This window comes from Cryptomeria japonica, unplaced genomic scaffold (genome assembly GCF_030272615.1).
Source record: "Cryptomeria japonica unplaced genomic scaffold, Sugi_1.0 HiC_scaffold_532, whole genome shotgun sequence".
Taxonomy (NCBI): Eukaryota; Viridiplantae; Streptophyta; class Pinopsida; order Cupressales; family Cupressaceae; genus Cryptomeria; species Cryptomeria japonica.
In genome coordinates this window covers 1-55,000 of record NW_026729345.1, presented here as the reverse complement: position 1 = coordinate 55,000, position 55,000 = coordinate 1, and the positions used below count along the sequence as shown (strand labels likewise).

Sequence of the window (55,000 nt, the reverse complement as noted above, 5' to 3'; positions counted from 1 at the left end):
AATCTCATTTTTTTTTGCCTTTTCTGGAAATTAGTGAAGGCAGCGCATCAAAGGTGCGCAACGCTGGTGCGAACCTGGGAGCGCTCCGATGTGTGCTCCAAGGTGCGGCGTGCACGAAGTCGGACCCCGGTTTGCCCCGGGTGCGCACCTCGCGTGCACCTTGGTGCGCACACCTTGGCTGGGTTGCGCGCCCTGGTGGGCACCATGGTGCGCACCAAGGAGCGCTCCGAAGTGTGCTCCAAGGTGCGGCGTGCACGAAGTCGGAGCCCGGTTTGCCCCGGGTGCGCACCTCGCGTGCACCTTCGCCGCGGTGGGCACCATGGCGTGCACGAAGTCGGAGCCCGGTTTGCCCCGGGTGCGCACCTCGCGTGCACCTTCGCCGGGGTGGGCACCTTGGTGTGCAGACCTTGGCTGGGTTGCGCGCCCTGGTGGGCACCATGGTGCGCACCAAGGAGCGCTCCGAAGTGTGCTCCAAGGTGCGGCCTGCACGAAGTCGGAGCCCGGTTTGCCCCGGGTGTGCACCTCGGGTGGGCACCTTGGTGCGCATGCCTTGCCTGGGCTGCGCACCAGGGCGGGCTCAAGATGGCACCCGCGTTCCTTTTTTTTCACTATCTTTCAAAACGGAAATTTTAAAATCTCATTTTTTTTTGCCTTTTTCTGGAAATTAGTGAAGGCAGCGCATCAAAGGTGCGCACCTCGCTGCCCACCACGGTGCGCAACGCCGGTGGGCACCCGGGAGTGCTTCGAAGTGTGCTCCAAGGTGCTGCGTGCACGTTGTCGGAGCCCGGTTTGCCCCGGGTGCGCACCTCGCGTGCACCTTCGTCGGGGTGGGCACCTTGGCTGGGTTTGCCCCGGCTGCGCTCCGAAGCGGGGTTATTGGAGCGCCGCCTCTTTTTTTGTCGGAGCGTTTGGTGGGGTTTCTCGCATTGGCTCTTCCGAGGCCCGGTTGCCACCCTGGCGCGCACGAAGTCGGAAGTAGGGTTAATTGCCCGGGTGCGCACCTTTGCCAGGGTGGGCACCTTACCTGGGCTGCGCACCAGGGCGGGCTCAAGATGGCACGCGCGTTCCGTTTTTTTCACTATCTTTCAAAACGGAAATTTTAAAATCTCCTTTTTTTTTTGCCTTTTCTGGAAATTAGTGAAGGCAGCGCATCAAAGGTGCGCACCTCGCTGCCCACCTTGGTGTGCTCTGAGGTGCGCACCCGGGAGCGCTACGAAGTGTGCTCCAAGGTGCGGCGTGCACGTTGTCGGAGCCCGGTTTGCCCCGGGTGCGCACCTCGCCTGCACCTTGGCCGGGGTGGGCACCTTGGCTGGGTTTGCCCAGGGTGCGCTCCGAAGCGGGGTTACTGGAGCGCCCCCTCTTTTTTTGTCAGAGTGTTTGGTGGGGTTTCTCGCATTGGCTCTTCCCAGGCCCGGTTGTTGGGTGCGCTCCCACCCTGGCGCGCGCGAAGTTGGAAGTTGGGTTAATTGCCCGGGCGCGCACCTTCGCCAGGGTGGGCACCTTGGTGCGCACACCTTGGCTGGGCTGCGCACCAGGGCGGGCTCAAGATGGCACCAGCATTCCCTTTTTCTCACTATCTTTCAAAACGGAAATTTTAAAATCTCGTTTTTTTTTTGCCTTTTATGGAAATTAGTGAAGGCATCGCATCAAAGGTGCGCACCTCGCTGCCCACCTTGGTGTGCTCCGAGGTGCCCACCACGGTGCGCAACGCCGGTGCGAACCCGGGAGCGCCCCGATGTGTGCTCCAAGGTGCGGCGTGCACGAAGTCGGACCCCGGTTTGCCCCGGGTGCGCACCTCGCGTGCACCTTGGTGCGCACACCTTGGCTGGGTTGCGCGGCCTGGTGGGCACCATGGTGCGCACCAAGGAGCGCTCCGAAGTGTGCTCCAAGGTGCGGCGTGCACGAAGTCGGAGCCCGGTTTGCCCCGGGTACGCACCTCGCGTGCACCTTCGCCGGGGTGGGCACCTCGGCTGGGTTGCGCGCCCTGGTGCGCACCAAGGAGCGCTCCGAAGTGTGCTCCAAGGTGCGGCGTGCACGAAGTCGGAGCCCGGTTTGCCCCGGGTGCGCACCTTCGCCGCGGTGCGCACCATGGCGTGCACGAAGTCGGAGCCCGGTTTGCCCCGGGTGCGCACCTCGCGTGCACCTTCGGCGGGGTTGCGCGCCCTGGTGGGCACCATGGTGCGCACCAAGGAGCGCTCCGAAGTGTGCTCCAAGGTGCGGCGTGCACGAAGTCGGAGCCCAGTTTGCCCCGGGTGCGCACCTCGCGTGCACCTTCGGCGGGGTTGCGCGCCCTGGTGGGCACCATGGTGCGCACCAAGGAGCGCTCCGAAGTGTGCTCCAAGGTGCGGCGTGCACGAAGTCGGAGCCCGGTTTGCCCCGGGTGCGCACCTCGCGTGCACCTTCGCCGCGGTGGGCACCATGGCGTGCACGAAGTCGGAGCCCGGTTTGCCCCGGGTGCGCACCTCGCGTGCACCTTCGCCGGGGTGGGCACCTCGGCTGGGTTGCGCGCCCTGGTGCGCACCAAGGAGCGCTCCGAAGTGTGCTCCAAGGTGCGGCGTGCACGAAGTCGGAGCCCGGTTTGCCCCGGGTGCGCACCTCGCGTGCACCTTCGCCAGGGTGGGCACCTCGGTGCGCACACCTTCTCAATGTTTTCTTGCCTTTTCTGGAAATTGGTGAAGGCAGCGCATCAAAGGTGCGCACCTCGGTGTGCTCCGAGGTGCGAACCCGAGAGCGCTCCGAGGTGCCCACGAAGTCGAAAGTCGGGTTAATTGCATTGTTTTCCCCGGGTGCGCTCCGAGGTGCGCAACATCGGCGCGCACCAAGGAGGGCTCCGAAGTGTGCTCCAAGGTGCGCACGATGGCGTGCACCTCTGGTGCGCACGATTCGGAGCTCGGTTTGACCGGGGTGCGCACACCTTGGCTGGGTTGCGCACCTTTTGTGCGCTCCAAGGTGCGCACGAAGTCGGAGCTCGGTTTGCCCCGGGTGCGCACCTTCGCCAGGGTGCGCACCTTGATGCGCACGCCTTGGCTGGGCTGCGCACCTTGGTGGGCGCCATGGTGCGCACCTTTCGTGCGCTCCAAGGTGCGCACGAAGTCGGAGCTCGGTTTGCCCCGGGTGCGCACCTTGGTGGGCGCCATGGTGCACTCCGAGGTGCCCAAGATTGGTGCGCACCAAGGAGCGCTCCGAAGTGCGCTCCAAGGTGCGCGCGAAGTCGAAAGTTGGGTTAATTGTCCGGTTTGCCTCGGGTGCGCACCTTGCGTGCACCTTCGCCAGGGTGGGCGCCTTGGTGCGCACACCTTGGCTGGGCTGCGCACACCTTGGCACCCGCGTTTCCTTCATTTTAAATTTTTTTTTTTTACAATCTCTCAAGTGGGAAATTCTATAATCTCAACTTTTTTTGCCTTTTCAGGAAACTTTTGAATGGAGCGCATCATTGGTGCGCTCCGAAGTGTGCTCCAAAGCTCTCTCCAGCTGCGTGCACCTGCCCCGGCCGCGCACCCGGCCCCGCCCAGCTTCGCTCACCTGTCCCGGGCGTCTGGTGCGGAACCTTAGAGTAAGAAACATCACCGTGCACCTTGGCCAACGTGCGCGACTCGACCGAGCGCGCACTGGCCGAGGTGCACACCGATTTCACCTGGGTGCGCGCGCAGCACCTCGGGCGCACCGGGGTGCGCGCACAACGCCCGGGTTGCACCGTGGCCTGTGTGCTCGGGGCGCCTCGGGTGCGCGCTCGGTGTCGCCCCCGCGCGCGCGGTAGTGCGGGCAGCGCACCCCGGCCCGGCCCGGCCCCGACGAGAACGCAAACGGGCAAAAGGTTTATTCAAATAGCATTGCGACGCCCGGCGAAAAACTAAAAAAGGGTGCAACACCGGGACTTCCCGGGAGGTCACCCATCCCAGTACTACTCCGGCCCAAGCGCGCTTAACTGCGGAGTTCTGATGGGATCTGGTGCACTAATGCTGGTATGATCGCACCCATTATGAGCTTGTCGCAGTGTGTACTTAGCAAACCGCGACCCACGTGCGAATCCACCCCGGCCACCCACCCCCGTCGAGGTGCACACCCTCCCTCGCGAAGTGCGCCCCGTTCGCCAAGTGTGAGCCCTGCCCGGGTGCGCGCACCTTGCTAGGGCGTCGGGTGTGCACCCGGCCCGGCCTACGTGCGTGCACCTGGAGGGGGCGTCGTGTGCGTGCAGTGTCCCGTCTGCAACGCGGTGCCCACACACCACCTCGGGCGCAACGACCTGCGCTCACATGTGGGCCGAGTGCACCTTGGTGCATGTTCGGGGCGCCTCGGGTGCACGCTCGATCTTGCCCCGGTGCACCAAGGCGCTCGGTTTGCCCCGGGTGCGCACTTGGTGCAAGGTGGGCACCCAAAATAGGGATCAAGCACCAAAACACAAGTTTCGGGATGCAAAATGGGACCCAAGGACCACAAATGCGTTCCAAGACCCATGATGGGTCCACGAGAACAAAAATGTGTTCCGAGACTTAATAAACAAATATTGGGTTTTAGGAGAAGAAACATGCTCTGATGCCCAAAACGAGAATCGACCCCGAAAAGGCCACAGGCCAAAAGTGGGATGCGAGACAAAAAAAAATGGGACCCGAGGACCAAAATTGGGTTCCCAGGTCGAAGACAGGGCAACCGGACAAGAAACGACCTCTAAGGCTCGAAATGAGTCCCGACGACTAAAACTTGACAAGAAGCACCCATCAGGCACCCAACTCGACACCCATGGGATGCCGACCCACCCGGGCTTCCACCTAGCACACCTTGGCACCCACCCACCCTCGCACCCAACCTCGCACCCAACTTAGCACCTTTGAACCCACATTGGCACTCACCCTGACCCTGGCACCTTGGAACCCACATTGGCACTCACCTTGACCCTGGCACCCACCTTTGCACTCACCTTGGGACCCACCCTGGCTCCCACCTCGGCACCCACCCAGACACCCACCTTGGTTCCTTGGCACCCACCTTGGATCCTTGGCACCCACCCCGACACCCACCTTGGCACGCAACTTGGCTACTTGCCACCCACCTTGGCTCCTTGACGCCCACCCCGACAACCACCCCGTGACCTACCCTGGCTAGGGTTGGTGCACACCCACCCTGGTGCCCACCTTGGCACCCACCCTATGACCCACCTTGGCACGCACCTTAGTACCCACCCCGTTACCCACCCTAGGACCCACCCCGTGACCCACCTTGGCCAGGGTGGGTGCCTTGGTGCGCACAACTTGCCTGGGCTGCACACCAGGGCGGGCTCAAGATGGCACCCGCGTTCCGTTTTTTTCACTATCTTTCAAAACGGAAATTTTAAAATCTCATTTTTTTCTTTTTTTTGCCTTTTCTGGAAATTAGTGAAGGCAGCGCATCAAAGGTGCGCAATGCTGGTGCGAACCCGGGAGCGCTCCGATGTGTGCTCCAAGGTGCGGCGTGCACGAAGTCCGAGCCCGGTTTGCCCCGGGTGCGCACCTCGCGTGCACCTTCGCCGGGGTGAGCACCTTGGCTGGGTTGCGCGCCCTGGTGCGTACCAAGGAGCGCTCTGAAGTGTGCTCCAAGGTGCGGCGTGCACGAAGTCGGAGCCCGGTTTGCCCCGGGTGTGCACCTCGGGTGCGCACCTCGCGTGCACCTTCGCTGCGGTGGGCACCTTGGCTGGGTTGCGCGCCTTGGTGGGCACCATGCAGTGCACGAAGTCGGAGCCCGGTTTGCCCCGGGCGCGCACCTCCGCCAGGGTGGGCACCTTGGTGCGCACAACTTGCCTGGGCTGCGCATCAGGAAGGGCTCAAGATGGCACCCGCGTTCCGTTTTTTTCACTATCTTTCAGAACGGAAATTTTAAAATATCGTTTTTTTTTGCCTTTTCTGGAAATTAGTGAAGGCAGCGCATCAAAGGTGCGCAACGCTTGTGCGAACCTGGGAGCGCTCCGATGTGTGCTCCAAGGTGCGGCGTGCACGAAGTCGGAGCCCGGTTTGCCTCGGGTGCGCCCTGGTGGGCACCATGGTGCGCACCAAGGAGCGCTCCGAAGTGTGCTCCAAGGTGCGGCCTGCACGAAGTCGGAGCCCGGTTTGCCCCGAGTGTGCACCTCGGGTGGGCACCTTGGTGCGCATGCCTTGCCTGGGCTGCGCACCAGGGCGGGCTCAAGATGGCACCCGCGTTCCTTTTTTTTCACTATCTTTCAAAACGGAAATTTTAAAATCTCATTTTTTTTTGCCTTTTTCTGGAAATTAGTGAAGGCAGCGCATCAAAGGTGCGCACCTCGCTGCCCACCACGGTGCGCAACGCCGGTGGGCACCCGGGAGTGCTTCGAAGTGTGCTCCAAGGTGCTGCGTGCACGTTGTCGGAGCCCGGTTTGCCCCGGGTGCGCACCTCGCGTGCACCTTCGTCGGGGTGGGCACCTTGGCTTGGTTTGCCCCGGCTGCGCTCCGAAGCGGGGTTATTGGAGCGCCGCCTCTTTTTTTGTCGGAGCGTTTGGTGGGGTTTCTCGCATTGGCTCTTCCGAGGCCCGGTTGCCACCCTGGCGCGCACGAAGTCGGAAGTAGGGTTAATTGCCCGGGTGCGCACCTTTGCCAGGGTGGCACCTTACCTGGGCTGCGCACCAGGGCGGGCTCAAGATGGCACGCGCGTTCCGTTTTTTTCACTATCTTTCAAAACGGAAATTTTAAAATCTCCTTTTTTTTTTGCCTTTTCTGGAAATTAGTGAAGGCAGCGCATCAAAGGTGCGCACCTCGCTGCCCACCTTGGTGTGCTCTGAGGTGCGCACCCGGGAGCGCTACGAAGTGTGCTCCAAGGTGCGGCGTGCACGTTGTCGGAGCCCGGTTTGCCCCGGGTGCGCACCTCGCCTGCACCTTGGCCGGGGTGGGCACCTTGGCTGGGTTTGCCCAGGGTGCGCTCCGAAGCGGGGTTACTGGAGCGCCCCCTCTTTTTTTGTCAGAGAGTTTGGTGGGGTTTCTCGCATTGGCTCTTCCCAGGCCCGGTTGTTGGGTGCGCTCCCACCCTGGCGCGCGCGAAGTTGGAAGTTGGGTTAATTGCCCGGGCGCGCACCTTCGCCAGGGTGGGCACCTTGGTGCGCAAACCTTGGCTGGGCTGCGCACCAGGGCGGGCTCAAGATGGCACCAGCATTCCCTTTTTCTCACTATCTTTCAAAACGGAAATTTTAAAATCTCGTTTTTTTTTTGCCTTTTATGGAAATTAGTGAAGGCATCGCATCAAAGGTGCGCACCTCGCTGCCCACCTTGGTGTGCTCCGAGGTGCCCACCACGGTGCGCAACGCCGGTGCGAACCCGGGAGCGCCCCGATGTGTGCTCCAAGGTGCGGCGTGCACGAAGTCGGACCCCGGTTTGCCCCGGGTGCGCACCTCGCGTGCACCTTGGTGCGCACACCTTGGCTGGGTTGCGCGGCCTGGTGGGCACCATGGTGCGCACCAAGGAGCGCTCCGAAGTGTGCTCCAAGGTGCGGCGTGCACGAAGTCGGAGCCCGGTTTGCCCCGGGTGCGCACCTTCGCCGCGGTGGGCACCATGGCGTGCACGAAGTCGGAGCCCGGTTTGCCCCGGGTGCGCACCTCGCGTGCACCTTCGCCGGGGTGGGCACCTCGGCTGGGTTGCGCGCCCTGGTGCGCACCAAGGAGCGCTCTGAAGTGTGCTCCAAGGTGCGGCGTGCACGAAGTCGGAGCCCGGTTTGCCCCGGGTGTGCACCTCGCGTGCACCTTCGCTGCGGTGGGCACCTTGGCTGGGTTGCGCGCCTTGGTGGGCACCATGCAGTGCACGAAGTCGGAGCCCGGTTTGCCCCGGGCGCGCACCTCCGCCAGGGTGGGCACCTTGGTGCGCACAACTTGCCTGGGCTGCGCACCAGGAAGGGCTCAAGATGGCACCCGCGTTCCGTTTTTTTCACTATCTTTCAGAACGGAAATTTTAAAATATCGTTTTTTTTTGCCTTTTCTGGAAATTAGTGAAGGCAGCGCATCAAAGGTGCGCAACGCTGGTGCGAACCTGGGAGCGCTCCGATGTGTGCTCCAAGGTGCGGCGTGCACGAAGTCGGACCCCGGTTTGCCCCGGGTGCGCACCTCGCGTGCACCTTGGTGCGCACACCTTGGCTGGGTTGCGCGCCCTGGTGGGCACCATGGTGCGCACCAAGGAGCGCTCCGAAGTGTGCTCCAAGGTGCGGCGTGCACGAAGTCGGAGCCCGGTTTGCCCCGGGTGCGCACCTCGCGTGCACCTTCGCCGCGGTGGGCACCATGGCGTGCACGAAGTCGGAGCCCGGTTTGCCCCGGGTGCGCACCTCGCGTGCACCTTCGCCGGGGTGGGCACCTTAGTGTGCAGACCTTGGCTGGGTTGCGCGCCCTGGTGGGCACCATGGTGCGCACCAAGGAGCGCTCCGAAGTGTGCTCCAAGGTGCGGCCTGCACGAAGTCGGAGCCCGGTTTGCCCCGGGTGTGCACCTCGGGTGGGCACCTTGGTGCGCATGCCTTGCCTGGGCTGCGCACCAGGGCGGGCTCAAGATGGCACCCGCGTTCCTTTTTTTTCACTATCTTTCAAAACGGAAATTTTAAAATCTCATTTTTTTTTGCCTTTTTCTGGAAATTAGTGAAGGCAGCGCATCAAAGGTGCGCACCTCGCTGCCCACCACGGTGCGCAACGCCGGTGGGCACCCGGGAGTGCTTCGAAGTGTGCTCCAAGGTGCTGCGTGCACGTTGTCGGAGCCCGGTTTGCCCCGGGTGCGCACCTCGCGTGCACCTTCGTCGGGGTGGGCACCTTGGCTGGGTTTGCCCCGGCTGCGCTCCGAAGCGGGGTTATTGGAGCGCCGCCTCTTTTTTTGTCGGAGCGTTTGGTGGGGTTTCTCGCATTGGCTCTTCCGAGGCCCGGTTGCCACCCTGGCGCGCACGAAGTCGGAAGTAGGGTTAATTGCCCGGGTGCGCACCTTTGCCAGGGTGGGCACCTTACCTGGGCTGCGCACCAGGGCGGGCTCAAGATGGCACGCGCGTTCCGTTTTTTTCACTATCTTTCAAAACGGAAATTTTAAAATCTCCTTTTTTTTTTGCCTTTTCTGGAAATTAGTGAAGGCAGCGCATCAAAGGTGCGCACCTCGCTGCCCACCTTGGTGTGCTCTGAGGTGCGCACCCGGGAGCGCTACGAAGTGTGCTCCAAGGTGCGGCGTGCACGTTGTCGGAGCCCGGTTTGCCCCGGGTGCGCACCTCGCCTGCACCTTGGCCGGGGTGGGCACCTTGGCTGGGTTTGCCCAGGGTGCGCTCCGAAGCGGGGTTACTGGAGCGCCCCCTCTTTTTTTGTCAGAGCGTTTGGTGGGGTTTCTCGCATTGGCTCTTCCCAGGCCCGGTTGTTGGGTGCGCTCCCACCCTGGCGCGCGCGAAGTTGGAAGTTGGGTTAATTGCCCGGGCGCGCACCTTCGCCAGGGTGGGCACCTTGGTGCGCACACCTTGGCTGGGCTGCGCACCAGGGCGGGCTCAAGATGGCACCAGCATTCCCTTTTTCTCACTATCTTTCAAAACGGAAATTTTAAAATCTCGTTTTTTTTTTGCCTTTTATGGAAATTAGTGAAGGCATCGCATCAAAGGTGCGCACCTCGCTGCCCACCTTGGTGTGCTCCGAGGTGCCCACCACGGTGCGCAACGCCGGTGCGAACCCGGGAGCGCCCCGATGTGTGCTCCAAGGTGCGGCGTGCACGAAGTCGGACCCCGGTTTGCCCCGGGTGCGCACCTCGCGTGCACCTTGGTGCGCACACCTTGGCTGGGTTGCGCGGCCTGGTGGGCACCATGGTGCGCACCAAGGAGCGCTCCGAAGTGTGCTCCAAGGTGCGGCGTGCACGAAGTCGGAGCCCGGTTTGCCCCGGGTACGCACCTCGCGTGCACCTTCGCCGGGGTGGGCACCTCGGCTGGGTTGCGCGCCCTGGTGCGCACCAAGGAGCGCTCCGAAGTGTGCTCCAAGGTGCGGCGTGCACGAAGTCGGAGCCCGGTTTGCCCCGGGTGCGCACCTTCGCCGCGGTGCGCACCATGGCGTGCACGAAGTCGGAGCCCGGTTTGCCCCGGGTGCGCACCTCGCGTGCACCTTCGGCGGGGTTGCGCGCCCTGGTGGGCACCATGGTGCGCACCAAGGAGCGCTCCGAAGTGTGCTCCAAGGTGCGGCGTGCACGAAGTCGGAGCCCGGTTTGCCCCGGGTGCGCACCTCGCGTGCACCTTCGGCGGGGTTGCGCGCCCTGGTGGGCACCATGGTGCGCACCAAGGAGCGCTCCGAAGTGTGCTCCAAGGTGCGGCGTGCACGAAGTCGGAGCCCGGTTTGCCCCGGGTGCGCACCTCGCGTGCACCTTCGCCGCGGTGGGCACCATGGCGTGCACGAAGTCGGAGCCCGGTTTGCCCCGGGTGCGCACCTCGCGTGCACCTTCGCCGGGGTGGGCACCTCGGCTGGGTTGCGCGCCCTGGTGCGCACCAAGGAGCGCTCCGAAGTGTGCTCCAAGGTGCGGCGTGCACGAAGTCGGAGCCCGGTTTGCCCCGGGTGCGCACCTCGCGTGCACCTTCGCCAGGGTGGGCACCTCGGTGCGCACACCTTCTCAATGTTTTCTTGCCTTTTCTGGAAATTGGTGAAGGCAGCGCATCAAAGGTGCGCACCTCGGTGTGCTCCGAGGTGCGAACCCGAGAGCGCTCCGAGGTGCCCACGAAGTCGAAAGTCGGGTTAATTGCATTGTTTTCCCCGGGTGCGCTCCGAGGTGCGCAACATCGGCGCGCACCAAGGAGGGCTCCGAAGTGTGCTCCAAGGTGCGCACGATGGCGTGCACCTCTGGTGCGCACGATTCGGAGCTCGGTTTGACCGGGGTGCGCACACCTTGGCTGGGTTGCGCACCTTTTGTGCGCTCCAAGGTGCGCACGAAGTCGGAGCTCGGTTTGCCCCGGGTGCGCACCTTCGCCAGGGTGCGCACCTTGATGCGCACGCCTTGGCTGGGCTGCGCACCTTGGTGGGCGCCATGGTGCGCACCTTTCGTGCGCTCCAAGGTGCGCACGAAGTCGGAGCTCGGTTTGCCCCGGGTGCGCACCTTGGTGGGCGCCATGGTGCACTCCGAGGTGCCCAAGATTGGTGCGCACCAAGGAGCGCTCCGAAGTGCGCTCCAAGGTGCGCGCGAAGTCGAAAGTTGGGTTAATTGTCCGGTTTGCCTCGGGTGCGCACCTTGCGTGCACCTTCGCCAGGGTGGGCGCCTTGGTGCGCACACCTTGGCTGGGCTGCGCACACCTTGGCACCCGCGTTTCCTTCATTTTAAATTTTTTTTTTTTACAATCTCTCAAGTGGGAAATTCTATAATCTCAACTTTTTTTGCCTTTTCAGGAAACTTTTGAATGGAGCGCATCATTGGTGCGCTCCGAAGTGTGCTCCAAAGCTCTCTCCAGCTGCGTGCACCTGCCCCGGCCGCGCACCCGGCCCCGCCCAGCTTCGCTCACCTGTCCCGGGCGTCTGGTGCGGAACCTTAGAGTAAGAAACATCACCGTGCACCTTGGCCAACGTGCGCGACTCGACCGAGCGCGCACTGGCCGAGGTGCACACCGATTTCACCTGGGTGCGCGCGCAGCACCTCGGGCGCACCGGGGTGCGCGCACAACGCCCGGGTTGCACCGTGGCCTGTGTGCTCGGGGCGCCTCGGGTGCGCGCTCGGTGTCGCCCCCGCGCGCGCGGTAGTGCGGGCAGCGCACCCCGGCCCGGCCCGGCCCCGACGAGAACGCAAACGGGCAAAAGGTTTATTCAAATAGCATTGCGACGCCCGGCGAAAAACTAAAAAAGGGTGCAACACCGGGACTTCCCGGGAGGTCACCCATCCCAGTACTACTCCGGCCCAAGCGCGCTTAACTGCGGAGTTCTGATGGGATCCGGTGCACTAACGCTGGTATGATCGCACCCGTTATGAGCTTGTCGCAGTGTGTACTTAGCAAACCGCGACCCACGTGCGAATCCACCCCGGCCACCCACCCCCGTCGAGGTGCACACCCTCCCTCGCGAAGTGCGCCCCGTTCGCCAAGTGTGAGCCCTGCCCGGGTGCGCGCACCTTGCTAGGGCGTCGGGTGTGCACCCGGCCCGGCCTACGTGCGTGCACCTGGAGGGGGCGTCGTGTGCGTGCAGTGTCCCGTCTGCAACGCGGTGCCCACACACCACCTCGGGCGCAACGACCTGCGCTCACATGTGGGCCGAGTGCACCTTGGTGCATGTTCGGGGCGCCTCGGGTGCACGCTCGATCTTGCCCCGGTGCACCAAGGCGCTCGGTTTGCCCCGGGTGCGCACTTGGTGCAAGGTGGGCACCCAAAATAGGGATCAAGCACCAAAACACAAGTTTCGGGATGCAAAATGGGACCCAAGGACCACAAATGCGTTCCAAGACCCATGATGGGTCCACGAGAACAAAAATGTGTTCCGAGACTTAATAAACAAATATTGGGTTTTAGGAGAAGAAACATGCTCTGATGCCCAAAACGAGAATCGACCCCGAAAAGGCCACAGGCCAAAAGTGGGATGCGAGACAAAAAAAAATGGGACCCGAGGACCAAAATTGGGTTCCCAGGTCGAAGACAGGGCAACCGGACAAGAAACGACCTCTAAGGCTCGAAATGAGTCCCGACGACTAAAACTTGACAAGAAGCACCCATCAGGCACCCAACTCGACACCCATGGGATGCCGACCCACCCGGGCTTCCACCTAGCACACCTTGGCACCCACCCACCCTCGCACCCAACCTCGCACCCAACTTAGCACCTTTGAACCCACATTGGCACTCACCCTGACCCTGGCACCTTGGAACCCACATTGGCACTCACCTTGACCCTGGCACCCACCTTTGCACTCACCTTGGGACCCACCCTGGCTCCCACCTCGGCACCCACCCAGACACCCACCTTGGTTCCTTGGCACCCACCTTGGATCCTTGGCACCCACCCCGACACCCACCTTGGCACGCAACTTGGCTACTTGCCACCCACCTTGGCTCCTTGACGCCCACCCCGACAACCACCCCGTGACCTACCCTGGCTAGGGTTGGTGCACACCCACCCTGGTGCCCACCTTGGCACCCACCCTATGACCCACCTTGGCACGCACCTTAGTACCCACCCCGTTACCCACCCTAGGACCCACCCCGTGACCCACCTTGGCCAGGGTGGGTGCCTTGGTGCGCACAACTTGCCTGGGCTGCACACCAGGGCGGGCTCAAGATGGCACCCGCGTTCCGTTTTTTTCACTATCTTTCAAAACGGAAATTTTAAAATCTCATTTTTTTCTTTTTTTTGCCTTTTCTGGAAATTAGTGAAGGCAGCGCATCAAAGGTGCGCAATGCTGGTGCGAACCCGGGAGCGCTCCGATGTGTGCTCCAAGGTGCGGCGTGCACGAAGTCCGAGCCCGGTTTGCCCCGGGTGCGCACCTCGCGTGCACCTTCGCCGGGGTGAGCACCTTGGCTGGGTTGCGCGCCCTGGTGCGTACCAAGGAGCGCTCTGAAGTGTGCTCCAAGGTGCGGCGTGCACGAAGTCGGAGCCCGGTTTGCCCCGGGTGTGCACCTCGGGTGCGCACCTCGCGTGCACCTTCGCTGCGGTGGGCACCTTGGCTGGGTTGCGCGCCTTGGTGGGCACCATGCAGTGCACGAAGTCGGAGCCCGGTTTGCCCCGGGCGCGCACCTCCGCCAGGGTGGGCACCTTGGTGCGCACAACTTGCCTGGGCTGCGCATCAGGAAGGGCTCAAGATGGCACCCGCGTTCCGTTTTTTTCACTATCTTTCAGAACGGAAATTTTAAAATATCGTTTTTTTTTGCCTTTTCTGGAAATTAGTGAAGGCAGCGCATCAAAGGTGCGCAACGCTGGTGCGAACCTGGGAGCGCTCCGATGTGTGCTCCAAGGTGCGGCGTGCACGAAGTCGGAGCCCGGTTTGCCTCGGGTGCGCCCTGGTGGGCACCATGGTGCGCACCAAGGAGCGCTCCGAAGTGTGCTCCAAGGTGCGGCCTGCACGAAGTCGGAGCCCGGTTTGCCCCGGGTGTGCACCTCGGGTGGGCACCTTGGTGCGCATGCCTTGCCTGGGCTGCGCACCAGGGCGGGCTCAAGATGGCACCCGCGTTCCTTTTTTTTCACTATCTTTCAAAACGGAAATTTTAAAATCTCATTTTTTTTTGCCTTTTTCTGGAAATTAGTGAAGGCAGCGCATCAAAGGTGCGCACCTCGCTGCCCACCACGGTGCGCAACGCCGGTGGGCACCCGGGAGTGCTTCGAAGTGTGCTCCAAGGTGCTGCGTGCACGTTGTCGGAGCCCGGTTTGCCCCGGGTGCGCACCTCGCGTGCACCTTCGTCGGGGTGGGCACCTTGGCTTGGTTTGCCCCGGCTGCGCTCCGAAGCGGGGTTATTGGAGCGCCGCCTCTTTTTTTGTCGGAGCGTTTGGTGGGGTTTCTCGCATTGGCTCTTCCGAGGCCCGGTTGCCACCCTGGCGCGCACGAAGTCGGAAGTAGGGTTAATTGCCCGGGTGCGCACCTTTGCCAGGGTGGCACCTTACCTGGGCTGCGCACCAGGGCGGGCTCAAGATGGCACGCGCGTTCCGTTTTTTTCACTATCTTTCAAAACGGAAATTTTAAAATCTCCTTTTTTTTTTGCCTTTTCTGGAAATTAGTGAAGGCAGCGCATCAAAGGTGCGCACCTCGCTGCCCACCTTGGTGTGCTCTGAGGTGCGCACCCGGGAGCGCTACGAAGTGTGCTCCAAGGTGCGGCGTGCACGTTGTCGGAGCCCGGTTTGCCCCGGGTGCGCACCTCGCCTGCACCTTGGCCGGGGTGGGCACCTTGGCTGGGTTTGCCCAGGGTGCGCTCCGAAGCGGGGTTACTGGAGCGCCCCCTCTTTTTTTGTCAGAGAGTTTGGTGGGGTTTCTCGCATTGGCTCTTCCCAGGCCCGGTTGTTGGGTGCGCTCCCACCCTGGCGCGCGCGAAGTTGGAAGTTGGGTTAATTGCCCGGGCGCGCACCTTCGCCAGGGTGGGCACCTTGGTGCGCAAACCTAGGCTGGGCTGCGCACCAGGGCGGGCTCAAGATGGCACCAGCATTCCCTTTTTCTCACTATCTTTCAAAACGGAAATTTTAAAATCTCGTTTTTTTTTTGCCTTTTATGGAAATTAGTGAAGGCATCGCATCAAAGGTGCGCACCTCGCTGCCCACCTTGGTGTGCTCCGAGGTGCCCACCACGGTGCGCAACGCCGGTGCGAACCCGGGAGCGCCCCGATGTGTGCTCCAAGGTGCGGCGTGCACGAAGTCGGACCCCGGTTTGCCCCGGGTGCGCACCTCGCGTGCACCTTGGTGCGCACACCTTGGCTGGGTTGCGCGGCCTGGTGGGCACCATGGTGCGCACCAAGGAGCGCTCCGAAGTGTGCTCCAAGGTGCGGCGTGCACGAAGTCGGAGCCCGGTTTGCCCCGGGTGCGCACCTTCGCCGCGGTGGGCACCATGGCGTGCACGAAGTCGGAGCCCGGTTTGCCCCGGGTGCGCACCTCGCGTGCACCTTCGCCGGGGTGGGCACCTCGGCTGGGTTGCGCGCCCTGGTGCGCACCAAGGAGCGCTCTGAAGTGTGCTCCAAGGTGCGGCGTGCACGAAGTCGGAGCCCGGTTTGCCCCGGGTGTGCACCTCGCGTGCACCTTCGCTGCGGTGGGCACCTTGGCTGGGTTGCGCGCCTTGGTGGGCACCATGCAGTGCACGAAGTCGGAGCCCGGTTTGCCCCGGGCGCGCACCTCCGCCAGGGTGGGCACCTTGGTGCGCACAACTTGCCTGGGCTGCGCACCAGGAAGGGCTCAAGATGGCACCCGCGTTCCGTTTTTTTCACTATCTTTCAGAACGGAAATTTTAAAATATCGTTTTTTTTTGCCTTTTCTGGAAATTAGTGAAGGCAGCGCATCAAAGGTGCGCAACGCTGGTGCGAACCTGGGAGCGCTCCGATGTGTGCTCCAAGGTGCGGCGTGCACGAAGTCGGACCCCGGTTTGCCCCGGGTGCGCACCTCGCGTGCACCTTGGTGCGCACACCTTGGCTGGGTTGCGCGCCCTGGTGGGCACCATGGTGCGCACCAAGGAGCGCTCCGAAGTGTGCTCCAAGGTGCGGCGTGCACGAAGTCGGAGCCCGGTTTGCCCCGGGTGCGCACCTCGCGTGCACCTTCGCCGCGGTGGGCACCATGGCGTGCACGAAGTCGGAGCCCGGTTTGCCCCGGGTGCGCACCTCGCGTGCACCTTCGCCGGGGTGGGCACCTTAGTGTGCAGACCTTGGCTGGGTTGCGCGCCCTGGTGGGCACCATGGTGCGCACCAAGGAGCGCTCCGAAGTGTGCTCCAAGGTGCGGCCTGCACGAAGTCGGAGCCCGGTTTGCCCCGGGTGTGCACCTCGGGTGGGCACCTTGGTGCGCATGCCTTGCCTGGGCTGCGCACCAGGGCGGGCTCAAGATGGCACCCGCGTTCCTTTTTTTTCACTATCTTTCAAAACGGAAATTTTAAAATCTCATTTTTTTTTGCCTTTTTCTGGAAATTAGTGAAGGCAGCGCATCAAAGGTGCGCACCTCGCTGCCCACCACGGTGCGCAACGCCGGTGGGCACCCGGGAGTGCTTCGAAGTGTGCTCCAAGGTGCTGCGTGCACGTTGTCGGAGCTCGGTTTGCCCCGGGTGCGCACCTCGCGTGCACCTTCGTCGGGGTGGGCACCTTGGCTGGGTTTGCCCCGGCTGCGCTCCGAAGCGGGGTTATTGGAGCGCCGCCTCTTTTTTTGTCGGAGCGTTTGGTGGGGTTTCTCGCATTGGCTCTTCCGAGGCCCGGTTGCCACCCTGGCGCGCACGAAGTCGGAAGTAGGGTTAATTGCCCGGGTGCGCACCTTTGCCAGGGTGGGCACCTTACCTGGGCTGCGCACCAGGGCGGGCTCAAGATGGCACGCGCGTTCCGTTTTTTTCACTATCTTTCAAAACGGAAATTTTAAAATCTCCTTTTTTTTTTGCCTTTTCTGGAAATTAGTGAAGGCAGCGCATCAAAGGTGCGCACCTCGCTGCCCACCATTGGTGTGCTCTGAGGTGCGCACCCGGGAGCGCTACGAAGTGTGCTCCAAGGTGCGGCGTGCACGTTGTCGGAGCCCGGTTTGCCCCGGGTGCGCACCTCGCCTGCACCTTGGCCGGGGTGGGCACCTTGGCTGGGTTTGCCCAGGGTGCGCTCCGAAGCGGGGTTACTGGAGCGCCCCCTCTTTTTTTGTCAGAGCGTTTGGTGGGGTTTCTCGCATTGGCTCTTCCCAGGCCCGGTTGTTGGGTGCGCTCCCACCCTGGCGCGCGCGAAGTTGGAAGTTGGGTTAATTGCCCGGGCGCGCACCTTCGCCAGGGTGGGCACCTTGGTGCGCACACCTTGGCTGGGCTGCGCACCAGGGCGGGCTCAAGATGGCACCAGCATTCCCTTTTTCTCACTATCTTTCAAAACGGAAATTTTAAAATCTCGTTTTTTTTTTGCCTTTTATGGAAATTAGTGAAGGCATCGCATCAAAGGTGCGCACCTCGCTGCCCACCTTGGTGTGCTCCGAGGTGCCCACCACGGTGCGCAACGCCGGTGCGAACCCGGGAGCGCCCCGATGTGTGCTCCAAGGTGCGGCGTGCACGAAGTCGGACCCCGGTTTGCCCCGGGTGCGCACCTCGCGTGCACCTTGGTGCGCACACCTTGGCTGGGTTGCGCGGCCTGGTGGGCACCATGGTGCGCACCAAGGAGCGCTCCGAAGTGTGCTCCAAGGTGCGGCGTGCACGAAGTCGGAGCCCGGTTTGCCCCGGGTACGCACCTCGCGTGCACCTTCGCCGGGGTGGGCACCTCGGCTGGGTTGCGCGCCCTGGTGCGCACCAAGGAGCGCTCCGAAGTGTGCTCCAAGGTGCGGCGTGCACGAAGTCGGAGCCCGGTTTGCCCCGGGTGCGCACCTTCGCCGCGGTGCGCACCATGGCGTGCACGAAGTCGGAGCCCGGTTTGCCCCGGGTGCGCACCTCGCGTGCACCTTCGGCGGGGTTGCGCGCCCTGGTGGGCACCATGGTGCGCACCAAGGAGCGCTCCGAAGTGTGCTCCAAGGTGCGGCGTGCACGAAGTCGGAGCCCGGTTTGCCCCGGGTGCGCACCTCGCGTGCACCTTCGGCGGGGTTGCGCGCCCTGGTGGGCACCATGGTGCGCACCAAGGAGCGCTCCGAAGTGTGCTCCAAGGTGCGGCGTGCACGAAGTCGGAGCCCGGTTTGCCCCGGGTGCGCACCTCGCGTGCACCTTCGCCGCGGTGGGCACCATGGCGTGCACGAAGTCGGAGCCCGGTTTGCCCCGGGTGCGCACCTCGCGTGCACCTTCGCCGGGGTGGGCACCTCGGCTGGGTTGCGCGCCCTGGTGCGCACCAAGGAGCGCTCCGAAGTGTGCTCCAAGGTGCGGCGTGCACGAAGTCGGAGCCCGGTTTGCCCCGGGTGCGCACCTCGCGTGCACCTTCGCCAGGGTGGGCACCTCGGTGCGCACACCTTCTCAATGTTTTCTTGCCTTTTCTGGAAATTGGTGAAGGCAGCGCATCAAAGGTGCGCACCTCGGTGTGCTCCGAGGTGCGAACCCGAGAGCGCTCCGAGGTGCCCACGAAGTCGAAAGTCGGGTTAATTGCATTGTTTTCCCCGGGTGCGCTCCGAGGTGCGCAACATCGGCGCGCACCAAGGAGGGCTCCGAAGTGTGCTCCAAGGTGCGCACGATGGCGTGCACCTCTGGTGCGCACGATTCGGAGCTCGGTTTGACCGGGGTGCGCACACCTTGGCTGGGTTGCGCACCTTTTGTGCGCTCCAAGGTGCGCACGAAGTCGGAGCTCGGTTTGCCCCGGGTGCGCACCTTCGCCAGGGTGCGCACCTTGATGCGCACGCCTTGGCTGGGCTGCGCACCTTGGTGGGCGCCATGGTGCGCACCTTTCGTGCGCTCCAAGGTGCGCACGAAGTCGGAGCTCGGTTTGCCCCGGGTGCGCACCTTGGTGGGCGCCATGGTGCACTCCGAGGTGCCCAAGATTGGTGCGCACCAAGGAGCGCTCCGAAGTGCGCTCCAAGGTGCGCGCGAAGTCGAAAGTTGGGTTAATTGTCCGGTTTGCCTCGGGTGCGCACCTTGCGTGCACCTTCGCCAGGGTGGGCGCCTTGGTGCGCACACCTTGGCTGGGCTGCGCACACCTTGGCACCCGCGTTTCCTTCATTTTAAATTTTTTTTTTTACAATCTCTCAAGTGGGAAATTCTATAATCTCAACTTTTTTTGCCTTTTCAGGAAACTTTTGAATGGAGCGCATCATTGGTGCGCTCCGAAGTGTGCTCCAAAGCTCTCTCCAGCTGCGTGCACCTGCCCCGGCCGCGCACCCGGCCCCCGCCCAGCTTCGCTCACCTGTCCCGGGCGTCTGGTGCGGAACCTTAGAGTAAGAAACATCACCGTGCACCTTGGCCAACGTGCGCGACTCGACCGAGCGCGCACTGGCCGAGGTGCACACCGATTTCACCTGGGTGCGCGCGCAGCACCTCGGGCGCACCGGGGTGCGCGCACAACGCCAGGGTTGCACCGTGGCCTGTGTGCTCGGGGCGCCTCGGGTGCGCGCTCGGTGTCGCCCCCGGGCTGCGCGCGGTAGTGCGGGCAGCGCACCCCGGCCCGGCCCGGCCCCGACGAGAACGCAAACGGGCAAAAGGTTTATTCAAATAGCATTGCGACGCCCGGCGAAAAACTAAAAAAGGGTGGCAACACCGGGACTTCCCGGGAGGTCACCCATCCCAGTACTACTCCGGCCCAAGCGCGCTTAACTGCGGAGTTCTGATGGGATCCGGTGCACTAACGCTGGTATGATCGCACCCGTTATGAGCTTGTCGCAGTGTGTACTTAGCAAACCGCGACCCACGTGCGAATCCACCCCGGCCACCCACCCCCGTCGAGGTGCACACCCTCCCTCGCGAAGATGCGCCCCGTTCGCCAAGTGTGAGCCCTGCCCGGGTGCGCGCACCTTGCTAGGGCGTCGGGTGTGCACCCGGCCCGGCCTACGTGCGTGCACCTGGAGGGGGCGTCGTGTGCGTGCAGTGTCCCGTCTGCAACGCGGTGCCCACACACCACCTCGGGCGCAACGACCTGCGCTCACATGTGGGCCGAGTGCACCTTGGGTGCATGTTCGGGGCGCCTCGGGTGCACGCTCGATCTTGCCCCGTGCACCAAGGCGCTCGGTTTGCCCCGGGTGCGCACTTGGTGCAAGGTGGGCACCCCAAAATAGGGATCAAGCACCAAACACAAGTTTCGGGATGCAAAATGGGACCCAAGGACCCACAAATGCGTTCCAAGACCCATGATGGGTCCACGAGAACAAAAATGTGTTCCGAGACTTAATAAACAAATATTGGGTTTTAGGAGAAGAAACATGCTCTGATGCCCAAAAACGAGAATCGACCCCGAAAAGGCCACAGGCCAAAAGTGGGATGCGAGACAAAAAAAAATGGGACCCGAGGACCAAAATTGGGTTCCCAGGTCGAAGACAGGGCAACCGGACAAGAAACGACCTCTAAGGCTCGAAATGAGTCCCGACGACTAAAACTTGACAAGAAGCACCCATCAGGCACCCAACTCGACACCCATGGGATGCCGACCCACCCGGGCTTCCACCTAGCACACCTTGGCACCCACCCACCCTCGCACCCAACCTCGCACCCAACTTAGCACTTTGAACCCACATTGGCACTCACCCTGACCCTGGCACCTTGGAACCCACATTGGCACTCACCTTGACCCTGGCACCCACCTTTGCACTCACCTTGGGACCCCCCCTGGCTCCCACCTCGGCACCCACCCAGACACCCACCTTGGTTCCTTGGCACCCACCTTGGATCCTTGGCACCCACCCCGACACCCACCTTGGCACGCAACTTGGCTACTTGCCACCCACCTTGGCTCCTTGACGCCCACCCCGACAACCACCCCGTGACCTACCCTGGCTAGGGTTGGTGCACACCCACCCTGGTGCCCACCTTGGCACCCACCCTATGACCCCACCTTGGCACGCACCTTAGTACCCACCCCGTTACCCACCCTAGGACCCAACCCCGTGACCCACCTTGGCCAGGGTGGGTGCCTTGGTGCGCACAACTTGCCTGGGCTGCACACCAGGGCGGGCTCAAGATGGCACCCGCGTTCCGTTTTTTTCACTATCTTTCAAAACGGAAATTTTAAAATCTCATTTTTTTCTTTTTTTTGCCTTTTCTGGAAATTAGTGAAGGCAGCGCATCAAAGGTGCGCAATGCTGGTGCGAACCCGGGAGCGCTCCGATGTGTGCTCCAAGGTGCGGCGTGCACGAAGTCCGAGCCCGGTTTGCCCCGGGTGCGCACCTCGCGTGCACCTTCGCCGGGGTGAGCACCTTGGCTGGGTTGCGCGCCCTGGTGCGTACCAAGGAGCGCTCTGAAGTGTGCTCCAAGGTGCGGCGTGCACGAAGTCGGAGCCCGGTTTGCCCCGGGTGTGCACCTCGGGTGCGCACCTCGCGTGCACCTTCGCTGCGGTGGGCCACCTTGGCTGGGTTGCGCGCCTTGGTGGGCACCATGCAGTGCACGAAGTCGGAGCCCGGTTTGCCCCGGGCGCGCACCTCCGCCAGGGTGGGCACCTTGGTGCGCACAACTTGCCTGGGCTGCGCATCAGGAAGGGCTCAAGATGGCACCCGCGTTCCGTTTTTTTTCACTATCTTTCAGAACGGAAATTTTAAAATATCGTTTTTTTTTTGCCTTTTCTGGAAATTAGTGAAGGCAGCGCATCAAAGGTGCGCAACGCTGGTGCGAACCTGGGAGCGCTCCGATGTGTGCTCCAAGGTGCGGCGTGCACGAAGTCGGAGCCCGGTTTGCCTCGGGTGCGCCCTGGTGGGCACCATGGTGCGCACCAAGGAGCGCTCCGAAGTGTGCTCCAAGGTGCGGCCAGCACGAAGTCGGAGCCCGGTTTGCCCCGGGTGTGCACCTCGGGTGGGCACCTTGGTGCGCATGCCATGCCTGGGCTGCGCACCTGGGCGGGCCTCAAGATGGCACCCGCGTTCCTTTTTTTTCACTATCTTTCAAAACGGAAATTTTAAAATCTCATTTTTTTTTGCCTTTTTCTGGAAATTAGTGAAGGCAGCGCATCAAAGGTGCGCACCTCGCTGCCCACCACGGTGCGCAACGCCGGTGGGCACCCGGAGTGCTTCGAAGTGTGCTCCAAGGTGCTGCGTGCACGTTGTCGGAGCCCGGTTTGCCCCGGGTGCGCACCTCGCGTGCACCTTCGTCGGGGTGGGCACCTTGGCTTGGTTTGCCCCGGCTGCGCTCCGAAGCGGGGTTATTGGAGCGCCGCCTCTTTTTTTGTCGGAGCGTTTGGTGGGGTTTCTCGCATTGGCTCTTCGAGGCCCGGTTGCCACCCTGGCGCGCACGAAGTCGAAGTAGGGTTAATTGCCCGGGTGCGCACCTTTGCCAGGGTGGCACCTTACCTGGGCTGCGCACCAGGGCGGGCTCAAGATGGCACGCGCGTTCCGTTTTTTTCACTATCTTTCAAAACGGAAATTTTAAAATCTCCTTTTTTTTTTGCCTTTTCTGGAAATTAGTGAAGGCAGCGCATCAAAGGTGCGCACCTCGCTGCCCACCTTGGTGTGCTCTGAGGTGCGCACCCGGGAGCGCTACGAAGTGTGCTCCAGGTGCGGCGTGCACGTTGTCGGAGCCCGGTTTGCCCGGGTGCGCACCTCGCCTGCACCTTGGCCGGGGTGGGCACCTTGGCTGGGTTTGCCCAGGGTGCGCTCCGAAGCGGGGTTACTGGAGCGCCCCCTCTTTTTTTGTCAGAGAGTTTGGTGGGGTTTCTCGCATTGGCTCTTCCCAGGCCCGGTTGTTGGGTGCGCTCCCACCCTGGCGCGCGCGAAGTTGGAAGTTGGGTTAATTGCCCGGGCGCGCACCTTCGCCAGGTGTGGGCACCTTGGTGCGCAAACCTTGGCTGGGCTGCGCACCAGGGCGGGCTCAAGATGGCACCAGCATTCCCCTTTTTCTCACTATCTTTCAAAACGGAAATTTAAAATCTCGTTTTTTTTTTTGGCCTTTTATGGAAATTAGTGAAGGCATCGCATCAAAGGTGCGCACCTCGCTGCCACCTTGGTGTGCTCCGAGGTGCCCACCACGGTGCGCAACGCCGGTGCGAACCCGGGAGCGCCCCGATGTGTGCTCCAAGGTGCGGCGTGCACGAAGTCGGACCCCGGTTTGCCCCGGGTGCGCACCTCGCGTGCACCTTGGTGCGCACACCTTGGCTGGGTTGCGCGGCCTGGTGGGCACCATGGTGCGCACCAAGGAGCGCTCCGAAGTGTGCTCCAAGGTGCGGCGTGCACGAAGTCGGGAGCCCGGTTTGCCCCGGGTGCGCACCTTCGCCGCGGTGGGCACCATGGCGGTGCACGAAGTCGGAGCCCGGTTTGCCCCGGGTGCGCACCTCGCGTGCACCTTCGCCGGGGTGGGCACCTCGGCTGGGTTGCGCGCCCTGGTGCGCACCAAGGAGGCGCTCTGAAGTGTGCTCCAAGGTGCGGCGTGCACGAAGTCGGAGCCCGGTTTGCCCCGGGTGTGCACCTCGCGTGCACCTTCGCTGCGGTGGGCACCTTGGCTGGGTTGCGCGCCTTGGTGGGCACCATGCAGTGCACGAAGTCGGAGCCCGGTTTGCCCCGGGCGCGCACCTCCGCCAGGGTGGGCACCTTGGTGCGCACAACTTGCCTGGGCTGCGCACCAGGAAGGGCTCAAGATGGCACCCGCGTTCCGTTTTTTTCACTATCTTTCAGAACGGAAATTTTAAAATATCGTTTTTTTTTTGCCTTTTCTGGAAATTAGTGAAGGCAGCGCATCAAAGGTGCGCAACGCTGGTGCGAACCTGGGAGCGCTCCGATGTGTGCTCCAAGGTGCGGCGTGCACGAAGTCGGACCCCGGTTTGCCCCGGGTGCGCACCTCGCGTGCACCTTGGTGCGCACACCCTTGGCTGGGTTGCGCGCCCTGGTGGGCACCATGGTGCGCACCAAGGAGCGCTCCGAAGTGTGCTCCAAGGTGCGGCGTGCACGAAGTCGGAGCCCGGTTTTGCCCCGGGTGCGCACCTCGCGTGCACCTTCGCCGCGGTGGGGCACCATGGCGTGCACGAAGTCGGAGCCCGGTTTGCCCCGGGTGCGCACCTCGCGTGCACCTTCGCCGGGGTGGGCACCTTAGTGTGCAGACCTTGGCTGGGTTGCGCGCCCTGGTGGGCACATGGTGCGCACCAAGGAGCGCTCCGAAGTGTGCTCCAAGGTGCGGCCTGCACGAAGTCGGAAGCCCGGTTTGCCCCGGGTGTGCACCTCGGGTGGGCACCTTGGTGCGCATGCCTTGCCTGGGCTGCCACCAGGGCGGGCTCAAGATGGCACCCGCGTTCCTTTTTTTTCACTATCTTTCAAAACGGAAATTTTAAATCTCATTTTTTTTTGCCTTTTTCTGGAAATTAGTGAAGGCAGCGCATCAAAGGTGCGCACCTCGCTGCCCACACGGTGCGCAACGCCGGTGGGCAACCCGGGAGTGCTTCGAAGTGTGCTCCAAGGTGCTGCGTGCACGTTGTCGGAGCCGGTTTTGCCCCGGGTGCGCACCTCGCGTGCACCTTCGTCGGGGTGGGCACCTTGGCTGGGTTTGCCCCGGCTTGCGCCTCCGAAGCGGGGTTATTGGAGCGCCGCCTCTTTTTTTGTCGGAGCGTTTGGTGGGGTTTCTCGCATTGGCTCTTCCGAGGCCCGGTTGCCACCCTGGCGCGCACGAAGTCGGAAGTAGGGTTAATTGCCCGGCGTGCGCACCTTTGCCAGGGTGGGCACCTTACCTGGGCTGCGCACCAGGGCGGGCTCAAGATGGCACGCGCGTTCCGTTTTTTTCACTATCTTTTCAAAACGGAAATTTTAAAATCTCCTTTTTTTTTTTGCCTTTTCTGGAAATTAGTGAAGGCAGCGCATCAAAGGTGCGCACCTCGCTGCCCACCTTGGTGTGCTCTGAGGTGCGCACCCGGGAGCGCTACGAAGTGTGCTCCAAGGTGCGGCGTGCACGTTGTCGGAGCCCGGTTTGCCCCGGGTGCGCACCTCGCCTGCACCTTGGCCGGGGTGGGGCACCTTGGCTGGGTTTGCCCAGGGTGCGCTCCGAAGCGGGGTTACTGGAGCGCCCCCTCTTTTTTTGTCAGAGCGTTTGGTGGGGTTTCTCGCATTGCTCTTCCCAGGCCCGGTTGTTGGGTGCGCTCCCACCCTGGCGCGCCGCGAAGTTGGAAGTTGGGTTAATTGCCCGGGCGCGCACCTTCGCCAGGGTGGGCACCTTGGTGCGCACAACCTTGGCTGGGCTGCGCACCAGGGCGGGCTCAAGATGGCACCAGCATTCCCTTTTTCTCACTATCTTTCAAAACGGAAATTTTAAAATCTCGTTTTTTTTTTTGCCTTTTATGGAAAATTAGTGAAGGCATCGCATCAAAAGGTGCGCACCTCGCTGCCCACCTTGGTGTGCTCCGAGGTGCCCACCACGGTGCGCAACGCCGGTGCGAACCCGGGAGCGCCCCGATGTTGCTCCAAGGTGCGGCGTGCACGAAGTCGGACCCCGGTTTGCCCCGGGTGCGCACCTCGCGTGCACCTTGGTGCGCACTACCTTGGCTGGGTTGCGCGGCCTGGTGGGCACCATGGTGCGCACCAAGGAGCGCTCCGAAGTGTGCTCCAAGGTGCGGCGTGCACGAAGTCGGAGCCCGGTTTGCCCCGGGTACGCACCTCGCGTGCACCTTCGCCGGGGTGGGCACCTCGGCTGGGTTGCGCGCCCTGGTGCGCACCAAGGAGCGCTCCGAAGTGTGCTCCAAGGTGCGGCGTGCACGAAGTCGGAAGCCCGGTTTGCCCCGGGTGCGCACCTTCGCCGCGGTGCGCACCATGGCGTGCACGAAGTCGGAGCCCGGTTTGCCCCGGGTGCGCACCTCGCGTGCACCTTCGGCGGGGTTGCGCGCCCTGGTGGGCACCATGGTGCGCACCAAGGAGCGCTCCGAAGTGTGCTCCAAGGTGCGGCGTGCACGAAGTCGGAGCCCGGTTTTGCCCCGGGTGCGCACCTCGCGTGCACCTTCGGCGGGGTTGCGCGCCCTGGTGGGCACCATGGTGCGCACCAAGGAGCGCTCCGAAGTGTGCTCCAAGGTGCGGGCGTGCACGAAGTCGGAGCCCCGGTTTGCCCGGGTGCGCACCTCGCGTGCACCTTCGCCGCGGTGGGCACCATGGCGTGCACGAAGTCGGAGCCCGGTTTGCCCCGGGTGCGCACCTCGCGTGCACCTTCGCCGGGGTGGGCACCTCGGCTGGGTTGCGCGCCCTGGTGCGCACCAAGGAGCGCTCCGAAGGTGCTCCAAGGTGCGGCGTGGCACGAAGTCGGAGCCCGGTTTGCCCCGGGTGCGCACCTCGCGTGCACCCTTCGCCAGGGTGGGCACCTCGGTGCGCACACCTTCTCAATGTTTTCTTGCCTTTTCTGGAAATTTGGTGAAGGCAGCGCATCAAAGGTGCGCACCTCAGTGTGCTCCGAGGTGCGAACCCGAGAGCGCTCCGAGGTGCCCACGAAGTCGAAAGTCGGGTTAATTGCATTGTTTTCCCCGGGTGCGCTCCGAGGTGCGCAACATCGGCGCGCACCAAGGAGGGCTCCGAAGTGTGCTCCAAGGTGCGCACGATGGCGTGCACCTCTGGTGCGCACGATTCGGAGCTCGGTTTGGACCGGGGTGCGCACACCTTGGCTGGGTTGCGCACCTTTTGTGCGCTCCAAGGTGCGCACGAAGTCGGAGCTCGGTTTGCCCCGGGTGCGCACCTTCGCCAGGTGCGCACCTTGATGCGCACAGCCTTGGCTGGGCTGCGCACCTTGGTGGGCGCCATGGTGCGCACCCTTTCGTGCGCTCCAAGGTGCGCACGAAGTCGGAGCTCGGTTTGCCCCGGGTGCGCACCTTGGTGGGCGCCATGGTGCACTCCGAGGTGCCCAAGATTGGTGCGCACCAAGGAGCGCTCCGAAGTGCGCTCCAAGGTGCGCGCGAAGTCGAAAGTTGGGTTAATTGTCCGGTTTGCCTCGGTGCGCACCTTGCGTGCACCTTCGCCAGGGTGGCGCCTTGGTGCGCACACCTTGGCTGGGCTGCGCACACCTTGGCACCCGCGTTTCCTTCATTTTAAATTTTTTTTTTTACAATCTCTCAAGTGGAAATTCTATAATCTCAACTTTTTTTGCCTTTTCAGAAACTTTTGAATGGAGCGCATCATTGGTGCGCTCCGAAGTGTGCTCCAAAGCTCTCTCCAGCTGCGTGCACCTGCCCCGGCCGCGCACCCGGCCCCGCCCAGCTTCGCTCACCTGTCCCGGGCGTCTGGTGCGGAACCTTAGAGTAAGAAACATCACCGTGCACCTTGGCCAACGTGCGCGACTCGACCGAGCGCGCACTGGCCGAGGTGCACACCGATTTTCACCTGGGTGCTGCGCGCAGCAACCTCGGGCGCACCGGGGTGCGCGCACAACGCCCGGGTTGCACCGTGGCCTGTGTGCTCGGGGCGCCTCGGGTGCGCGCTCGGTGTCGCCCCCCGCGCGCGCGGTAGTGCGGGCAGCGCACCCCGGCCCGCCCGGCCCCGACGAGAACGCAAACGGGCAAAAGGGTTTATTCAAATAGCATTGCGACGCCCGGCGAAAAACTAAAAAAAGGGTGCAACCACCGGGACTTCCCGGGAGGTCACCCATCCCAGTACTACTCCGGCCCAAGCGCGCTTAACTGCGGAGTTCTGATGGGATCCGGTGCACTAACGCTGGTATGATCGCACCCGTTATGAGCTTGTCGCAGTGTGTACTTAGCAAACCGCGAACCCACGTGCGAATCCACCCCGGCCACCCACCCCCGTCGAGGTGCACACCCTCCCTCGCGAAGTGCGCCCCGTTCGCCAAGTGTGAGCCCTGCCCGGTGCGCGCACCTTGCTAGGGCGTCGGGTGTGCACACGGCCCGGCCTACGTGCGTGCACCTGGAGGGGGCGTCGTGTGCGTGCAGTGTCCCGTCTGCAACGCGGTGCCCACACACCAACTCGGGCGCAACGACCTGCGCTCACATGTGGGCCGAGTGCACCTTGGTGCATGTTCGGGGCGCCTCGGGTGCACGCTCGATCTTGCCCCGGGCACCAAGGCGCTCGGTTTGCCCCGGGTGCGCACTTGGTGCAAGGTGGGCACCCAAAATAGGGACAAGCACCAAAACACAAGTTTCGGGATGCAAAATGGGACCCAAGGACCACAAATGCGTTCCAAGACCCATGATGGTCCACGAGAACAAAAATGTGTTCCGAGACTTAATAAACAAATATTGGGTTTTAGGAGAAGAAACATGCTCTGATGCCCAAAACGAGAATCGACCCCGAAAGGCCACAGGCCAAAAGTGGGATGCGAGACAAAAAAAAAATGGGACACGAGGACCAAAATTGGGTTCCCAGGTCGAAGACAGGGCAACCGGGACAAGAAACGACCTCTAAGGCTTGAAATGAGTCCCGACGACTAAAACTTGACAAGAAGCACCCATCAGGCACCCAACTCGACACCCATGGATGCCGACCCACCCGGGCTTCCACCTAGCACACCTTGGCACCCACCCACCTCGCACCCAACCTCGCACCCAACTTAGCACCTTTGAACCCACATTGGCACTCACCCTGACCCTCGGCACCTTGGAACCCACATTGGCACTCACCTTGACCCTGGCACCCACCTTTGCACTCACCTTGGGACCCACCCTGGCTCCCACCTCGGCACCCACCCAGACACCCACCTTGGTTCCTTGGCACCCACTTGGATCCTTGGCACCCACCCCGACACCCACCTTGGCACGCAACTTGGCTACTTGCCACCCACCTTGGCTCCTTGACGCCCACCCCGACAACCACCCCGTGACCTACCCTGGCTAGGGTTGGTGCACACCCACCCTGGTGCCCACCTTGGCACCCACCCTATGACCCACCTTGGCACGCACCTTAGTACCCACCCCGTTACCCACCCTAGGACCCCACCCCGTGACCCACCTGGCCAGGGTGGGTGCCTTGGTGCGCACAACTTGCCTGGGCTGCACACCAGGGCGGGCTCAAGATGGCACCCGCGTTCCGTTTTTTTCACTATCTTTCAAAACGGAAATTTTAAAATCTCATTTTTTTCTTTTTTTTGCCTTTTCTGGAAATTAGTGAAGGCAGCGCATAAAAGGTGCGCAATGCTGGTGCGAACACCGGGAGCGCTCCGATGTGTGCTCCAAGGTGCGGCGTGCACGAAGTCCGAGCCCGGTTTGCCCCGGGTGCGCACCTCGCGTGCACCTTCGCCGGGGTGAGCACCTTGGCTGGGTTGCGCGCCCCTGGTGCGTACCAAGGAGCGCTCTGAAGTGTGCTCCAAGGTGCGGCGTGCACGAAGTCGGAGCCCGGTTTGCCCCGGGTGTGCACCTCGGGTGCGCACCTCGCGTGCACCTTCGCTGCGGTGGGCACCTTGGCTGGGTTGCGCGCCTTGGTGGGCACCATGCAGTGCACGAAGTCGGAGCCCGGTTTGCCCCGGGCGCGCACCTCCGCCAGGGTGGGCACCTTGGTGCGCACAACTTGCCTGGGCTGCGCATCAGGAAGGGCTCAAGATGGCACCCGCGGTTCCGTTTTTTTCACTATCTTTCAGAACGGAAATTTAAAATATCGTTTTTTTTTGCCTTTCTGGAAATTAGTGAAGGCAGCGCATCAAAGGTGCGCAACGCTGGTGCGAACCTGGGAGCGCTCCGATGTGTGCTCCAAGGTGCGGCGTGCACGAAGTCGGAGCCCGGTTTGCCTCGGGTGCGCCCTGGTGGGCACCATGGTGCGCACCAAGGAGCGCTCCGAAGTGTGCTCCAAGGTGCGGCCTGCACGAAGTCGGAGCCCGGTTTGCCCCGGGTGTGCACCTCGGGTGGGCACCTTGGTGCGCATGCCTTGCCTGGGCTGCGCACCAGGGGCGGGCTCAAGATGGCACCCGCGTTCCTTTTTTTTTCACTATCTTTCAAAACGGAAATTTTAAAATCTCATTTTTTTTTGCCTTTTTCTGGAAATTAGTGAAGGCAGCGCATCAAAAGGTGCGCACCCTCGCTGCCCACCACGGTGCGCAACGCCGGTGGGCACCCGGGAGTGCTTCGAAGTGTGCTCCAAGGTGCTGCGTGCACGTTGTCGGAGCCCGGTTTGCCCCGGGTGCGCACCTCGCGTGCACCTTCGTCGGGGTGGGCACCTTGGCTTGGTTTGCCCCGGCTGCGCTCCGAAGCGGGGTTATTGGAGCGCCCGCCTCTTTTTTTGTCGGAGCGTTTGGTGGGGTTTCTCGCATTGGCTCTTCCGAGGCCCGGTTGCCACCCTGGCGCGCACGAAGTTCGGAAGTAGGGTTAATTGCCCGGGTGCGACCTTTGCCAGGGTGGCACCTTACCCTGGGCTGCGCACCAGGGCGGGCTCAAGATGGCACGCGCGTTCCGTTTTTTTCACTATCTTTCAAAACGGAAATTTAAAATCTCCTTTTTTTTTTGCCTTTTCTGGAAATTAGTGAAGGCAGCGCATCAAAGGTGCGCACCTCGCTGCCCACCTTGGTGTGCTCTGAGGTGCGCACCGGGAGCGCTACGAAGTGTGCTCCAAGGTGCGGCGTGCACGTTGTCGGAGCCCGGTTTGCCCCGGGTGCGCACCTCGCCTGCACCTTGGCCGGGGTGGGCACCTTGGCTGGGTTTGCCCAGGGTGCGCTCCGAAGCGGGGTTACTGGAGCGCCCCCTCTTTTTTTGTCAGAGAGTTTGGTGGGGTTTCTCGCATTGGCTCTTCCCAGGCCCGGTTGTTGGGTGCGCTCCCACCCTGGCGCGCGCGAAGTTGGAAGTTGGGTTAATTGCCCGGGCGCGCACCTTCGCCAGGGTGGGCACCTTGGTGCGCAAACCTTGGCTGGGCTGCGCACCAGGGCGGGCTCAAGATGGCACCAGCATTCCCTTTTTCTCACTATCTTTCAAAACGGAAATTTTAAAATCTCGTTTTTTTTTTGCCTTTTATGGAAATTAGTGAAGGCATCGCATCAAAGGTGCGCACCTCGCTGCCCACCTGGTGTGCTCCGAGGTGCCCACCACGGTGCGCAACGCCGGTGCGAACCCGGGAGCGCCCCGATGTGTGCTCCAAGGTGCGGCGTGCACGAAGTCGGACCCCGGTTTGCCCCCGGGTGCGCACCTCGCGTGCACCTTGGTGCGCACACCTTGGCTGGGTTGCGCGGCCTGGTGGGCACCATGGTGCGCACCAAGGAGCGCTCCGAAGTGTGCTCCAAGGTGCGGCGTGCACGAAGTCGGAGCCCGGTTTGCCCCGGGTGCGCACCTTCGCCGCGGTGGGCACCATGGCGTGCACGAAGTCGGAGCCCGGTTTGCCCCGGGTGCGCACCTCGCGTGCACCTTCGCCGGGGTGGGCACCTCGGCTGGGTTGCGCGCCCTGGTGCGCACCAAGGAGCGCTCTGAAGTGTGCTCCAAGGTGCGGCGTGCACGAAGTCGGAGCCCGGTTTGCCCCGGGTGTGCACCTCGCGTGCACCTTCGCTGCGGTGGGCACCTTGGCTGGGTTGCGCGCCTTGGTGGGCACCATGCAGTGCACGAAGTCGGAGCCCGGTTTGCCCCGGGCGCGCACCTCCGCCAGGGTGGGCACCTTGGTGCGCACAACTTGCCTGGGCTGCGCACCAGGAAGGGCTCAAGATGGCACCCGCGTTCCGTTTTTTTCACTATCTTTCAGAACGGAAATTTTAAAATATCGTTTTTTTTTGCCTTTTCTGGAAATTAGTGAAGGCAGCGCATCAAAGGTGCGCAAGAGCTGGTGCGAACCTGGGAGCGCTCCGATGTGTGCTCCAAGGTGCGCGTGCACGAAGTCGGACCCCGGTTTGCCCCGGGTGCGCACCTCGCGTGCACCTTGGTGCGCACACCTTGGCTGGGTTGCGCGCCTGGTGGGCACCATGGTGCGCACCAAGGAGCGCTCCGAAGTGTGCTCCAAGGTGCGGCGTGCACGAAGTCGGAGCCCGGTTTGCCCCGGGTGCGCACCTCGCGTGCACCTTCGCCGCGGTGGGCACCATGGCGTGCACGAAGTCGGAGCCCGGTTTGCCCCGGGTGCGCACCTCGCGTGCACCTTCGCCGGGGTGGGCACCTTAGTGTGCAGACCTTGGCTGGGTTGCGCGCCCTGGTGGGCACCATGGTGCGCACCAAGGAGCGCTCCGAAGTGTGCTCAAGGTGCGGCCTGCACGAAGTCGGAGCCCGGTTTGCCCCGGGTGTGCACCTCGGGTGGGCACCTTGGTGCGCATGCCTTGCCTGGGCTGCGCACCAGGGCGGGCTCAAGATGGCACCCGCGTTCCTTTTTTTTCACTATCTTTCAAACGGAAATTTTAAAATCTCATTTTTTTTTGCCTTTTTCTGGAAATTAGTGAAGGCAAGCGCATCAAAGGTGCGCACCTCGCTGCCCACCACCGGTGCGCAACGCCGGTGGGCAACCGGGAGTGCTTCGAAGTGTGCTCCAAGGTGCTGCGTGCACGTTGTCGGAGCCCGGTTTGCCCCGGGTGCGCACCTCGCGTGCACCTTCGTCGGGGTGGGCACCTTGGCTGGGTTTGCCCCGGCTGCGCTCCGAAGCGGGGTATTGGAGCGCCGCCTCTTTTTTTGTCGGAGCGTTTGGTGGGGTTTCTCGCATTTGCTCTTCCGAGGCCCGGTTGCCACCCTGGCGCGCACGAAGTCGGAAGTAGGGTTAATTGCCCGGTGCGCACCTTTGCCAGGGTGGGCACCTTACCTGGGCTGCGCACCAGGGCGGGCTCAAGATGGCACGCGCGTTCCGTTTTTTTCACTATCTTTCAAAACGGAAATTTTAAAATCTCCTTTTTTTTTTGCCTTTTCTGGAAATTAGTGAAGGCAGCGCATCAAAGGTGCGCACCTCGCTGCCCACCTTGGTGTGCTCTGAGGTGCGCACCCGGGAGCGCTACGAAGTGTGCTCCAAGGTGCGGCGTGCACGTTGTCGGAGCCCGGTTTGCCCCGGGTGCGCACCTCGCCTGCACCTTGGCCGGGGTGGGCACCTTGGCTGGGTTTGCCCAGGGTGCGCTCCGAAGCGGGGTTACTGGAGCGCCCCCTCTTTTTTTGTCAGAGCGTTTGGTGGGGTTTCTCGCATTGGCTCTTCCCAGGCCCGGTTGTTGGGTGCGCTCCCACCCTGGCGCGCGCGAAGTTGGAAGTTGGGTTAATTGCCCGGCGCGCGCACCTTCGCCAGGGTGGGCACCTTGGTGCGCACACCTTGGCTGGGCTGCGCACCAGGGCGGGCTCAAGATGGCACCAGCATTCCCTTTTTCTCACTATCTTTCAAAACGGAAATTTTAAAATCTCGTTTTTTTTTTGCCTTTTATGGAAATTAGTGAAGGCATCGCATCAAAGGTGCGCACCTCGCTGCCCACCTTGGTGTGCTCCGAGGTGCCCACCACGGTGCGCAACGCCGGTGCGAACCGGGAGCGCCCCGATGTGTGCTCCAAGGTGCGGCGTGCACGAAGTCGGACCCCGGTTTGCCCCGGGTGCGCACCTCGCGTGCACCTTGGTGCGCACACCTTGGCTGGGTTGCGCGGGCCTGGTGGGCACCATGGTGCGCACCAAGGAGCGCTCCGAAGTGTGCTCCAAGGTGCGGCGTGCACGAAGTCGGAGCCCGGTTTGCCCCGGGTACGCACCTCGCGTGCACCATCGCCGGGGTGGGCACCTCGGCTGGGTTGCGCGCCCTGGTGCGCACCAAGGAGCGCTCCGAAGTGTGCTCCAAGGTGCGGCGTGCACGAAGTCGGAGCCCGGTTTGCCCCGGGTGCGCACCTTCGCCGCGGTGCGCACCATGGCGTGCACGAAGTCGGAGCCCGGTTTGCCCCTGGGTGCGCACCTCGCGTGCACCTTCGGCGGGGTTGCGCGCCCTGGTGGGCACCATGGTGCGCACCAAGGAGCGCTCCGAAGTGTGCTCCAAGGTGCGGCGTGCACGAAGTCGGAGCCCGGTTTGCCCCGGGTGCGCACACTCGCGTGCACCTTCGGCGGGGTTGCGCGCCCTGGTGGGCACCATGGTGCGCACCAAGGAGCGCTCCGAAGTGTGCTCCAAGGTGCGGCGTGCACGAAGTCGGAGCCCGGTTTGCCCCGGGTGCGCACCTCGCGTGCACCTTCGCCGCGGTGGGCACCATGGCGTGCACGATGTCGGAGCCCCGGTTTGCCCCGGGTGCGCACCTCGCGTGCACCTTCGCCGGGGTGGGCACCTCGGCTGGGTTGCGCGCCCTGGTGCGCACCAAGGAGCGCTCCGAAGTGTGCTCCAAGGTGCGGCGTGCACGAAGTCGGAGCCCGGTTTGCCCCGGGTGCGCACCTCGCGTGCACCTTCGCCAGGGTGGGCACCTCGGTGCGCACACCTTCTTAAATGTTTTCTTGCCTTTTCTGGAAATTGGTGAAGGCAGCGCATCAAAGGTGCGCACCTCGGTGTGCTCCGAGGTGCGAACCCGAGAGCGCTCCGAGGTGCCCACGAAGTCGAAAGTCGGGTTAATTGCATTGTTTTCCCCGGGTGCGCTCCGAGGTGCGCAACATCGGCGACGCACCAAGGAGGGCTCCGAAGTGTGCTCCAAGGTGCGCACGATGGCGTGCACCTCTGGTGCGCACGATTCGGAGCTCGGTTTGACCGGGGTGCGCACACTCTTGGCTGGGTTGCGCACCTTTTGTGCGCTCCAAGGTGCGCACGAAGTCGGAGCTCGGTTTGCCCCGGGTGCGCACCTCGCCAGGGTGCGCACCTTGATGCGCACGCCTTGGCTGGGCTGCGCACCTTGGTGGGCGCCATGGTGCGCACCTTTCGTGCGCTCCAAGGTGCGCACGAAGTCGGAGCTCGGTTTGCCCCGGGTGCGCACCTTGGTGGGCGCCATGGTGCACTCCGAGGTGCCCAAGATTGGTGCGCACCAAGGAGCGCTCCGAAGTGCGCTCCAAGGTGCGCGCGAAGTCGAAAGTTGGGTTAATTGTCCGGTTTGCCTCGGGTGCGCACCTTGCGTGCACCTTCGCCAGGGTGGGCGCCTTGGTGCGCACCACCTTGGCTGGGCTGCGCACAACCTTGGCACCCGCGTTTCCTTCATTTTAAATTTTTTTTTTTACAATCTCTCAACTGGGAAATTCTATAATCTCAACTTTTTTTGCCTTTTCAGGAAACTTTTGAATGGAGCGCATCATTGGTGCGCTCCGAAGTGTGCTCCAAAGCTCTCTCCAGCTGCGTGCACCTGCCCCGGCCCGCGCACCCGGCCCCGCCCAGCTTCGCTCACCTGTCCCGGGCGTCTGGTGCGGAACCTTAGAGTAAGAAACATCACCGTGCACCTTGGCCAACGTGCGCGACTCGACGAGCGCGCACTGGCCGAGGTGCACACCGATTTCACCTGGGTGCGCGCGCAGCACCTCGGGCGCACCGGGGTGCGCGCACAACGCCCGGGTTGCACCGTGGCCTGTGTGCTCGGGGCGCCTCGGGTGCGCGCTCGGTCTGATTCCGCCCCCGCGCGCGCGGTAGTGCGGGCAGCGCACCCCGGCCCGGCCCGGCCCCGACGAGAACGCAAACGGGCAAAAGGTTTATTCAAATAGCATTGCGACGCCCGGCGAAAAACTAAAAAAGGGTGCAACACCGGGACTTCCCGGGAGGTCACCCATCCCAGTACTACTCCGCCCAAGCGCGCTTAACTGCGGAGTTCTGATGGGATCCGGTGCACTAACGCTGGTATGATCGCACCCGTTATGAGCTTGTCGCAGTGTGTACTTAGCAAACCGCGACCCCACGTGCGAATCCACCCCGGCCACCCACCCCCGTCGAGGTGCACCACCCTCCCTCGCGAAGTGCGCCCCGTTCGCCAAGTGTGAGCCCTGCCCGGGTGCGCGCACCTTGCTAGGGCGTCGGGTGTGCACCCGGCCCGGCCTACGTGCGTGCACCTGGAGGGGGCGTCGTGTGCGTGCAGTGTCTCCTGTCTGCAACGCGGTGCCCACACACCACCTCGGGCGCAACGACCTGCGCTCACATGTGGGCCGAGTGCACCTTGGTGCATGTTCGGGGCGCCTCGGGTGCACGCTCGATCTTGCCCCGGTGCACCAAGGCGCTCGGTTTGCCCCGGGTGCGCACTTGGTGCAAGGTGGGCACCCAAAATAGGGATCAAGCACCAAAACACAAGTTTCGGGATGCAAAATGGGACCCAAGGACCACAAATGCGTTCCAAGACCCATGATGGGTCCACGAGAAACAAAAATGTGTTCCGAGACTTAATAAACAAATTATTGGTTTTAGGAGAAGAAACATGCTCTGATGCCCAAAACGAGAATCGACCCCGAAAAGGCCCACAGGCCAAAAGTGGGATGCGAGACAAAAAAAAATGGGACCCGAGGACCAAAATTGGGTTCCCAGGTCGAAGACAGGGCAACCGGACAAGAAACGACCTCTAAGGCTCGAAATGAGTCCCGACGACTAAAACTTGACAAGAAGCACCCATCAGGCACCCAACTCGACACCCATGGGATGCCGACCCACCCGGGCTTCCACCTAGCACACCTTGGCACCCCACCCACCCTCGCACCCAACCTCGCACCAACTTAGCACCTTTGAACCCACATTGGCACTCACCCTGACCCTGCACCTTGGAACCCACATTGGCACTCACCTTGACCCTGGCACCCACCTTTGCACTCACCTTGGGACCCACCCTGGCTCCCACCTCGGCACCCACCCAGACACCCACCTTGGTTCCTTGGCACCCACCTTGGATCCTTGGCACCCACCCCGACACCCACCTTGGCACGCAACTTGGCTACTTGCCACCCACCTTGGCTCCTTGACGCCCACCCCGACAACCACCCCGTGACCTACCCTGGCTAGGGTTGGTGCACACCCACCCCTGGTGCCCACCTTGGCACCACCCTATGACCCACCTTGGCACGCACCTTAGTACCCACCCCGTTACCCACCCTAGGACCCACCCCGTGACCCACCTTGGCCAGGGTGGGTGCCTTGGTGCGCACAACTTGCTGGGCTGCACACAGGGCGGGCTCAAGATGGCACCCGCGTTCCGTTTTTTTTTTTCACTATCTTTCAAAACGGAAATTTTAAAATCTCATTTTTTTTCTTTTTTTTGCCTTTTCTGGAAATTAGTGAAGGCAGCGCATCAAAGGTGCGCAATGCTGGTGCGAACCCGGGAGCGGCTCCGATGTGTGCTCCAAGGTGCGGCGTGCACGAAGTCCGAGCCCGGTTTGCCCCGGGTGCGCACCTCGCGTGCACCTTCCGCCGGGGGTGAGCACCTTGGCTGGGTTGCGCGCCCTGGTGCGTACCAAGGAGCGCTCTGAAGTGTGCTCCAAGGTGCGGCGTGCACGAAGTCGGAGCCCGGTTTGCCCCGGGTGTGCACCTCGGGTGCGCACCTCGCGTGCACCTTCGCTGCGGTGGGCACCTTGGCTGGGTTGCGCGCCTTGGTGGGCACCATGCAGTGCACGAAGTCGGAGCCCGGTTTGCCCCGGGCGCGCACCTCCGCCAGGGTGGGCACCTTGGTGCGCACAACTTGCCTGGGCTGCGCATCAGGAAGGGCTCAAGATGGCACCCGCGTTCCGTTTTTTTCACTATCTTTCAGAACGGAAATTTTAAAATATCGTTTTTTTTTGCCTTTTCTGGAAATTAGTGAAGGCAGCGCATCAAAGGTGCGCAACGCTGGTGCGAACCTGGGAGCGCTCCGATGTGTGCTCCAAGGTGCGGCGTGCACGAAGTCGGAGCCCGTTTGCCTCGGGTGCGCCCTGGTGGGCACCATGGTGCGCACCAAGGAGCGCTCCGAAGTGTGCTCCAAGGTGCGGCCTGCACGAAGTCGGAGCCCGGTTTGCCCCGGGTGTGCACCTCGGGTGGGCACCTTGGTGCGCATGCCTTGCCTGGGCTGCGCACCAGGGCGGGCTCAAGATGGCACCCCGCGTTCCTTTTTTTTCACTATCTTTCAAAACGGAAATTTAAAATCTCATTTTTTTTTGCCTTTTTCTGGAAATTAGTGAAGGCAGCGCATCAAAGGTGCGCACCTCGCTGCCCACCACGGTGCGCAACGCCGGTGGGCACCCGGGGAGTGCTTCGAAGTGTGCTCCAAGGTGCTGCGTGCACGTTGTCGGAGCCGGTTTGCCCCGGGTGCGCACCTCGCGTGCACCTTCGTCGGGGTGGGCACCTTGGCTTGGTTTGCCCCGGCTGCGCTCCGAAGCGGGGTTATTGGAGCGCCGCCTCTTTTTTTGTCGGAGCGTTGGTGGGGTTTCTCGCATTGGCTCTTCCGAGGCCCGGTTGCCACCCTGGCGCGCACGAAGTCGGAAGTAGGGTTAATTGCCCGGGTGCGCACCTTTGCCAGGGTGGCACCTTACCTGGGCTGCGCACCAGGGCGGGCTCAAGATGGCACGCGCGTTCCGTTTTTTTCACTATCTTTCAAAACGGAAATTTTAAAATCTCCTTTTTTTTTGCCTTTTCTGGAAATTAGTGAAGGCAGCGCATCAAAGGTGCGCACCTCGCTGCCCACCTTGGTGTGCTCTGAGGTGCGCACCCGGGAGCGCTACGAAGTGTGCTCCAAGGTGCGGCGTGCACGTTGTCGGAGCCCGGTTTGCCCCGGGTGCGCACCTCGCCTGCACCTTGCCGGGGTGGGCACCTTGGCTGGGTTTGCCCAGGGTGCGCTCCGAAGCGGGGTTACTGGAGCGCCCCCTCTTTTTTTGTCAGAGAGTTTGGTGGGGTTTCTCGCATTGGCTCTTCCCAGGCCCGGTTGTTGGTGCGCTCCCACCCTGGCGCGCGCGAAGTTGGAAGTTGGGTTAATTGCCCGGGCGCGCACCTTCGCCAGGGTGGGCACCTTGGTGCGCAAACCTTGGCTGGGCTGCGCACCAGGGCGGGCTCAAGATGGCACCAGCATTCCCTTTTTCTCACTATCTTCAAAACGGAAATTTTAAAATCTCGTTTTTTTTTTTGCCTTTTATGGAAATTAGTGAAGGCATCGCATCAAAGGTGCGCACCTCGCTGCCACCTTGGTGTGCTCCGAGGTGCCACCACGGTGCGCAACGCCGGTGCGAACCCGGGAGCGCCCCGATGTGTGCTCCAAGGTGCGGCGTGCACGAAGTCGGACCCCGGTTTGCCCCGGGTGCGCACCTCGCGTGGCACCTTGGTGCGCACACCTTGCTGGGTTGCGCGGCCCTGGTGGGCACCATGGTGCGCACCAAGAGCGCTCCGAAGTGTGCTCCAAGGTGCGGCGTGCACGAAGGTCGGAGCCCGGTTTGCCCCGGGTGCGCACCTTCGCCGCGGTGGGCACCATGGCGTGCACGAAGTCGGAGCCCGGTTTGCCCCGGGTGCGCACCCTCGCGTGCACCTTCGCCGGGGTGGGCACCTCGGCTGGGTTGCGCGCCCTGGTGCGCACCAAGGAGCGCTCTGAAGTGTGCTCCAAGGTGCGGCGTGCACGAAGTCGGAGCCCGGTTTGCCCCGGGTGTGCACCTCGCGTGCACCATCGCTGCGGTGGGCACCTTGGCTGGGTTGCGCGCCTTGGTGGGCACCATGCAGTGCACGAAGTCGGAGCCCCGGTTTGCCCCGGGCGCGCACCTCCGCCAGGGTGGGCACCTTGGTGCGCACAACTTGCCTGGGCTGCGCACCAGGAAGGGCTCAAGATGGCACCCGCGTTCCGTTTTTTTCACTATCTTTCAGAACGGAAATTTTAAAATATCGTTTTTTTTTGCCTTTTCTGGAAATTAGTGAAGGCAGCGCATCAAAGGTGCGCAACGCTGGTGCGAACCTGGGAGCGCTCCGATGTGTGCTCCAAGGTGCGGCGTGCACGAAGTCGGACCCCGGTTTGCCCCGGGTGCGCACCCTCCGCGTGCACCTTGGTGCGCACACCTTGGCTGGGTTGCGCGCCCTGGTGGGCACCATGGTGCGCACCAAGGAGCGCTCCGAAGTGTGCTCCAAGGTGCGGCGTGCACGAAGTCGGAGCCCGGTTTGCGCCCGGGTGCGCACCTCGCGTGCACCTTCGCCGCGGTGGGCACCATGGCGTGCACGAAGTCGGAGCCCGGTTTGCCCCGGGTGCGCACCTCGCGTGCACCTTGCCGGGGTGGGCACCTTAGTGTGCAGACCTTGGCTGGGTTGCGCGCCCTGGTGGGCACCATGGTGCGCACCAAGGAGCGCTCCGAAGTGTGCTCCAAGGTGCGGCCTGCACGAGTCGGAGCCCGGTTTGCCCCGGGTGTGCACCTCGGGTGGGCACCCTTGGTGCGCATGCCTTGCCTGGGCTGCGCACCAGGGCGGGGCTCAAGATGGCACCCGCGTTCCTTTTTTTTCACTATCTTTCAAAACGGAAATTTTAAAATCTCATTTTTTTTTGCCTTTTTCTGGAAATTAGTGAAGGCAGCGCATCAAAGGTGCGCACCTCGCTGCCCACCACGGTGCGCAACGCCGGTGGGACCCGGGAGTGCTTCGAAGTGTGCTCCAAGGTGCTGCGTGCACGTTGTCGGAGCCCGGTTTGCCCCGGGTGCGCACCTCGCGTGCACCTTCGTCGGGGTGGGCACCTTGGCTGGGTTTGCCCCGGCTGCGCTCCGAAGCGGGGTTATTGGAGCGCCGCCTCTTTTTTTGTCGGAGCGTTTGGTGGGGTTTCTCGCATTGGCTCTTCCGAGGCCCGGTTGCCACCCCTGGCGCGCACGAAGTCGGAAGTAGGTTAATTGCCCGGGTGCGCACCTTTGCCAGGGTGGGCACCTTACCTGGGCTGCGCACCAGGGCGGGCTCAAGATGGCACGCGCGTTCCGTTTTTTTCACTATCTTTCAAACGGAGAATTTTAAAATCTCCTTTTTTTTTTGCCTTTTCTGGAAATTAGTGAAGGCAGCGCATCAAAGGTGCGCACCTCGCTGCCCACCTTGGTGTGCTCTGAGGTGCGCACCCGGGAGCGCTACGAAGTGTGTCCAAGGTGCGGCGTGCACGTTGTCGGAGCCCGGTTTGCCCCGGGTGCGCACCTCGCCTGCACCTTGGCCGGGGTGGGCACCTTGGCTGGGTTTGCCCAGGGTGCGCTCCGAAGCGGGGTTACTGGAGCGCCCCCTCTTTTTTTGTCAGAGCGTTTGGTGGGGTTTCTCGCATTGCTCTTCCCAGGCCCGGTTGTTGGGTGCGCTCCCACCCTGGCGCGCGCGAAGTTGGAAGTTGGGTTAATTGCCCGGGCGCGCACCTTCGCCAGGGTGGGCACCTTGGTGCGCACACCTTGGCTGGGCTGCGCACCAGGGCGGGCTCAAGATGGCACCAGCATTCCTTTTTCTCACTATCTTTCAAAACGGAAATTTTAAAATCTCGTTTTTTTTTTGCCTTTTATGGAAATTAGTGAAGGCATCGCATCAAAGGTGCGCACCTCGCTGCCACCTTGGTGTGCTCCGAGGTGCCCACCACGGTGCGCAACGCCGGTGCGAACCCGGGAGCGCCCCGATGTGTGCTCCAAGGTGCGGCGTGCACGAAGTCGGACCCCGGTTTGCCCCGGGTGCGCACCTCCGCCGTGCACCTTGGTGCGCACACCTTGGCTGGTTGCCGCGGCCTGGTGGGCACCATGGTGCGCACCAAGGAGCGCTCCGAAGTGTGCTCCAAGGTGCGGCTGTGCACGAAGTCGGAGCCCGGTTTGCCCCGGGTACGCACCTCGCGTGCACCTTCGCCGGGGTGGGCACCTCGGCTGGGTTGCGCGCCCTGGTGCGCACCAAGGAGCGCTCCGAAGTGTGCTCCAAGGTGCGGCGTGCACGAAGTCGGAGCCCGGTTTGCCCCGGGTGCGCACCTTCGCCGCGGTGCGCACCATGGCGTGCACGAAGTCGGAGCCCGGTTTGCCCCGGGTGCGCACCTCGCGTGCACCTTCGGCGGGGTTGCGCGCCCTGGTGGGCACCATGGTGCGCACCAAGGAGCGCTCCGAAGTGTGCTCCAAGGTGCGGCGTGCACGAAGTCGGAGCCCGGTTTGCCCCGGGTGCGCACCTCGCGTGCACCTTCGGCGGGGTTGCGCGCCCTGGTGGGCACCATGGTGCGCACCAAGGAGCGCTCCGAAGTGTGCTCCAAGGTGCGGCGTGCACGAAGTCGGAGCCCGGTTTGCCCCGGGTGCGCACCTCGCGTGCACCTTCGCCGCGGTGGGCACCATGGCGTGCACGAAGTCGGAGCCCGGTTTGCCCCGGGTGCGCACCTCGCGTGCCCCTTCGCCGGGGTGGGCACCTCGGCTGGGTTGCGCGCCCTGGTGCGCACCAAGGAGCGCTCCGAAGTGTGCTCCAAGGTGCGGCGTGCACAGAAGTCGGAGCCCGGTTTGCCCCGGGTGCGCACCTCGCGTGCACCTTCGCCAGGGTGGGCACCTCGGTGCGCACACCTTCTCAATGTTTTCTTGCCTTTTCTGGAAATTGGTGAAGGCAGCGCATCAAAGGTGCGCACCTCGGTGTGCTCCGAGGTGCGAACCCGAGAGCGCTCCGAGGTGCCCACGAAGTCGAAAGTCGGGTTAATTGCATTGTTTTCCCCGGGTGCGCTCCGAGGTGCGCAACATCGGCGCGCACCAAGGAGGGCTCCGAAGTGTGCTCCAAGGTGCGCACGATGGCGTGCACCTCTGGTGCGCACGATTCGGAGCTCGGTTTGACCGGGGTGCGCACACCTTGGCTGGGTTGCGCACCTTTTGTGCGCTCCAAGGTGCGCACGAAGTCGGAGCTCGGTTTGCCCCGGGTGCGCACCTTCGCCAGGGTGCGCACCTTGATGCGCACCGCCTTGGCTGGGCTGCGCACCTTGGTGGGCGCCATGGTGCGCACCTTTCGTGCGCTCCAAGGTGCGCACGAAGTCGGAGCTCGGTTTGGCCCCGGGTGCGCACCTTGGTGGGCGCCATGGTGCACTCCGAGGTGCCCAAGATTGGTGCGCACCAAGGAGCGCTCCGAAGTGCGCTCCAAGGTGCGCGCGAAGTCGAAAGTTGGGTTAATTGTCCCGGTTTGCCTCGGGTGCGCACCTTGCGTGCACCTTCGCCAGGGTGGGCGCCTTGGTGCGCACACCTTGGCTGGGCTGCGCACAACCTTGGCACCCGCGTTTCCTTCATTTTAAATTTTTTTTTTTTACAATCTCTCAAGTGGGAAATTCTATAATCTCAACTTTTTTTGCCTTTTCAGGAAACTTTTGAATGGAGCGCATCATTGGTGCGCTCCGAAGTGTGCTCCAAAGCTCTCTCAGCTGCGTGCACCTGCCCGGGCCGCGCACCCGGCCCCGCCCAGCTTCGCTCACCTGTCCCGGGCGTCTGGTGCGGAACCTTAGAGTAAGAAACATCACCGTGCACCTTGGCCAACGTGCGCGACTCGACCGAGCGCGCACTGGCCGAGGTTGCACACCGATTTCACCTGGGTGCGCGCGCAGCACCTCGGGCGCACCGGGGTGCGCGCACAACGCCCGGGTTGCTACCGTGGCCTGTGTGCTCGGGGCGCCTCGGGTGCGCGCTCGGTGTCGCCCCCGCGCGCGCGGTAGTGCGGGCAGCGCACCCCGGCCCGGCCCGGCCCCGACGAGAACGCAAACGGGCAAAAGGTTTATTCAAATAGCATTGCGACGCCCGGCGAAAAACTAAAAAGGGTGCAACACCGGGACTTCCCGGGAGGTCACCCATCCCAGTACTACTTCCGGCCCAAGCGCGCTTAACTGCGGAGTTCTGATGGGATCCGGTGCACTAACGCTGGTATGATCGCACCCGTTATGAGCTTGTCGCAGTGTGTACTTAGCAAACCGCGACCCACGTGCGAATCCACCCCGGCCACCCACCCCCGTCGAGGTGCACACCCTCCCTCGCGAAGTGCGCCCCGTTCGCCAAGTGTGAGCCCTGCCCGGGTGCGCGCACCTTGCTAGGGCGTCGGGTGTGCACCCGGCCCGGCCTACGTGCGTGCACCTGGAGGGGGCGTCGTGTGCGTGCAGTGTCCCGTCTGCAACGCGGTGCCCACACACCACCTCGGGCGCAACGACCTGCGCTCACATGTGGGCCGAGTGCACCTTGGTGCATGTTCGGCGGCGCCTCGGGTGCACGCTCGATCTTGCCCCGGTGCACCAAGGCGCTCGGTTTGCCCCGGGTGCGCACTTGGTGCAAGGTGGGCACCCAAAATAGGGATCAAGCACCAAAACACAAGTTTCGGGATGCAAAATGGACCCAAGGACCACAAATGCGTTCCAAGACCCATGATGGGTCCACGAGAACAAAAATGTGTTCCGAGACTTAATAAACAAATATTGGGTTTTAGGAGAAGAAACATGCTCTGATGCCCAAAACGAGAATCGACCCCGAAAAGGCCACAGGCCAAAAGTGGGATGCGAGACAAAAAAAAATGGGACCCGAGGACCAAAATTGGGTTCCAGGTCGAAGACAGGGCAACCGGACAAGAAACGACCTCTAAGGCTCGAAATGAGTCCCGACGACTAAAACTTGACAAGAAGCACCCATCAGGCACCCAACTCGACACCCATAGGGATGCCGACCCACCCGGGCTTCCACCTAGCACACCTTGGCACCCCACCCACCCTCGCACCCAACCTCGCACCCAACTTAGCACCTTTGAACCCACATTGGCACTCACCCTGACCCTGGCACCTTGGAACCCACATTGGCACTCACCTTGACCCTGGCACCCACCTTTGCACTCACCTTGGGACCCACCCTGGCTCCCACCTCGGCACCCACCCAGACACCCACCTTGGTCCTTGGCACCCACCTTGGATCCTTGGCACCCACCCCGACACCCACCTTGGCACGCAACTTGGCTACTTGCCACCCACCTTGGCTCCTTGACGCCCACCCCGACAACCACCCCGTGACCTACCCTGGCTAGGGTTGGTGCACACCCACCCTGGTGCCCACCTTGGCACCCACCCTATGACCCACCTTGGCACGCACCTTAGTACCCACCCGTTACCCACCCTAGGACCCACCCCGTGACCCACCTTGGCCAGGGTGGGTGCCTTGGTGCGCACAACTTGCCTGGGCTGCACACCAGGGCGGGCTCAAGATGGCACCCGCGTTCCGTTTTTTTCACTATCTTTCAAAACGGAAATTTTAAAATCTCATTTTTTTCTTTTTTTTGCCTTTTCTGGAAATTAGTGAAGGCAGCGCATCAAAGGTGCGCAATGCTGGTGCGAACCCGGGAGCGCTCCGATGTGTGCTCCAAGGTGCGGCGTGCACGAAGTCCGAGCCCCGGTTTGCCCCGGGTGCGCACCCTCGCGTGCACCTTCGCCGGGGTGAGCACCTTGGCTGGGTTGCGCGCCCTGGTGCGTACCAAGGAGCGCTCTGAAGTGTGCTCCAAGGTGCGGCGTGCACGAAGTCGGAGCCCGGTTTGCCCCGGGTGTGCACCTCGGGTGCGCACCTCGCGTGCACCTTCGCTGCGGTGGGCACCTTGGCTGGGTTGCGCGCCTTGGTGGGCACCATGCAGTGCACGAAGTCGGAGCCCGGTTGCCCGGGCGCGCACCTCCGCCAGGGTGGGCACCTTGGTGCGCACAACTTGCCTGGGCTGCGCATCAGGAAGGGCTCAAGATGGCACCCGCGTTCCGTTTTTTTCACTATCTTTCAGAACGAAATTTTAAAATATCGTTTTTTTTTGCCTTTTCTGGAAATTAGTGAAGGCAGCGCATCAAAGGTGCGCAACGCTGGTGCGAACCTGGGAGCGCTCCGATGTGTGCTCCAAGGTGCGGCGTGCACGAAGTCGGAGCCCGGTTTGCCTCGGGTGCGCCCTGGTGGGCACCATGGTGCGCACCAAGGAGCGCTCCGAAGTGTGCTCCAAGGTGCGGCCTGCACGAAGTCGGAGCCCGGTTTGCCCCGGGTGTGCACCTCGGGTGGGCACCTTGGTGCGCATGCCTTGCCTGGGCTGCGCACCAGGGCGGTCTCAAGATGGCACCCGCGTTCCTTTTTTTTCACTATCTTTCAAAACGGAAATTTTAAAATCTCATGAAATTAGTGAAGGCAGCGCATCAAAGGTGCGCACCTCGCTGCCCACCACGGTGCGCAACGCCGGTGGGCACCCGGGAGTGCTTCGAAGTGTGCTCCAAGGTGCTGCGTGCACGTTGTCGGAGCCCGGTTTGCCCCGGGTGCGCACCTCGCGTGCACCTTCGTCGGGGTGGGCACCTTGGCTTGGTTTGCCCCGGCTGCGCTCCGAAGCGGGGTTATTGGAGCGCCGCCTCTTTTTTTGTCGGAGCGTTTGGTGGGGTTTCTCGCATTGGCTCTTCCGAGGCCCGGTTGCCACCCTGGCGCGCACGAAGTCGGAAGTAGGGTTAATTGCCCGGGTGCGCACCTTTGCCAGGGTGGCACCTTACCTGGGCTGCGCACCAGGGCGGGCTCAAGATGGCACGCGCGTTCCGTTTTTTTCACTATCTTTCAAAACGGAAATTTTAAAATCTCCTTTTTTTTTTGCCTTTTCTGGAAATTAGTGAAGGCAGCGCATCAAAGGTGCGCACCTCGCTGCCCACCTTGGTGTGCTCTGAGGTGCGCACCCGGGAGCGCTACGAAGTGTGCTCCAAGGTGCGGCGTGCACGTTGTCGGAGCCCGGTTTGCCCCGGGTGCGCACCTCGCCTGCACCTTGGCCGGGGTGGGCACCTTGGCTGGGTTTGCCCAGGGTGCGCTCCGAAGCGGGGTTACTGGAGCGCCCCCTCTTTTTTTGTCAGAGAGTTTGGTGGGGTTTCTCGCATTGGCTCTTCCCAGGCCCGGTTGTTGGGTGCGCTCCCACCCTGGCGCGCGCGAAGTTGGAAGTTGGGTTAATTGCCCGGGCGCGCACCTTCGCCAGGGTGGGCACCTTGGTGCGCAAACCTTGGCTGGGCTGCGCACCAGGGCGGGCTCAAGATGGCACCAGCATTCCCTTTTTCTCACTATCTTTCAAAACGGAAATTTTAAAATCTCGTTTTTTTTTTGCCTTTTATGGAAATTAGTGAAGGCATCGCATCAAAGGTGCGCACCTCGCTGCCCACCTTGGTGTGCTCCGAGGTGCCCACCACGGTGCGCAACGCCGGTGCGAACCCGGGAGCGCCCCGATGTGTGCTCCAAGGTGCGGCGTGCACGAAGTCGGACCCCGGTTTGCCCCGGGTGCGCACCTCGCGTGCACCTTGGTGCGCACACCTTGGCTGGGTTGCGCGGCCTGGTGGGCACCATGGTGCGCACCAAGGAGCGCTCCGAAGTGTGCTCCAAGGTGCGGCGTGCACGAAGTCGGAGCCCGGTTTGCCCCGGGTGCGCACCTTCGCCGCGGTGGGCACCATGGCGTGCACGAAGTCGGAGCCCGGTTTGCCCCGGGTGCGCACCTCGCGTGCACCTTCGCCGGGGTGGGCACCTCGGCTGGGTTGCGCGCCCTGGTGCGCACCAAGGAGCGCTCTGAAGTGTGCTCCAAGGTGCGGCGTGCACGAAGTCGGAGCCCGGTTTGCCCCGGGTGTGCACCTCGCGTGCACCTTCGCTGCGGTGGGCACCTTGGCTGGGTTGCGCGCCTTGGTGGGCACCATGCAGTGCACGAAGTCGGAGCCCGGTTTGCCCCGGGCGCGCACCTCCGCCAGGGTGGGCACCTTGGTGCGCACAACTTGCCTGGGCTGCGCACCAGGAAGGGCTCAAGATGGCACCCGCGTTCCGTTTTTTTCACTATCTTTCAGAACGGAAATTTTAAAATATCGTTTTTTTTTGCCTTTTCTGGAAATTAGTGAAGGCAGCGCATCAAAGGTGCGCAACGCTGGTGCGAACCTGGGAGCGCTCCGATGTGTGCTCCAAGGTGCGGCGTGCACGAAGTCGGACCCCGGTTTGCCCCGGGTGCGCACCTCGCGTGCACCTTGGTGCGCACACCTTGGCTGGGTTGCGCGCCCTGGTGGGCACCATGGTGCGCACCAAGGAGCGCTCCGAAGTGTGCTCCAAGGTGCGGCGTGCACGAAGTCGGAGCCCGGTTTGCCCCGGGTGCGCACCTCGCGTGCACCTTCGCCGCGGTGGGCACCATGGCGTGCACGAAGTCGGAGCCCGGTTTGCCCCGGGTGCGCACCTCGCGTGCACCTTCGCCGGGGTGGGCACCTTAGTGTGCAGACCTTGGCTGGGTTGCGCGCCCTGGTGGGCACCATGGTGCGCACCAAGGAGCGCTCCGAAGTGTGCTCCAAGGTGCGGCCTGCACGAAGTCGGAGCCCGGTTTGCCCCGGGTGTGCACCTCGGGTGGGCACCTTGGTGCGCATGCCTTGCCTGGGCTGCGCACCAGGGCGGGCTCAAGATGGCACCCGCGTTCCTTTTTTTTCACTATCTTTCAAAACGGAAATTTTAAAATCTCATTTTTTTTTGCCTTTTTCTGGAAATTAGTGAAGGCAGCGCATCAAAGGTGCGCACCTCGCTGCCCACCACGGTGCGCAACGCCGGTGGGCACCCGGGAGTGCTTCGAAGTGTGCTCCAAGGTGCTGCGTGCACGTTGTCGGAGCCCGGTTTGCCCCGGGTGCGCACCTCGCGTGCACCTTCGTCGGGGTGGGCACCTTGGCTGGGTTTGCCCCGGCTGCGCTCCGAAGCGGGGTTATTGGAGCGCCGCCTCTTTTTTTGTCGGAGCGTTTGGTGGGGTTTCTCGCATTGGCTCTTCCGAGGCCCGGTTGCCACCCTGGCGCGCACGAAGTCGGAAGTAGGGTTAATTGCCCGGGTGCGCACCTTTGCCAGGGTGGGCACCTTACCTGGGCTGCGCACCAGGGCGGGCTCAAGATGGCACGCGCGTTCCGTTTTTTTCACTATCTTTCAAAACGGAAATTTTAAAATCTCCTTTTTTTTTTGCCTTTTCTGGAAATTAGTGAAGGCAGCGCATCAAAGGTGCGCACACTCGCTGCCCACCTTGGTGTGCTCTGAGGTGCGCACCCGGGAGCGCTACGAAGTGTGCTCCAAGGTGCGGCGTGCACGTTGTCGGAGCCCGGTTTGCCCCGGGTGCGCACCTCGCCTGCACCTTGGCCGGGGTGGGCACCTTGGCTGGGTTTGCCCAGGGTGCGCTCCGAAGCGGGGTTACTGGAGCGCCCCCTCTTTTTTTGTCAGAGCGTTTGGTGGGGTTTCTCGCATTGGCTCTTCCCAGGCCCGGTTGTTGGGTGCGCTCCCACCCTGGCGCGCGCGAAGTTGGAAGTTGGGTTAATTGCCCGGGCGCGCACCTTCGCCAGGGTGGGCACCTTGGTGCGCACACCTTGGCTGGGCTGCGCACCAGGGCGGGCTCAAGATGGCACCAGCATTCCCTTTTTCTCACTATCTTTCAAAACGGAAATTTTAAAATCTCGTTTTTTTTTTGCCTTTTATGGAAATTAGTGAAGGCATCGCATCAAAGGTGCGCACCTCGCTGCCCACCTTGGTGTGCTCCGAGGTGCCCACCACGGTGCGCAACGCCGGTGCGAACCCGGGAGCGCCCCGATGTGTGCTCCAAGGTGCGGCGTGCACGAAGTCGGACCCCGGTTTGCCCCGGGTGCGCACCTCGCGTGCACCTTGGTGCGCACACCTTGGCTGGGTTGCGCGGCCTGGTGGGCACCATGGTGCGCACCAAGGAGCGCTCCGAAGTGTGCTCCAAGGTGCGGCGTGCACGAAGTCGGAGCCCGGTTTGCCCCGGGTACGCACCTCGCGTGCACCTTCGCCGGGGTGGGCACCTCGGCTGGGTTGCGCGCCCTGGTGCGCACCAAGGAGCGCTCCGAAGTGTGCTCCAAGGTGCGGCGTGCACGAAGTCGGAGCCCGGTTTGCCCCGGGTGCGCACCTTCGCCGCGGTGCGCACCATGGCGTGCACGAAGTCGGAGCCCGGTTTGCCCCGGGTGCGCACCTCGCGTGCACCTTCGGCGGGGTTGCGCGCCCTGGTGGGCACCATGGTGCGCACCAAGGAGCGCTCCGAAGTGTGCTCCAAGGTGCGGCGTGCACGAAGTCGGAGCCCGGTTTGCCCCGGGTGCGCACCTCGCGTGCACCTTCGGCGGGGTTGCGCGCCCTGGTGGGCACCATGGTGCGCACCAAGGAGCGCTCCGAAGTGTGCTCCAAGGTGCGGCGTGCACGAAGTCGGAGCCCGGTTTGCCCCGGGTGCGCACCTCGCGTGCACCTTCGCCGCGGTGGGCACCATGGCGTGCACGAAGTCGGAGCCCGGTTTGCCCCGGGTGCGCACCTCGCGTGCACCTTCGCCGGGGTGGGCACCTCGGCTGGGTTGCGCGCCCTGGTGCGCACCAAGGAGCGCTCCGAAGTGTGCTCCAAGGTGCGGCGTGCACGAAGTCGGAGCCCGGTTTGCCCCGGGTGCGCACCTCGCGTGCACCTTCGCCAGGGTGGGCACCTCGGTGCGCACACCTTCTCAATGTTTTCTTGCCTTTTCTGGAAATTGGTGAAGGCAGCGCATCAAAGGTGCGCACCTCGGTGTGCTCCGAGGTGCGAACCCGAGAGCGCTCCGAGGTGCCCACGAAGTCGAAAGTCGGGTTAATTGCATTGTTTTCCCCGGGTGCGCTCCGAGGTGCGCAACATCGGCGCGCACCAAGGAGGGCTCCGAAGTGTGCTCCAAGGTGCGCACGATGGCGTGCACCTCTGGTGCGCACGATTCGGAGCTCGGTTTGACCGGGGTGCGCACACCTTGGCTGGGTTGCGCACCTTTTGTGCGCTCCAAGGTGCGCACGAAGTCGGAGCTCGGTTTGCCCCGGGTGCGCACCTTCGCCAGGGTGCGCACCTTGATGCGCACGCCTTGGCTGGGCTGCGCACCTTGGTGGGCGCCATGGTGCGCACCTTTCGTGCGCTCCAAGGTGCGCACGAAGTCGGAGCTCGGTTTGCCCCGGGTGCGCACCTTGGTGGGCGCCATGGTGCACTCCGAGGTGCCCAAGATTGGTGCGCACCAAGGAGCGCTCCGAAGTGCGCTCCAAGGTGCGCGCGAAGTCGAAAGTTGGGTTAATTGTCCGGTTTGCCTCGGGTGCGCACCTTGCGTGCACCTTCGCCAGGGTGGGCGCCTTGGTGCGCACACCTTGGCTGGGCTGCGCACACCTTGGCACCCGCGTTTCCTTCATTTTAAATTTTTTTTTTTTACAATCTCTCAAGTGGGAAATTCTATAATCTCAACTTTTTTTGCCTTTTCAGGAAACTTTTGAATGGAGCGCATCATTGGTGCGCTCCGAAGTGTGCTCCAAAGCTCTCTCCAGCTGCGTGCACCTGCCCCGGCCGCGCACCCGGCCCCGCCCAGCTTCGCTCACCTGTCCCGGGCGTCTGGTGCGGAACCTTAGAGTAAGAAACATCACCGTGCACCTTGGCCAACGTGCGCGACTCGACCGAGCGCGCACTGGCCGAGGTGCACACCGATTTCACCTGGGTGCGCGCGCAGCACCTCGGGCGCACCGGGGTGCGCGCACAACGCCCGGGTTGCACCGTGGCCTGTGTGCTCGGGGCGCCTCGGGTGCGCGCTCGGTGTCGCCCCCCGCGCGCGCGGTAGTGCGGGCAGCGCACCCCGGCCCGGCCCGGCCCCGACGAGAACGCAAACGGGCAAAAGGTTTATTCAAATAGCATTGCGACGCCCGGCGAAAAACTAAAAAAGGGTGCAACACCGGGACTTCCCGGGAGGTCACCCATCCCAGTACTACTCCGGCCCAAGCGCGCTTAACTGCGGAGTTCTGATGGGATCCGGTGCACTAACGCTGGTATGATCGCACCCGTTATGAGCTTGTCGCAGTGTGTACTTAGCAAACCGCGACCCACGTGCGAATCCACCCCGGCCACCCACCCCCGTCGAGGTGCACACCCTCCCTCGCGAAGTGCGCCCCGTTCGCCAAGTGTGAGCCCTGCCCGGGTGCGCGCACCTTGCTAGGGCGTCGGGTGTGCACCCGGCCCGGCCTACGTGCGTGCACCTGGAGGGGGCGTCGTGTGCGTGCAGTGTCCCGTCTGCAACGCGGTGCCCACACACCACCTCGGGCGCAACGACCTGCGCTCACATGTGGGCCGAGTGCACCTTGGTGCATGTTCGGGGCGCCTCGGGTGCACGCTCGATCTTGCCCCGGTGCACCAAGGCGCTCGGTTTGCCCCGGGTGCGCACTTGGTGCAAGGTGGGCACCCAAAATAGGGATCAAGCACCAAAACACAAGTTTCGGGATGCAAAATGGGACCCAAGGACCACAAATGCGTTCCAAGACCCATGATGGGTCCACGAGAACAAAAATGTGTTCCGAGACTTAATAAACAAATATTGGGTTTTAGGAGAAGAAACATGCTCTGATGCCCAAAACGAGAATCGACCCCGAAAAGGCCACAGGCCAAAAGTGGGATGCGAGACAAAAAAAAATGGGACCCGAGGACCAAAATTGGGTTCCCAGGTCGAAGACAGGGCAACCGGACAAGAAACGACCTCTAAGGCTCGAAATGAGTCCCGACGACTAAAACTTGACAAGAAGCACCCATCAGGCACCCAACTCGACACCCATGGGATGCCGACCCACCCGGGCTTCCACCTAGCACACCTTGGCACCCACCCACCCTCGCACCCAACCTCGCACCCAACTTAGCACCTTTGAACCCACATTGGCACTCACCCTGACCCTGGCACCTTGGAACCCACATTGGCACTCACCTTGACCCTGGCACCCACCTTTGCACTCACCTTGGGACCCACCCTGGCTCCCACCTCGGCACCCACCCAGACACCCACCTTGGTTCCTTGGCACCCACCTTGGATCCTTGGCACCCACCCCGACACCCACCTTGGCACGCAACTTGGCTACTTGCCACCCACCTTGGCTCCTTGACGCCCACCCCGACAACCACCCCGTGACCTACCCTGGCTAGGGTTGGTGCACACCCACCCTGGTGCCCACCTTGGCACCCACCCTATGACCCACCTTGGCACGCACCTTAGTACCCACCCCGTTACCCACCCTAGGACCCACCCCGTGACCCACCTTGGCCAGGGTGGGTGCCTTGGTGCGCACAACTTGCCTGGGCTGCACACCAGGGCGGGCTCAAGATGGCACCCGCGTTCCGTTTTTTTCACTATCTTTCAAAACGGAAATTTTAAAATCTCATTTTTTTCTTTTTTTTGCCTTTTCTGGAAATTAGTGAAGGCAGCGCATCAAAGGTGCGCAATGCTGGTGCGAACCCGGGAGCGCTCCGATGTGTGCTCCAAGGTGCGGCGTGCACGAAGTCCGAGCCCGGTTTGCCCCGGGTGCGCACCTCGCGTGCACCTTCGCCGGGGTGAGCACCTTGGCTGGGTTGCGCGCCCTGGTGCGTACCAAGGAGCGCTCTGAAGTGTGCTCCAAGGTGCGGCGTGCACGAAGTCGGAGCCCGGTTTGCCCCGGGTGTGCACCTCGGGTGCGCACCTCGCGTGCACCTTCGCTGCGGTGGGCACCTTGGCTGGGTTGCGCGCCTTGGTGGGCACCATGCAGTGCACGAAGTCGGAGCCCGGTTTGCCCCGGGCGCGCACCTCCGCCAGGGTGGGCACCTTGGTGCGCACAACTTGCCTGGGCTGCGCATCAGGAAGGGCTCAAGATGGCACCCGCGTTCCGTTTTTTTCACTATCTTTCAGAACGGAAATTTTAAAATATCGTTTTTTTTTGCCTTTTCTGGAAATTAGTGAAGGCAGCGCATCAAAGGTGCGCAACGCTGGTGCGAACCTGGGAGCGCTCCGATGTGTGCTCCAAGGTGCGGCGTGCACGAAGTCGGAGCCCGGTTTGCCTCGGGTGCGCCCTGGTGGGCACCATGGTGCGCACCAAGGAGCGCTCCGAAGTGTGCTCCAAGGTGCGGCCTGCACGAAGTCGGAGCCCGGTTTGCCCCGGGTGTGCACCTCGGGTGGGCACCTTGGTGCGCATGCCTTGCCTGGGCTGCGCACCAGGGCGGGCTCAAGATGGCACCCGCGTTCCTTTTTTTTCACTATCTTTCAAAACGGAAATTTTAAAATCTCATTTTTTTTTGCCTTTTTCTGGAAATTAGTGAAGGCAGCGCATCAAAGGTGCGCACCTCGCTGCCCACCACGGTGCGCAACGCCGGTGGGCACCCGGGAGTGCTTCGAAGTGTGCTCCAAGGTGCTGCGTGCACGTTGTCGGAGCCCGGTTTGCCCCGGGTGCGCACCTCGCGTGCACCTTCGTCGGGGTGGGCACCTTGGCTTGGTTTGCCCCGGCTGCGCTCCGAAGCGGGGTTATTGGAGCGCCGCCTCTTTTTTTGTCGGAGCGTTTGGTGGGGTTTCTCGCATTGGCTCTTCCGAGGCCCGGTTGCCACCCTGGCGCGCACGAAGTCGGAAGTAGGGTTAATTGCCCGGGTGCGCACCTTTGCCAGGGTGGCACCTTACCTGGGCTGCGCACCAGGGCGGGCTCAAGATGGCACGCGCGTTCCGTTTTTTTCACTATCTTTCAAAACGGAAATTTTAAAATCTCCTTTTTTTTTTGCCTTTTCTGGAAATTAGTGAAGGCAGCGCATCAAAGGTGCGCACCTCGCTGCCCACCTTGGTGTGCTCTGAGGTGCGCACCCGGGAGCGCTACGAAGTGTGCTCCAAGGTGCGGCGTGCACGTTGTCGGAGCCCGGTTTGCCCCGGGTGCGCACCTCGCCTGCACCTTGGCCGGGGTGGGCACCTTGGCTGGGTTTGCCCAGGGTGCGCTCCGAAGCGGGGTTACTGGAGCGCCCCCTCTTTTTTTGTCAGAGAGTTTGGTGGGGTTTCTCGCATTGGCTCTTCCCAGGCCCGGTTGTTGGGTGCGCTCCCACCCTGGCGCGCGCGAAGTTGGAAGTTGGGTTAATTGCCCGGGCGCGCACCTTCGCCAGGGTGGGCACCTTGGTGCGCAAACCTTGGCTGGGCTGCGCACCAGGGCGGGCTCAAGATGGCACCAGCATTCCCTTTTTCTCACTATCTTTCAAAACGGAAATTTTAAAATCTCGTTTTTTTTTTGCCTTTTATGGAAATTAGTGAAGGCATCGCATCAAAGGTGCGCACCTCGCTGCCCACCTTGGTGTGCTCCGAGGTGCCCACCACGGTGCGCAACGCCGGTGCGAACCCGGGAGCGCCCCGATGTGTGCTCCAAGGTGCGGCGTGCACGAAGTCGGACCCCGGTTTGCCCCGGGTGCGCACCTCGCGTGCACCTTGGTGCGCACACCTTGGCTGGGTTGCGCGGCCTGGTGGGCACCATG

At 62.8% G+C, this 55,000-nt stretch overlaps 7 non-coding genes across 7 annotated transcripts; all 7 read right to left on the bottom strand.

Moving 5' to 3' along the window:
- Positions 1–3,857: 3,857 nt before the first annotated feature.
- Positions 3,858–3,976, bottom strand: LOC131872184 (5S ribosomal RNA). The gene has a single exon (XR_009370361.1). It is a non-coding gene; the product is annotated as a 5S ribosomal RNA (ribosomal RNA).
- Positions 3,977–11,780: 7,804 nt separating this feature from the next.
- On the bottom strand, positions 11,781–11,899 carry LOC131872192 (5S ribosomal RNA). The gene has a single exon (XR_009370369.1). It is a non-coding gene; the product is annotated as a 5S ribosomal RNA (ribosomal RNA).
- A 7,809-nt stretch (positions 11,900–19,708) lies between these two features.
- On the bottom strand, positions 19,709–19,827 carry LOC131872195 (5S ribosomal RNA). Its single transcript, XR_009370372.1, has one exon. It is a non-coding gene; the product is annotated as a 5S ribosomal RNA (ribosomal RNA).
- A 7,831-nt stretch (positions 19,828–27,658) lies between these two features.
- On the bottom strand, positions 27,659–27,778 carry LOC131872194 (5S ribosomal RNA). Its single transcript, XR_009370371.1, has one exon. It is a non-coding gene; the product is annotated as a 5S ribosomal RNA (ribosomal RNA).
- Positions 27,779–35,592: 7,814 nt separating this feature from the next.
- On the bottom strand, positions 35,593–35,710 carry LOC131872186 (5S ribosomal RNA). Its single transcript, XR_009370363.1, has one exon. It is a non-coding gene; the product is annotated as a 5S ribosomal RNA (ribosomal RNA).
- Positions 35,711–43,527: 7,817 nt separating this feature from the next.
- Positions 43,528–43,647, bottom strand: LOC131872185 (5S ribosomal RNA). The gene has a single exon (XR_009370362.1). It is a non-coding gene; the product is annotated as a 5S ribosomal RNA (ribosomal RNA).
- Positions 43,648–51,432: 7,785 nt separating this feature from the next.
- Positions 51,433–51,551, bottom strand: LOC131872183 (5S ribosomal RNA). Its single transcript, XR_009370360.1, has one exon. It is a non-coding gene; the product is annotated as a 5S ribosomal RNA (ribosomal RNA).
- Positions 51,552–55,000: the final 3,449 nt, after the last annotated feature.